Genomic DNA, 60,948 nt, shown 5'->3' on the forward strand with positions numbered 1-60,948 from the left:
TTGTACATAAATTAACAAATGAACGTCAATTTATCTGAAAAGTCGAAGTTTGCGAATTTTTTTCAAGCACTTCCGGTTCGAATTTTAAAATTCTGTTTTCACGGTTGGTAAGACCTAGTTACCCGCTTTCCGAAAAAAATTTTGTATTGCTTCTGTGGTCAACCGTTTTGTCGCAAAAAATTCGAGAAATTGTAAAATTTTCAAAAATCGCCATTTTTGGGCGCCATTTTCTCGAAAACACCATTTTTTAAAATTCTGAAATTTTGTCAGATGGTTCAACTTTACCTGAATAATAAACACACCAAATACCATTCTCGACCAATGCTTCATGGATTAACTGCAGCCTTTTAAAGTTATCGAAGTTCCGCTAATTTTGATGTCACAGTTAGCAACACTGGGAACAATAAAAGTGCAATGATTTGATGATGTTTGTGGTTCATATTCATTAAATGAAGAATAAAAGGTTTTCTTGGCTGGTTTTTTATTATTTTGAACAAAGAGGCTCTTTGAAATAGTAAAATGAGCCCCCCCCCCTTCTCCGTTTTCTTAAACTGAAGTAATCTGAGGTGGAAATTACGATTACGAAACACACAAATTTTAAGTTTACTTGAAATGGCCATCCAATGAATTCTGATGATCTATAAAAGGCTTAAACTATTACCTCAGTATGATTTGGAATGCTCCAGACAAAGTCTCAATTAAGTGCGATGTCATTACAGTGATCGAAAAATGACAAAAAGTTAAAAAAAATCGAAACATTTTCTTACGCGTTCCAAAGAAATTTACTGAATTTTTAAACAGAACAATCCCAGCATAAAAATGGGTCACTCGGAATTTTATAGTATTCGACTAAAGTGTGTCGGTCCGCAAGCTGAGAGGGAAGTGTGTGTGTGTGTGTGTATTGTGCAAAATTTAAGTTAGCTGCTACTGCGTTGCTACAAATCAAAGGTGCAACCTGTATTGAAGCTGTCATGAGTGACCTATTTCCTTTAGTAGTATGATCCGTAGAAAATGACAGCTGTCTTCTTCAAGAATGTGGAGAATGTCCTGGAGTGGAAGAAATAAGTGTGGTGTCTTTAATTATTGATCCTGATGAAAATGAAAGTGGTTACGTATGCCATATGGGAGAATAATGATCTCGTTACAAAAAAAAAAAAAAAAAAAAACTGTGCCACTTTCTGTTTTCGTATTGTACATTGCCGGTTTAACTGAAAGAATTGTAATTCATGACTACATCAAGAAAATCCAAAGAGAATCAATTGCTACCGAAAACCACCGTATAAAATTTCAAGATACAAATTCTATTTTACTTCATGTGGACTTCGTTGAAAACTGGACTGTTATTCTGCAAAGTGAAATTCAGAGTTATCACCGAAATATGAAACAATTGACAGTTTTGTTGTAATAAACGTCGATAAAACACACGATTCGGCTCATGTACTCATAGTCATAGACAAAATTCTAAACATACTCGAAGAAAAGCGAAAATATATTTTATAGAAAAAGGTTTGAATACGTGAAAATAGGTGTCTACAATTTCCCAAACCGTGTCAGTGATTTCTGATGGTGCTGCATCCCACTTTAAAAATCGCTTTCAGATGTTCGAGATGCAGACAGGTCCGATAAAGCAGTGTTTTTGCAGTGAAACCGGCCATGCAAGGGTCTCTGCGACGGTAGTGGGGAAGGGGGGGACAAACAATGTGGCAACGCGCCATAGCCTTAGGCTAAAACAGATACACAGTATTAAAACCGCAGTAGAAAAAAATGAAATGAAATCTTTAAGTTTTACGTTCCACGCTTATGCCGGTTAGGCTAAAGGAGACGGTGATTATGAGAAATGAATGAAATGGTAAAATTGCAGAACGTTACTAGCTGGGATTGAACCAGGGACCCCAAGCACCGGAAGTGAACGCTCTACCACTGAGCCACCGCGTCTCCACTAAAACCGCAGGAGAATTCGTGAGTATAGTCCAAGTACAAACTCCGGGTATTACACTCGTTTTGTTACCTGGAACTGAATTCGACGACTTCCGGAAGAAAAAAGGGAAAGTATGCGACCAGTAACTGGTATTCAATGAAGTTATCTTTGGCTTTCGGAAAATTGCGAAGTTTTTATGGCAGTAACGGGTCACCATGAACTAACTTCATACTTCCCCCAAAATCGAAATTTTGCAATTCAAAGTGTAGATTTAAGAAATCTGCAAAAAGGAACTTTTGTTTGATAACCAGTGGTGCGTAGCAGAAATATTATGAATAAATCATGAATTACGTGAAGTGCTGTTTATGCTTCCACATGAACCTTCAGCAGGGTACAGGTTTCCAGAAGAGCATAAGAGAAGTGAAAATAAGTGTTTTGTGACTATCGACAATGTGCTACGCAGGGGCGTATCCAGGACAGACTTCTGGGGGGGATTGTAATACTGCTACTTAGAGCTACTTTTAAGAGCTCCAAACTCTGGGATGGGTTTTATTTATATATAAATAAGAAAGTTTCTTCTTCTGGGGGGGGGGCGGCAATCGTCCCCCTAGATCCACTCCTGGATGAGTTATGAGTGAACCAACATCTATCGGAGCATCTGCACGGTTACATGCTATTAGCAAAGAAGACAACCACCAAGCAATAGATTGGTCAATGTAAAAAAAAAAAAAAAAAAAAAAAAAAAAAAAAGGTGAAATTTTGTTTTCTAAGACCATTTTAAGTAAGTGAACTTGAAATTTGTGTGTTTCGTAATCGTAATTTCCACCTCAGATTACTTCAGTTTAAGAAAACGGAGGAGTAGAGGGAGGCTCATTTTACCATTTCAGAGAGCCAGGGGATATAGTTTATTTATATCCCTATCAAAATAATAAAAAAAAAACAGCCAAGAAAACCATTTATTCTTCATTTAATGATTGTGAACCACAAACATCATCAAATCATTGCACTTTCATTGTTCTCAGTGTTGCTAACTGTGACATCAAAATTAGCGAAACTTCACTAACTTTAAAAGGCTGCAGTTAATCCATGAAGCATTGGTCGAGAATGATATTTGGTGTGTTTATTATTCAGGTAAAGTTGAACCATCTGACAAAATTTCAGAATTTTAAAAAATGGTGTTTTCAAGAAAATGGCGCCCAAAAATGGCGATTTTTGAAAATTTTACAATTTCTCGAATTTTTTGCGACAAAACGGTTGACCACAGAAGCGATACAATTTTTTTTTTCGGAAAGCGGGTAACTAGGTCTTACCAACCGTGAAAACAGAATTTTAAAATTCGAACCGGAAGTGCTTGAAAAAAATTCGCAAACTTCGACTTTTCAGATAAATTGACGTTCAATTGTTAATTTATGTACAAAAAGATACGCATGCGCAAACCAAACTATAATAAAATATAGTTTATTTATATCCCTATGTACATTCCACAACAAGAATTATAACTCTACCTGTCTCCATAGCCGAATGGTGAGGCTCCGAAATTGACCATTTTCCATGTCTTCTACAATTCATAAATTGTACTCCCCGTCTTTGATGGCCCATTACTTGGCGGAAAATTTTTTTTCGACAAAACAAAAAAATATGGGTCTCTTAAAAACATGTCTAGTTGCTATAAAAAAAGTTTCAACAATATCTGAGATGGTGATGGTACAATTTTATATTTTTTTGCCTGAGTTGAAATGGAAGGCACCAGTAGCGACAAGAAAAATTCAAACTTTCCGTTATTTTTACGCTCACGATAACACAAATAATCACTAATATCACAGAATATACGCTCAGAAGCTACTTCCATGTGCCAATGGTCATTGTGGGGCTACATCTTCCCCTTCCCGGTCCCAAAATCACTTTGAAAACCACAATATATATCCACACTACCTTGTTATACGACTACGACTATATATCTTGTAAAAGAGAATTTTAGGGAATGACTTATTTCAATGGGGTGAAGTGTCGAATGGCTACCAAGTAGTCCAGATGTTGCTTCATGCGATTTCTTTCTTTTGGAGATTCCTAAAACAAATTCTATCAAAAATCATGTAACAATGTAGATGACTTTAAGAATTGTCCGGAGCGTCGAGATGATCACTCCAGATATGTTGGAGAAGGTGTTCACAGTGGCTTTGATCAATCTCATAATTTCATGTTTTGCTGTTCACGAGGGCATGCTGAATAACAGTAAGTTCATTTTATCTGTCTTACTTAGATTAATGAAATCTTTAAACAATTTAGTTAATGACAACTGAGCCAAAAAAAGAGGTGATTTTAAAAAGGAATAATAGGTTTTCTTGGGTATATGTTATATCCTTATTCAACCTGATCCTTATTCCTCACGAGATATTTGTTTTTACTACAACCATGTGTCCATAGTATACGATTTCCTGACGTGCTTACACGTACAGTGTACGAGTAAGCTACTGCGTGGAAAATGGGACCAGAGTTATTGTGTAAGAAGTAGGGAAAAGTTAGGTCTTTTTTTTTATGAATACAGAAAACAATATTAAAACTTAAAGGTCACCTATTAGACATTTAATTTTTAAAATATTACTTCTCATTACGATTTCTTCGTTCGTGGTACCCGCAGCATTTTCCATTGTCATTTTGTGTTCTATTTCGAGCTGGTTTGCTTAAGTGTGCAGAAAATATACAGGTGACTTGTGTGTGTGATTTTATGCTATAAGAAGAATCCAATTTGGTTTTTAAAAACGCAAAATTCTTTGATTATATTCCAGTAATGCCAAAACTACGAAGCAATATTCTCAATCTGGTAGGCTGATAGACGATATTCATTTACACTCGTTTCGAGATTTTTTTAAAAATCAAAACATTCTTCTACAATAATGACAAATTGCACATTAATTGTAAAGCATATTTACCTTCTCCCCGTACGTCCCTGCTAAGGATATTTATCGCAAATTATATGAATTTTGGAAGGGCGGCTGTAGCCCAATATCGGCCACCGGCACATGCAAAACGAGCATCGGAATATTAATTTTGTATCATTTGTGATTAATCTAACGCTTCCTGGAATTTCCAAAATAAAATTTGTAATTTTTATGAAGATCCACCAAATTACGTTTCGCCCCTGTGCCACCTTAAGGCGGTAAATTATCAAAATGGCAATCCAGATATCATCAACGAATACTTTTTTCCTACAATACCGCCAAATTTCACACTAATTAACAAAAAAATTACCTTCTTCTCGTATGTCCCTCATAAGGATATTTATGGTGATTTTTTTTCTTTTTTTGGAAAGGAGCTGTAGCCCCATATAAGTCACCGTCCATGCAAGGAGCACTGGAATATCAATTGTGTGACATTTGTGAATAATCTGACGCTCAGTGGCATTTCCGGAACAAAATTTTGAATTTTTATAAAGATCCATCATCTAATGCTTTGCTCCCTGTGTCCCCTAAGACAGTGCGTTAACACAATAACATTCCAGATTCGAAAAACGCATATTCTTTTCCTACAATAACGCCAAATTTCACATCAATTGATAAAAAATACCTTCTTCTCGAATCTCCCTTTGAAAAGGGACTATAGCCCGATTATCAGTCACTCTTACATGTAAGGGGCATTGGAGCATTAATTGTGTGACATTTGTGATTGATCTGACGCTTACTGGCATTCCGAAACTAAATTTTGGGATTTTGGTAACACGTCACCCACCACCACCTTTTTACGCTCCTTGCATTTTGTAACAAATACAACTCATTTGCCCCAAAATATTTACGAATAATTATTGCTTCCAAAATTAAACATTGAATCTCCCATAAGGAAAATGAACTTTTTGTGTTTACACGCCAAAATGGGGGGGCTAAGCAGCAATTTTCTCTTATTTCCTTTAAAAATTCGAAATATTTAGATATTTCTCAATAAGAGTGCCAAATTTTACATGAATAGTGTGAAAACTTCATCTCCTAGTGCTGTAGAAAATTACACGAATTATGGAACTCTCTGCGTATAATATAGTTAGTATAGTTAGTTACTCATCCGAAATGTACCGCAAAGAAAGTAACGCGAACTAAGTATGTTACTCAAACTCCTGTAACGCGTTACTGTTACAGTTACTTGGAAAGTAACGTAACTCAGGCAACGATTCCTAGTACCGCATTACATTTTTTTCCAAAGACTAACTGTATCAAAACGAAACAGCCTGAACTGCTATTCTGCTGTTGCTTTTTGATAAAGTTTTTTTTCCCCCATGAACAGCACTATTTTGTTCAAAGACCTGCTCCGCATCTGTAACTTTATCGAAATGACAGTTGTAGGATCCAGCGTAGTTTTGTGGAAAGTTCAGTCATCTTCACAGTACCATACCTTAGGTTTGATTCCAAGAATTCAAACAAGTTGCATCATCTACTAGCTTTAACCGTCAACTGTCGATAATGTTAGGTTTGACTTGCTGCAACCCGTACTTTGTGATTTGGAACACAAGCGACATCTTGGGCGAAAGTCTCATTACTTTTTTAAACTACTTGCTATAATTAAAATAATTCATTTTTCTACGTATGATCGTTAGCGTACGCCTTTTACAGAGATATGTGCCTAGATTATCTTATCAAAACATTCATGCGGAGTGCTGGTGACACAAAACAGAGAAGATTTATAAACGCAGACTCTATGTCAATATACATGTTTTCTTAACAGCTCAGCAATTAGTATCATTTATTTCGAGGTGTATTTTGAGTTGTGTGTGTGTGTGGAAAACTTCCAATACTTCTTTCTCACAAATTCGAAGTCCACTCTAGGCAAGAGACTTACGTTCTATTTCACAATAACCCTTAAGAGATCCGGTGTTTTTGGGCTATTTTTTAGACTTTCAGTCAAGCAGCTACTGCATCGTCACAATTTATCCTAGGATCATGGTTCATATCTCATTCTCTTCAGAATGGAGCTGGCTTTCAAATAATACCACTTGCATGCTCATACCATATACCAGGAGCGGGAAAAATGATGTCAAAGGGAAAATTTCGGAGGGAAATTTTTTTCTCGCACTTTGGGCCCCCCTGGAGCGACCCTGTGTGAACGTAGCCATCTAAAAAAAATCTGATAAATAGTATTTGGTATACTGAATGTGTGTGCCAAATTTTAAGTTTCTATCTTGAATACCAAGGGCGGGAGAAATTTTTATCAGGAATTCCCACCATGCCCCAAATTACCGTAAAACACCATGATCTCAGGTAAAAAATTTCCTGAGACATCCCTAATTACACTAGGGTCACGTTTCGCCCATCATTCTCTTCAGAATAGAACTGCCTTTCAGGCGGTATGACTCACGTGTCTCCATCATGTATCTAAGGCGGGAAAATGAGGAAAAACGGTATTTTTTGGGTCTAAATATCCTTTTTTCAACTTTTAGCCCCCCTGGACCACCCTTGTTTTAACGCAGAGATCTGAAAAAAAAAATCTGGTAAATACTACTCGGTGGGCTGAATGTTTATGCACAATTCCAATTTTCCAGGTGCAAAAGTAAGCCCGCCAAAAAAAAAAAAAAAATACCGACAATGTCCCATATTCCGTATACAGAGGGAAATTTTTAAACATTCCCTGAGACATCCCTAATTACCCTAGGGTCATGTTTCGCCCATCATTCTCTTCAGAATAGAACTGCCTTTCAGGCGGTACCATTCACTTGTCCCCATTATGTATCTAAGGCGGGAAAATCCCGTGAAAGGGATTTTTGGTAAAAAATTCCCTTTTTGAACGTTTAGCCCCTCTGTACCCCCCTGTTTTAACGCAGAAATCTGAAAAGAAAATCTGGTAAATACTACTCGGTGGACTGAATGTTTGTGCACAATTTCAATTTTCTAGGTGCAAAAATAAGCCAGCACAAAAATAGTACCGAAAATGTCCAAAATTCCCCTATACAGAAGTATATTTTGATAAAAATTCCCTGACACTTCCCTAATCACCCTAGGGCTATATGTCGCACATCAATCAGTGAAGCCATATCTAGCATATTGGTGCTAGATCTAGCATAATTCACATGCATTTAGCATCTAGCATCTTGACTTTAGCATCTTGGCCAAATCTAGTATAATTTCATTCTTCCCTCTGATGAACAAAAAAAGTACTAAGATTTAGATGGTTCAAGGACCGTCGGGAATTATTCTTCTTAGTTGAAGCGATAGTTGGAACAATGAGACCAGTCAGTGTTTCTGCGGTGGTAATTGTTGAATTCAGAGAATGTTCACAAACAGCAAAACGTGATTCTACAAATTATATTTACTTACCCATAGTTTTATTACTGTCAACTGAAATCTGAATGTTTGGTTATCTGGGATGTTTGTGTCCCTTTCAATTTACAACTTGAGAGGGGAGGGATATGAACGTCAGGAGACAGCTAGTAATACACTAAAAGAAATGCTTCAGGCCTCTGTCGGAAGCGGCATGTTGTGTATATATTTCTTAAAATGTTATCCATTCATAAAAAATAAATTCGATCTTCCTCCCCTATAATGTGCCATTTACCAATTTATTTCATTATTATTCCTTACAGCGTCATATTAGCTTTGTACATGAATACAGTTGAAACACTTCATTGAAATAATGAAGATAAGTACGGGCGGGTCTTTAAAATTAGTTAGGAAAGATAATTTGAAAATCTGGCATAATTTACAAAAATCTAGCATAATTCAGACCCGTATTTGGCATCATCGCGAGTCTCGAGTGTGGCAACCCTGCACATCATTTTCTTCAGAATAGAACTGCCTTTCAGGCGGTACCATTCACTTGTCTCCATCATGTATCTAAGGTGGGAAAAACGGAATTTTTGGGTAAAAATATCCCTTTTTTCAACTTTCTGACCCTCTGGATCCCCCCCCCCTGTTTTAACACAGAAATCTGAAGAAAAAAATCTGGTAAATACTACTCGGTGGACTGCATGTTTGTGCAAAATTTCAATCTTCTACGTGCAAAAATAAGCCCGCCAAAAATACTTTACATAACCCCCCCCAAAAAAAAGTATTACACGAAAATATAAATTTTAGACTTATGACGTCATCACCTATGTCTCGACACAGGAAGGTGTGAAACCATACGTAATGTCTTCTGCAATGCCTCTGGACTTGGAAAACAAAACAAAACAAAAAAAAAAAACCCGGACGAAAAAGCTCAAATAGGAGAGTTATAACGCAATGTAGCATGAAACACCCCGTATGAAACACCCCAAAGGGATAATCGTACTTCGTATATGATAGTATGCCTTAGTCTACAGACCAACCATAGGACGTGTAACTCAAACGAAAGCAAGTTTTATAACTAAGCCCACATATATGACTCAGGACGATCAGAAATATTTAAGAAAGGAAAAGATCGTACACTTGTTTTACAAAATGAACCGGAAACGGGAAGTGTTACGCTTGATCGATGCCTTGTGAAAAATACTGAATAAAACTCTGTGCGCAAAATAACATTTATAAACATACAAACTATTTCAATTGTGCCACTTGACAATTCAGCATTAATGTGTGCTAACCAAAATATTATGCCTCACTTTTGATGTGTTTTGTTAATGTTTGCTTTACATCGTTATGGAACACTTATGACAGAAAACGCGAGATAAACAATCCCATCGAAAGAACTAATGCAAACAAAAAATCGAATTCATAACGTGAGGACGTGAACGTTAACTTTCAAACACTATTATTATTATTATTATAATATTATTATTATTAATAATAATAATAATGATAATGATAATAATAATAATAATAAACAAACTACATCAGTGTTTCTAATATTGCATGTTTTTCTTCAGCTTCATACAATTAATGTGTCTTGTGCAGATTAAGTAAACGGTAAATCAAACCTAGTAAAATTTCGTAGCTAGAATTCCGCAGGTGACTGCTAAAAGACCACAAACCAATCATAATATACACTTAATGCACAGAAAGCGTTTGTTCATCCTTATAATATTTCAAGTGTGAATATAGCAATCACAAAACTAATACAGACGGTTTTGACAAGTTAGAAAATTTTTATACTGTCTCATCCAACTGATAACTGCGCTTCGAAAAGGACAAACAACCCCGCTCCTGTTATTCGATATTGATTAGTATGGAACTGAACCACATGTATTATTTACAAGTAGGTTCTTATTAATGTGAACCTGCGCGATACTTCACTTGCTTACGCAATTTTCTCGAATGCAAGGAAACAAATAAAATAATACTAAAGGTGCATCATCTAAAAACTAAAATGCAAGCTCTCATGTTACAATGTCTACAGTGCACGAAAATTAAACGAGATGAATACTAACGCCGGATTCCCCAATCCAACATGGTATTTTCTTGTAGCTGTTCACGTACAGCGCTTCTCACTAACTTACCAGTGTTCATCAGAACACCGAACCTTTTCTTCGGATATTATCGGGCAAGTTCGTTTGCGACGAATCATGAGCATGTCTCTATAGCTGCACATGCACAGCTTTCAATTAATCAGGTAACTGTAACGAAGACAGGTAACCTACTTCTTATTCTTTATATTATGTAGCTTTCCTTGTGTTCTCAATTTTCTGTTCGCTTATTTCCCCTTTAAACATTCACTTGAGCCGAAGATTATATATATATATATATATATATATATATATATATATATATATATATATATATATATATATATATATATATATATATATATATATATATATATATATATATATATATATGAACAAGCATTAAAACTGCAGAAAGTCACGTGTTTGTATCCTAACCGCACATTCTTTTGAACTGAGTTGCTAAAACTAAAATTAAATTAGCATATTTTATTGGCAATTCTATTCATATTGCTGTAATATCAGTTTTTAATACATCTCAAATTTATTCAATGCTTTATTTTGCTTAACCCCCCCCCCCCATATTATAAATACAAACTACAGTATTTATATTTTCTGAAGTTTTGTGAAGAGAACCGGCAATATTTTCTATCATTTAGTAGTATGAAGCGCATGAATTAAAACTAGTTCTTATGAAACGGTGGTTATGTAAGTACTGTATGAATCTTCGTTAGAATTCTGAAACTTGAATGACCAACATTATTAATGAGAAAATACTTTAAAATACATGCACTTAAAACTGATTAGGTTATTTCAAAATAAAATATATTACATAATGACTGCATGTTGCTATTCCCACAGTAAATAACCAACTAAAGGAAAGCGGTAGGTAATGGGGCGTTTACACTTAGTCGATTTAGTCGCACGACTAAATCGACTCGCTGCATTTGCTACTGAATCGAAGCAACTAGGCCGAATCAGATTGATGGATGTGTTCAATTATTTCAACCACAGAAAATAGAACGTCTTTTAATTCAATTGCCAGTCGATTAGTCGCCTTCGATCAACAAGCGATTAAGTTGAAGTCCCGTTTACACGGTCGATTAAGTTGAAAGTGACGTCAATTCAACTGAATCGAACGCAAATCGACTTAGTGTAAACGCCCCATAAGAGTAGTAGGCTACCTACCTCTGGCGCGTGGGATCCGTATTTCGATCCTGGCTTCCGTCAAGTGAACTTTGTGATGCACAAACATCGCGCGCAAGGTTTAACTGAGGTTCTCATTTTCGTCATTCCACCGTTATCGGAATAATTGTATGCGCAAAATGTGAAGCCTTTGTTTGTGGGAAACATAGTGAAACAACCAACATATGTCTGGCTTGTAAACGCAATGCTATTGATTCAAAGCAACCGACAATGGCTTTTTGCCGGTAATATAATAAGATTTACTCTATAGCTTTCAATAATGAAAATATATTTTTGTTGTACCATATCCTTATTCTTGTAATTAGGGAAATATGCTAAAATCATTTCCTTGCTGTTAAAATAGATTGTGAGGATAACAAAAATGTTGACATACTGTTCTGTTCTGTTCGTAGCCTTTAATACAAAATACAGTTCAAAATTACATTTTCTCGGACAGATAATAACCATTTATGTGGTGGACATTTTTAAACCCTCCCTTGGTGAACGATGTTACGCGCAACACCTCGGTGAAATTAAAATTAAGGGGCTGTCCCACGGTAAACCCCGGAGCAAATTTCACCCGAGGCATTCCTCGATCGGGATTGACGTAGTTACCAGCACTTTTGCACTGGAAATAGGGCCATTTGCCCGAGACCCGAACAATTCCGCCAAATGACAAATCTGCCTATTACCAAATCTCCATTTACCAAATGCGCCAAATGTGAAAATGAATAAATCTGCCAAACTCGAAAATGACTAAATGTGTCAATCGCGAGAATGGACAAATCCGCCAATTACCAAATCTGCCAAACTCTAAAATGACCAAATGCGCCAATCGTGAAAATGGACAAATCTGTCAAACGGAAAACACTTAACTCTGTATTATCATCAAATAACTGGATAGTCTAGTAAAAAGCATACAGAAAGAAAGTATTTATGAATATCAAGCAAGAAACTAAGAGCAATTAATAGAAAGTAATCAAATCATCGCCCAAATATTTGAGGATTACAACGAGGTAACCATTTGCAATACCATTAACGTTTACTCAGTATATGTAAAAAATGTTGGTTATTTTGTGAAGACCGGAGAGACGTATGATGTAAAAGTTCAATAAATCGTATATGCTCTAACGAATGAGAGATAATTTGCTTGTAATTATGTGTTAATTTTGATAAATTTATAACTGTTAAAAATGAAAGTTCTTGTTATTTGCTGAAGTGATTGCCCCCTTTCCGCACTGAGGTTATATTTTTGGGCGCCCGATCCCTTGGACATTACCATATATAGCTACTGGTTACTGTTGGCAATACTTCTTAGTTGCGAGAAATTTTTAAAGCGATCGTTCCTTGTTTTCGTACTTTTTGACACTTGACCAACAGTTTTTGGTAGTTGCGATTACCACATATTCTCCTAATTTCACGACTTTTAGCAGTGTTGCCAACTTTAACATTCATTATCATATCTCCTAAACGGTGTAAAATATCAAATTGCTGTAAACGGCATTATGATCATTACATCTTTTGAAAATAACCTACGTAATTAGATGTGATACTTATCTCAGCTCTTTTTCGAAATAAAGCCCTTTGCAACAAGTCAAGTTTTGAATTCCTTTTAGTTTTTTTTTCTTCTGTATGATAGAAATACGTCATATGCTGACCATAGTATTCGACACTAAGGTGCTTTCGACGTACGATGCACCATCCGTCTCACTTGCGTCATTAATGTTGTAGAGACCTCCAAAATTGGGAAGTTTCTGGATTTTTGTGACATTATAGCATCCTTAGTTTGCAACACTGAACAAAAGTGATATTTTTTTTTAAATAGCACTACGTTAAGTTATTAACAAATTTTAAGTCTACATACACATCTAATACAAACAATAACTTCGTGTTGAGTTGGCAACATTTTCAACCGGTGAAATTAATTAATGGTATCCCCCTTTCTACAGTTTCTTCATGCAAGGTTTCGCTTTCCTCCCTCTTTTTGTTTTTCTGTTATCACGGTTGGACATATTAAATGGCATACCCTGTATATATATATATATATATATATATATATATATATATATATATATATATATATATATATATATATATATATATATGTGTGTGTGTGTGTGTGTGTGTCTGTGTCTAGTAGTAAATCGGAAGGAGACCCGCACGCTGGGAATTAGTCGACGATGTATGGAACCGGCCGGGCTATCACCAACATGCCTGGCCGGCACGATGATTTTTGCCAAATACCTCCAACTTCTTTAAACATAAAAAACGTTCTTTTTTTAATCTTGTTTTTCTCAACTCTGTTGCATTGTATGTAGCAATGGTCAGTTTTAAATGGCAACAGTCCGTAACTCCGGGGATTCTTAGCACCCTCTGCCTGCATGTGATTCTGAACGTTGCCTTGTCCAGACAGTTCGGCTTCCGGAGAATGAGGGTCTTGACTTATTGTGTCCTATCATGACTGTTTAAAACATTTTTTGTTTAAAACGTTTTTAACGTTGAAAAGAAAGTACTTTGTTTTTTTAAAAAAAAAAGTTTAAAATGTTAATTTTGTTTAAAACAAGAATCTAAATAGACATATTATATTATATTATATATATATATATATATATATATATATATATATATATATATATTCCATTTTTACACGCTCACAGGTATTGCTTGCCATCTATATTCAATCGTTAGATCAAATTTCGGGAACTTCCCTAATCTCGATTCGTCCAAATGTTCAATTCCGGAGAAAGAAATCGGGATTTTTCTAGATTTCTGTTCACTGAATATGTAGTTTCTTTGTGTTACGTTCTACTGGTCGTCTGCATTCTTAATCTTTAAGCGCTCATTGTCGCAACTGCTGTATCAGGGCTTTAAACCTCAATGGCTCATTCTCTAATTAAGGCTGGAAGATGGTTTCGGAACCAATTTATTCCTGAAGGATGCAGCTTTCCGTTGGTGTGCATTTTATCTATCTGGGGGTACGACGTGGCGGTGGGAGGAGGGTAAATATCGTGATCTTTTGTTTCTTTTTAAACTTTTTTTGGGAGCCATTCCCCCTCTTGTGGGGTAGATTCATAAAAATTGATACGCGAAGCAATGAAGTAGGCCACTACATGGTAATATCGTGTATTTATACTTCTTGCTTATATAGGGCAGCAGGGAGGGGGCAAAGTTAGCCAATTTTTGAAGTTTCAGTTTTTTGACGTAAATTACATTTATTTTTACAACAAACATCAATAGCTCAGCCCCTAATTAAGCTAGAAAAATGATTTGGTACCAAACCACTCCTCAGGAATGAAGCCTTCCGCTAGTATGCATTTTATTAGGGATGGGCACGAGTAGAGCTAAAACTCGACTCGACTCGAAACTCGAAGCAAATTCGAGTCGAGTCAAAGGTAATTTCCTCGAGTAGAGTTTCGAACCAAGTCACTGTTTTGAGGTCGAGTTTCGAGTCAAGTTTGATAAACGGCTCGCTCGTTTAGCTCGTTTTGAAATTATGGCCTGATTAGACTGGAAAGCGAAAGTCATAAGAAATGTAAGCAGTAATATGGAACATTTTTAGTGTAGCTCAGAAGATGGGACACTGCTCGAATCTCATCTCGTCTCGTCTCGTCTCGATGGACGACGACTATGGATTTTTATAACGAGACAGCCTCAAATGTGAGCACTCATGTAAACAACCGGTATATACGATTGTCCTTACCACCAAGGCTGAGACCTGCACGATCTAACTTTTGAGCCGAAGCAGAAGCCCAACCCAGCTAGTGACGTTAACTGGCTCAGTTCGGTTCAACTGAGGAGCAGCTCGAGCCGGCTCGGCTGAGATGAGTCACCGACTCGGCTTAGATGAGCCAGCGGCTCGAGCCGGCTCGGTTGGGTGAGCTGTTGGCTCGGTTCGATAGTGAATGAGCTGTGAGCCGAGACGCTAGAGTTGTTGAGAACCCGAGCCGAGCAGGTTTGAATATGTTTGGCCAACGCAGTCTAACTTTTAATGATTTTTGTTTCGAGCCTGGATACTTGCTCCTCCGGAACTGAAACCCAGTACCGCGTTAACGATGTCCTTGCCTCCTTGACTTTACCTTTTCCGAGGTCAGCAGTCAACTAGTTTTTAGTATTCTGATATAAAACGCCTATCATTCATGTTTATACACGCTGGTGTTATAATAATAATAATAATAATAATAATAATAATAATAATATAAGTTGTAATAGTATGTATCATTGATAATAATTGTATTGTCTATGTAAGATACCTGAAGGAAATACTTGAAACTACACACAGCTTTGGCTCGACTCGACTCGAAACTCGAGTCGAGTTCGAGGAAATTTTTCGAGCCCAGTTCTCGAGTTGAGTTCAATGATGTCGGTTTCGAGTCCAGTCCAGTCGAGTTTCAATGAAAACTCGCACGAACTCGCTCGTGCACATCCCTACATTTTAAGTATGTAGGGGTATTTATGTACGGCCGAGAGAAGGAGGATTAAGTTCGCTTTTTAAATTTTTCATCAATTTTTTCATCAGATTTTGGAGGCCCTTTCTCCTCCTCTGCGGTACATCCACAAAAATTAGTATGTGAAGCAATGAAGTAGTCCCCTACATAATGGTAACCTGTATATGTACTTATGTCTATAGAGGGAAAGGGGGCCAAATTTGGCTAATTTACATTTAGTTTCAGAACGGTTCCATATAAGGCAAGATATATTTTACTGAAGTGGTCTAGAAGCATAATTCTTGTTCGTATGTATTATGTGTGCAGCAAAAATGATTTGCATATGGGCGTGGTACTGTCGTGGGGGAGGGAAGAGAATGCCTAATTCAATGAATGTTTTTCTGTGCATTTTTTTAATACGTCCTACGTGAAATGAATTCTTTACGCAATGGCAACATTTCTTATATTATTGTCACAAGTATGTGGCCTACACATTAGCATTATTTCGTCAGCGCAAGAGACTGCAAGAGTTGCCAGGGACCCGCAAAGTCAATATTTTCATATTTTTTAAATGATTTTATGCCTGTTCGTTTCTACAAATACGGCGGGAATTTCATGAATATTACCTCGTTGGAATCTGTGGTATATAAGCCTTCCAACTGTGTAGAAATCATGACTCTGTGATAATTAGGAGGATCACCAGAGCCCCGAACGTGAGAGTCTACCATTTTGTTAAAATCCCTGACGGGCGTCTAAAGGTTAATTGTTTTGTTATGCCTTAGACATTAATCATTGTTAGCTATCCATGTTGCAGATAGAGATGTATCTTGAAAACTGTTTAGTTAAAAAATGTCATTTGCTCCTTGTAGGCTAGTCACTGCTCTTTTCTATGAGTTGTATTTGTCAGAGTATTTCTTCTAGTCTATGATGTGAGAACTGTTCATTATTATGGAAATGATAGTGACCAAAAAATACTCAAGTTTCGAATTTGTGAATTTGGATCTTAGAATAGTGTGTTTAACCTCCGTTATTCTTGGAAATTAAGAAATGTTCAAATACTTCACTTGAAATTCTTTTGGTTTAGTTATACGCACATTGATGTACAGAATTTCGTTCAGTAATTGCTGTTATAGAAAGAATATAAATCTGCTTGTAATTTACTGCATGCACAAATCCTGCGGAGGATGGGTTGTTTGTTAGAAAATTAAATTAGCTTCTTCAATCTGATAATTAAGTTGTTTTAAACATGTCCAACCACCATCGAAAAAAAAAACACGTTTTAAACAATTTGTTTAAAACATTTAAAACAAACTGAATAAAGCAACAGCCCTCGTTTAAAACATGTTTTGAACACTTGTTTTAAACATTTTGTTTTAAATATATCAACCCTGCAATGCAAGATCCCTGGCTTCAGAAGCAAGATTCTTCTAGGAGCTGGAAGAAGAGCTACAGAAAATCAACTGGAACATCGTCGGATTGAGCGAAATAAAAAGAAAAGGAGGAGAATTAATCGAATTGAAGAACGGACACTTATTCTACTACCAGTGGCGGCGTAAGGGCGGGGTGAGCGGTGCCCCGCCCCGGGCCGCACATTGTGGGGGCCTTCGACGGTAGTTAAAAAATAATGACTGAGAAACCTTTTTAGCATGAGCCGCAGAAGGGTCGTCGAGGTTTATAATCCATATCTTTCCTAAATGTAAACGCAATTAATTGTCAATCAATATTACACCCAATAACGCATGAAACAACACAAATATATCTCTAATAAAGATAATCAATGCTGGATTTCCGTATAAGCTGAAAGTTTCGGGCCTCACTCTCTTGGGGACCCGAAAGGAATTTAAAGAGAAAACTGAATGTATATTAAAAATAAATAAAATAAAATTTCATTATCCTGGAGGCTCCCAAAGAAATTTAAAGGGGAAAGCTCTGAATATAGGTGAAAAATAAAGATTCCATACTCTTGGGGGTCCCAAAAGAATTTTAAAGAAAAAGGCTGAATGCAGGTAGAAAAATAAAACAAATGTTTCAAGTTTTTGGTTTTTTGAGGCCCCCAAGAAAATTTAAAAAAAATCTGAATGTAGGTGAAAAAATAATAAAATATAAGTTTCACTCTCTTGGGGCTCCAAAGAAACTTAAAGGAAACAATGTATGTGTATTGAAATACGAATAAAACAAAAGTTTCACTTTGTTCAATAACCTCAGAGAAATCTAAAGGAAAAAGCTGAGTGAGGATTAAAATATAATAAAAGAAAGTCAACGTGTATCGTGTTGTTTACATTGTAAGGTCTTATGATGCAAGTAATGGGGGCCCCGTCTGCTAGCCTGCTTCCTAAAATATCACTGTTTATTTATTTATTTATTTATTCGTATATCCGTTCAATAGAAGGGTAGAAAGAAGGGATCAACGTACAACTGTGAGCAAAATAAATGACGCGTCTCTTTATTTTGAAGTTTGTTGAAAATATCTCCGTTTTCTTTATCTGTTGGAAATTTCGGAAGGTTTTCCCAGCAGGAAGGTTAATAACAAACCCGTTTCTAATATTTGTGTTAGATATTAGCTTAAAATAAATAAATTAGAAGCAAAAAACTTTAAATCAACCGAAATCACGAGAATTACCAACTCTGCTAAAGTGGGAAATTTTCAAGAACGCGAAATTCTGCAGTCCAACACGAAGCAGCGACATCTATGTCATTCAGAGAAATGTGGATTAAATTTACAAACGAAAATTTTAACGAAATACTTCTAATATGTCTTATTAGATGCATTATCTGCGAACTCCAAATATATGAATCTACACTAAGTATTAACGTATAGATAGTGGAAAAAGTGGAAATTGCCTATGGTAAATGACGAATTGGTAGTACGATCTTAATGAAAAATAGTCTTTACCGTAGAACAGGTTCAGTTCACGTTAGAAAACAAATAGCTCAGTTAGTTAAAGCAACGAGTCTGTATGTCGGACTTAGTTGGTTCGAACCTCATAGAAGTGCAACTGTCATTTTTATTACTATGGTTATTCTTTTATTTTTTTATGTGGGAAAGAATCAAATTGTAACATATGTGTAAAACTCATGATGATACCAAAAAGGAAAAAATGTCGTTGTCGCACTTGCATTAGTGTCCCTAATTTTTGTTTGCAAACAGTTTCGTAATTATTTCCCCTGTGCTCACTGTTCACTACATGTTCACTGGTTCATAACGAATGTTTTCCAGTAAATGTTAATTCTAATTTGGAGAATTTTATAAAGTTTCACAATGTTTATCACTAGATAGTCTTCTATCTACTTGTTTGGACACTTTGATAACAGATTTTCCTATTAAATGTTTAATTTTCCTGATATATATATAATTACGGAAATGTTTTACAATGTATTCGTTTTAAATTGAAATTCTTTTGAATTTACCGCATGAGGTAAGTAGCCCGAAGGAGAACAAGTAACTGATATTCTACATAAAAGAAACCAATTGTAGATTGATGATACTTCTTACCTTCAGCACATAATCTTTACGTTAGAGAGTCAGACAGAAAAATCCTGTTCTTTCCTCCCCTACGACCACTTATCTTAATGCTCTATATGTAATGATTCGGTCGCATAATTTCGGCTCTCCAAAGAAATATTTAATAATAATAATAATAATAATAATAATAATAATAATAATAATAATTATTATTATTATTATTATTATTATTATTATTCCTGAATATGCCCCCTTACATAATGTAGTAACTTAGACATCTTAGTTTAAAGTGCTTTCTTTAGTAATAATTTGAGCAACCACGTAACAAAATTTAAAATGTAGGAGGCACAACGTTTTATTTTGCCCCTCTCTTTTCAGACCTCTTCCAAAAGAAAGTATTTAATTTCTGACAAGCAGGGCAGACAAAATGAATAAGAAATATATTTATAGCATCCTTTCCTCCGTGAATGGAATATCACGTAGCATTTTTTATTCTACCGAAGATGATCGATCCTAGGCCGTTATGGTTAGGTAACGAAAGAAATACGTAATATATGTATGACGCCTCTTGAATGGAATGGAAAAGGGGTTGGGGAGGGTGCCTCGACGACGGTCTTTTGCACCCGTCACTGGTCGGAGGAGAAAGTCACACGAACTACAAAAACACAGATTAGTCACTGAATGTGCGTGAAGGTCATACATTAAAACTAGCACTCGCTAGCACCAAAAAGTACCATACAATGAAAAACAAATACGAATAAATAATTGGCAAGAGTAAAGATAGGGTACACAGATCGCAGGTCGGAAGCACTGGAACACAGAGGAAAGTCAAAGCGCCGTCAAAACATGCAAATGCCGCAAAAACTGGAACAGCTTCAACACAGTGGCCTCATTATCGCCGAGAACAGTAGCGAGGTCAGCTGGCAGTCGAAACAAAAGTCTGGCAGCAGCAAGAGGCACACATTCCACTAAGAGATGACGAATACTCAGGGGCTGACCACAATGACGACACACAAGCGGAGGCGTACGTCGCAGAAGATGTGCATGAGTGAGATGACTATATCCAATCCGAAGGCGGGCCAAAGTCCGCTCTTCCAGGCGAGATGATCGGGAGCTCGTCGACCAGACTCCAAGGCGGGGCTTCACTGCATGCTGCTTATTGTGAATCTGCTCATCCCAGGAGGACTGCCAGCGCTGACGGCGAACGTGAGCAAACACAGAGCAGACATCAGAGCTAGGAACAGGAAGAAGACAACGTCGACCAGCAACAGCAGCCTCCTTCGCAGCAGCATCAGCAAACTCATTGCCAGGGATGCCAACATGGCCAGGCACCCAACAGAACGTGACATCATAGTCCTCAGCAAGTAGTGCATGACAAGTAAGGAGAACGTGCTGGACCAGCGGATGCGTAGAAGTGACATCGGCTAGGCTATGTAAGGCGCTGCTGGAATCAGAGCAGATCACAACACGGCGAAGATGGCGACGGCGGATATGGTGGAGACTGCAAGATGGCAAACAGCTCTGCAGTGAAGTCTATGCAGAATTGATGAAGCTGGAACCTGAAACGGTGGGCATCCAGGACAAACGCACTTCCTACAGCATCAGCCTGCTTGGAGCCATCAGTGAAGATAAGACGGTGGCCTCCATAAGAGTCAAGGAGGCACAAAAACTGTTGCCGAAATTCCAAATCGGTAGTAGTCGCCTTCTTGAACCGCAACAAGTGGAAATTGACCACAGGTTTCAAAAGCTGCCAAGGTGGAAGAGGCAGGAAACAAAGCGGAGAAAGCGCAGGGAGATCGACGTCAAGGTCAGCTAAAAGCTCAAGGGCACGAATGCCAAAAGGCCGGATGCAAGTGGGTCGGGCTTGATAGCGTTGAAGACGAGCACCAGCATCCAGGGTGAAACTAGACGGGTGGCCAATAGAAGCTCTCAGGTGAAGCAAGTATCTCAGCTGCAACAACTGGCGACGATGATCCAAAGATGGTTCGTTGGCTTCGACGTATAAGCTGAGGATCGGAGTTGTGCGATAAGCACCAATCGTAATGCGAAGGCCCAGATGGTGAACAGTGTCCAGGTGACGAAGGACAGACGGGCAGAGCCATACGCCACACAACCATAGTCCATCTTGGAGCGAATGAGGCTCCGATACAGTCGAAGCAGCATAACACGGTCAGCACCCCAAGTGGTATGGGAAACTAGGCGCAGCAAATTCATCGCACGGAGACAACTATACTTCAGCTGGCGACAATGGGCAGTCCAAGCAAGGCGGCGGTCAAACTCAAGGCCCACAAAACGAACACTCTTTACATAAGACAGACGAATAGGGCCCAAATAAAGATCCGGATTAAAAGCACAGTTCTTCAGACGACACAAGTGTACACATTTCGTCTTTAGTGAGGAGAACTGAAAGCCTGTATGGGAAGACCAATGGTGAAGGCGGTTAAGCGTCAGTTGTAGCTGGCGAACGATGGTGCGAAGGTCGTGTGACCGACAGTAGATAATGAAGTCGTCCACATACAGCAGCCCATGCACAAAAGGTGAAAGTTCGGCCATGACACTTCACAGCCACAGCAAATAGTCACACTGAGCACACTGCCTTGCGGAACACCAGGAGCCTGGGAAAAAGACCGAGACAGTGTGGATCCAAGCTTCACTCTAAAGGATCGCTCGCAGAGGAAATGCTGGAGAAAAATCCCACATGTCCACGCACGCCCCATGCGTGCACTTGCCGCAAGATAGAATGGCGTAAATAGCACTCCCACAACCCTGTGGCGTGGGGACCGCACAAGCTGCAAAGCCAAAAAATATATAGAAAGTACGCAGGGACGGACCAGGCCAAATTTTCACCTGGGCAAAGTGACTTTATGGCGCCCTCCCCCCTATATTAGCCTATATTTTACATTTTATCCTAGTGTTTTTAATAGTTTAAATCCAAGTTTCAAAAAGACATTCATTACCTAGGAAAACTTCACAAAGAATATGGCCTGCTATAAACAATACGAACTCCGCCCCCGCTTGGTCTAGTGGTTAGCACGCCTGCCTTCTGTGGTCACGGGTCCAATTCCCGGTGGGTTACTGTTGAACGATAAACGTGGTTCGGATTTCACTATAATCAGTATCCACATCTCCTTTGGCCATTAAGGCATAACCGTGGAACGCTAAACTCAAGCAAAGAAACAAACAATACTTACTCCCCCTCCACTCTTTATTCTACATGCCATCTCTCCATTTGTCGATACAGTCCCCTTAGTGCTATGAAACTCTCTTGTTCCATGGTGAAATGGAAAAAGATTATGCAATTGCCGCTATTTTACAAGAATATAAACCAAAAAAGTCAGTAGGAAACACATTATAAAATTTACTTTTTGAGGCTCGTTATGGCGTCCCTCTGACTCTGGCGCCCCGGGCAGTCGCCCGGGTTGCCCGGCCCAAGATCCAACCTTGAAAGTATGGACGCATAACTAAGGGCTGCGGACGTAAGGTTAACCTTCATGTTATGCCAATGGTTTGACGTGTTTGAAATGTTCAGTAACTGATCGATTAGTGAAATAATTTCGACGGTTGCTAATATTTAAAGTTTAGCTAAGACAAAGTTACCTAACCAAATACATTTGATGTCGCGATGTCACAATTTGATTCTTCCTCACATAAAAAAAAACAATAGTAATAAAAACCCTTACTCGTATTGGGCTCGAACTAACAACCTAATTCGCACAGACTAGTTGCTCTGACCAACTGAGTTTCGATTTCTTACGCGAAAGAAGTCTGTTATATTACGAGGCATGCTTTTCGTTATGATCGTGCTGTTAATTTATTCTTTCGATAGGTAATTTCCACTGTTTGCTTTATCTATATAAATAAATGTATAGATTCATACATTAAGAGTCTTTGGGTAACGTGTGTAATAATTTCGCGACAAATATACTTGCTTAAACGTATTGTATGCTATGATTTGCCCTGATTGTTTGTTCCTATGATGGTTGAAAAACATACGTCAAAACTTTTCGAAGTAATACGAACACGGCTTAGGAACAGGGGCTGAACTGAGTTATCACTCGATTGACCTTGAGGGCAAAGGGGAGTGGCGGCGGTTGGACGTTAGAAGTGGGGGACAAGACATGATCTGAACAATTGTATATCAATGTTAGATTTCCTGGTTGTTTCTAACACTGTTTGATGAAAGGTTGTATAACTAAGAGGATACTATCTTTTTTCACTTAAAATGCCGTATATTCTATTTCTATTTTATTAAATAAATTTATAAGAGCAATACAGTTAGGTACTAGCCCTTTATACTCTTAAATAACGAAAGTGTAAGAAGAGATCTGAGTTCGTGCTCATGAACATCTTAAAATTCTGTCTGGAAAATTGTGTGATCAGATTATTTAATAAATTTGCAAAATAAATAAACAGAAGGGATATTATTCATAATAGTAATGAATAATGACGCTTGTTTTGCAGAAGTTATATTGAAACTGGGAATTAATGAACAATTTATACTTTTAATTCCACACATGCCATTAAATGAATGTTTTTAGTCTTAGAAAATGAAATACAGTAATACATTTAAAGAAACATGCAATTGCAATATTAATTGCTTTGAATTGCAATTAAAAAGCAATTCCTGTAGCTTTCTTAACTCCATGGGAAGACAAATAACCAATATGTACTCACGCAACGGCAAATATCATATGGCACCATTTTTTTTATGGAACAGCAATACATACAAAACCTTTACCAGGGTGTCCACATTCTGGAAAATAAGTGAAAGTCAGGGAAAGGTCAGGGAAGTAAAAATGTATCAGGTGAAGTCAAGGAAATGGCAGATTGGTCAGGGAAAGTCAGGAGAAAATCGATTTAGGTCCATTGTTCAATTATTAAATTTATGAAATAGGGTTGATTTCTTTACTATTACTGAATGCAAAACATGGTGTTCTCAATGGTGATATTGAGGGAGTCAGTGTTCTCTGATATAGTCGTTGAAACTAACTTTCTGCGAAAAACACATCTAACTACATCCTGGCATTTTTGCTCAAAAGGGTAGACGCTGTTCTAAAAGAATTGCATGGTGCCAAGAGGATATCTGGACAAGTGGCTGAGAACGCGAAGAAATAGTATCTCCAGCTCACAGTGAAACCTCAGACTGAAGAATTTAAGGAACACTCGAATGAATTCATAGCCAATGATAGAGATGGTATTGGACCTGATGAGTTTTTTACTTAGTCTTAGGAAATGGGAAGAACTTCGTTGACTTATGGTCAGTTATGAAATGTGTTTTATCTTCTTTCACGGAATCGCATTTTTTGAAAGTTGTTTCAAAATAAATAAAATTCTTATTGTTGACAACTTACAAGAAGAATCTCTGGTGGCTCAACGGATCATATATGATTCTATGATGAGAATAGGTGGATCATCAGGATTAATAATTACAAGAGGCATGATAAATTCAGTGAGAAGTTCAATGAGACAATATCAGGTGTATTTGGAAAAGAAAAGAGAAATAAATGCTGGAGACGAGAAGAGGAGAGGAGAGAGAAACGGAAGATTTAGCAACAACTAAAGGAGCTGGAGGAAGAAAAGAAAATTAATCTGCGAACACAAGGACATTCAGATCAATGAGAAGAAAACTATGCGAGAAAATATGAAAACAAATTTCTAAATTTGTTGCATTTAACAACTGCACCAGCAAAAGTATGTGTTACATAATGTGTGTGTGTGCTTTTTTTAAATAATCAGTAAAATGATGTATGAACTATTTATTGCTAGGCAATATTGTAATGCTGTGTAATTGACATTATAATGTGTTATTTTTTTCATATCTTAAGTACTCTGTATACTGCACACTTTCGTTTGTAACTTTACATTTTGTGTAATATGTAGGCCTAATCAATAATGGCCTAATGCACATATTTGTAAATTTACATTCCTTTGGAAAGAAAATTGAAAAAGAAACAAAGTGGAATAGAGCAAGGCCAACTATGGGGAATGTGGAGGCTGGGGTTTCTTTCTTCTATATTTTTAAGTTATTCAGGGGTCAGGGAAATCTGCAACTTTTGTCATGGAAAGTCAGGGAAAAGTCAGAGATCTTTTCTCTAAATTGTATGGACACCCTGTTTACATTTCCAAATGAAATTATATAAATTAGGGCACTTCAAAAAAGTGGGGGGCAACTGCCCCCTCTTCCCCCCCCCTAATCGCAGCCCATGGCAAAAGGTAGCTAGAAACGAAAGTTAAGCATGCATTTCTGTGGAGTTCTGTTCAGTATCACGGTTCTCTGCCAATCACATTTGTTTTTAGGAGTAATATTTTACAAACCTAACCTTTCGATACAGCGCAATGGCAGAGAATCAAAGGGAAGGAATTCTTGCAATTGTTAAGGTGGGATACCACCATGTGCAATAAAAATGTCACTTCTCCTTGAAGTGATACTTTATCGAAAATAACTCGTTTTCCTTTATATATTCTAAGTTTCTGAGGGTTTCAAAATGAGGAAACGTTACTGACGCATTTAGGGGTGGGGTCAGGGGATCCGGACCCCCTCTGAAATCCCAACTTTTCTGTAAATTTAACCTAATTTTGGGGGTTATCTTTTAAAAATTTCATTATTTATCCTAATATTGAAGTCGGACCCCCCAAATAGCTTTGGACCGCTCCCGAAATAAATTCCTGCATACGTGCCTGCTGACATATATTTTCAATATATTCGTTAAATAATAAAGTAAAATAACTAAATTAGGAGCAAAATGCTTCAACACGGGCTAACTTTTGTTCACTGTCAATATTGTTAGGAGGGATATTAAGAGCAAAAACTCCTAGTCAATGCTGAACCTTGTAACATATTTTCGAAATACACTCAGCCCTAGCCAGAAGGCATTGTAAGCGAGTTACGTTTGGCAACATCGCACGGGAACAAATAAATGCTGAATAGCATTCTAACCAGTTCCTACTACTATTACTACTACTACTACTACTACTACTACTTCTGCTATTGATCTGTATAGTACAAGGGAAAACTTATTTTAATGAAAGAAGTTTAATGAAAATTTTAAAAAATAATCGTTAAATCACTTTTTGATTATTATTTTAAATCTTTTTTAACGAAAGAAAAGTTATATTTTTTAAAACAAAATAATAAAAATGACTTTTCTTAGGCAGGGTTTGAACCCACGCCAAAACCAATTTTCCTTATTGCATGTTGCGCTAGCTCACTTTTTTCTTTTTTTCTCACTCGGCTACGAGAGCCGACAGCATCTGGTGTTTACTTGGTGCTATATTTATGCCATGACTCGTGATGTCACCAACAGGATCACGATATAAACGTCATAATTTTTCCTACATTGCAGAGTCCCGCCGAGATTTGATCATTGTCTACTCGGACTGAAATTGTCATTTGGAACAACCATATTAATATGAAGCCAAAAATTCCTTTAAAATAGACGAAAATTTTGATAGTTTTAAGAATTTTAATATTTCTGCCTTTTCCCATAAGGGGGTTATAGCCTCTACACCGAAGAGCCCCCCCGAGATTTGATCATTGACCACTCGGACTGAAATTTTCGTGTGGAACCAAAACTTTAATATGAAGTCAAAAATTAAGCTTCTACATCAATTTGAACTGACTGGGTTCCGGTTCACTCCACTATTATGTTTAGTTTAGTTAAGTGACAATTTGTGACAACTTCACATCATCAAAATAATCTTTCACTTCACCGCTCATCCCCCAGGAGTTCGTGCTGGACCCGCCCCGTTTGTGTAGGAGCTCCCTCGAACAAATAAAGAAGCGGTAATATTACAGTCAAGGGACGCTATATATTAGGTATTTCTTTAGTTACCTACCCCTAACCACACAGGGCCATCTTCGGTAGAATAAAAATGCTACGTGATATTCCAATCTTGAAGGGGGAGAGAATGCTATAAATATATTTCTTATTCATTTTGTCTGCCCTGCTTATCAGAAATTACTTTCTGTTGGGAGGGTACTGAAATGAGAGGGGCAAAATAAACGTCGTGCCGCCTCCCACATGGTTGCTCAAATTATTACTAAAGAAATCATTTTAAGCTAAGATGCCTAAGGTTACTACATTAGGTAAGGATGGCATATTCAGGAAAATAATAATAATAATAATAATAATAATAATAATTATTATTATTATTATTATTATTATTATTGTTATTTTTATTATTATTATATGAATGTCTTTGGAGCACCAAAATTGTTTAAGACGAACCATGGTAGGTAGAGGTTTAAGATGGGTGGTCATAGCGGAGGGAAAGACTATGATTTTTCTGTATCTGACTCTACCGTAAAGATTATGTGCTGAAGGTAAAAAGCATCATCATTCTACAATAGGGTGCTTTTACGTAGAATATCAGCTACTTCAGTTCTTTTCCTTCGGGCTAATTACCTTATGTGGTAAATTCAAAAGAATTTCAATTCAAAACAAATACATTGTAAAACATTTCCGTAATTAAATATATATATATATGAGGAAAAGTAAACATTTAATAGGGAAATATATTATTAAAATGTCCAAACAAGTAGATAGAAGACTATTTAATGATAAACATTGTGAAACATTATAAAATTTTCCGAATTAGAATTAACGTTTACTGGAAAACCTTCTTTATGCACCAGCGAACATATTGTGAACAGTGAACACAGGAGAAATAATTACGAAACTGTTTGCAAACAAAAATTAGGGACACTAATGCAAGTGCGACAACGACATTTTTTCTTTGTTTGGTATCGTCATGAGTTTTACACATGTTACAATTTGATTCTTTCCCCACATAAAAAAAATAAATAAAATAACCATCGTAATAAAAATGTCAATTGTATTCTACAGGGTTCGAACCAGCTACCTGCAGCATACAGACTCGTTACTTTAACTAACTGAACTATTTGTTTTCTTACGTGAGCTGAACCTGTTCTACGGTAAAGACGATTTTTCATTAAGGTTGCGCTACCAGTTCGTCCTTTTCCATAGATAATTTCCACTTTTTGCTCTATCTTTACGTTAATACTTGGCATAGATTCATATATTTGGAGTTTGCAGATAATGCACGTAATAAGGCATATTAGAAATGTTTCGTTAAAATTTTTATTTGTAGATTTAATCCGCGTTTCCCTCAATGATAGTTGTCGCTGCTTCGTGTCGTAATGCAGAATTTCCTCGCGTTCTTGAAAATTTAGCAGAGTTGGCAACTCTCGTGATTTCGGTCGATTGAAAGTTTTTTGCTTCTAATTTACTTATTTTAAGCTAATACCTAACACAAATATTAAAAACGGGTTTGTCATTAACCTGTCCTGCTGGGGAAACCTTCCGAAATTTCCAACATATAAAGAAAACTGAGATATTTTCAACAAACTTCAAAATAAAGAGACGCGTCATTTATTTTGCTCATAGTAGTACATAATGCCTTATTAGGGTACTAGCATTATGTTGCTAACTAAAAGCTCTTTGGTGCAAACGCTATAGTCGCTTATTCACTTCTGTCTTCTTTTCTTTTATCCTTTACAAGTCGAATTTTCAGCGACCGAAACCCTTTTGCATAGCTGTTTTCCCCATTTCTGCTCAGTTTTTTGCCGTATTAATTTACATTTCAGCCCATAAATTTAGAGTGAAGAAAATATTCAATAAGAGTTCCAAGTTTGATACTGAATATAAGTCCTTTGGTCATTTTCGTTCCTCGTAAGAATAATTCATTGAACCTTTTGGCTTACATGCTGCGCACGTTAACGTTCTGGCGGTCACTCTGGAGTAATGAAACGTTTGTTCGTATTCTTACCTAGATCTACTCACCGATGAAATGTGCTGTAAAATCATACAGATTGGTCTGAAACATGAAACTGACACTAGATGGAGTTCAAAAGCAGAAGCCTTAAATTCACTTTCTAGTCAATTGGATTAAGTAATTAATCTGTTGTAAGATCTGCGTGACACTTCCATTGAAACGGTTGATATTAGAGGAGATGCTGGTCGTCTTCTTGCAAGCATCCAGTCATTTAACTTCATCGCTTTACTATATTTCTGGTCTGCAGATCTCTCATATATTGTTCGGATCCAAAAATGCCTTCAATCTCAGGATATGAGTTTCTATCAAACTCTTATTCAGTTACACAACCTGGTTGACACCATTGATACCTGGAGACTTGAGCTGGGCAAGGAAATCTTATCCGCAGCTGAAGGTAGTTGCAGGGCATGGAACAATTGTGGGTACACACAGAAGAAGGAGGAGATGCATGCCTGGAGAAGCAAAGATGAACCCCTGACTGCACATTCCGAAGTGAAGCTCTCTATCAAAGAAATTCTAGATGAGATGAGACAACAAATGTAGAATCATTTTACTCAGATGCATGAACTGAAAGACAGATTTGTATTCCTGTGTTCTATGGCCAACTTTGTGCAACAGCTAGATGATGAGAGCAAGGAAAGGCTAAAACCATGTTGCTCTGATTTGGCTTTGTTCTACCCAAATGACCCGGATGGCTTATTATTATTTTAAGATTTTAAGGATTTAATCCGTTCACTAAGGTGTGCTCAGAAAGCTAAAGAACAACTTGACTTTTCCCCACAAGGCATCCTGTAATATGTATCTTCAATGGGGCTTGAAATTTACTAAAGATTGGCAACCGTTCTTCAGATTTTGATAACACTGCCTGTATCTGTCGTATCATGTGAAAGGTCTTTCAGCAAAATGAAATTGATAAAATCATACTTGCGTTCCACAATAAGCCAAGAAAAATTCACGAAACTGGCCATTCTTTCCATCGAAAATGAAATAGCATCCACTTTGGATTTTGATAATATAGTTGAGACTTTCGCAGTTACCAAAGCAAGGAAGGTATCGTTCTGAATGTTGGTGGAACACAGGCTAATATGGTAGTGGAAGTACTGTCGAAAGTAGTTTCATGTTTCAAGTAAAGGCAATAAAAATACAAAAGTACCAAAAGAGTAATAAAAAGCCGTCAAGATCTATCAATTGACTGGTGATAGGTGGTAATGAAAAGCAGGTTGGTATAACCCGTAGAAGAATTCTGTGCTCACACATTTAATCTATTATATATTTCCAATTATTCAATATATTCAGGAATTTTTGTTATAATATATTGTAACACTAAGTACGTTAGTAAGTGGTAATGGAAATAGTCATAAGTGACAGAATATAAACATGACTGAACTATTAAATACAAAATAATATAATCATAAAACAAGTGTAAAATCTGGAAACAATAGTAAAAAGGACAAGCAAGAGAGAAATATTCTAGTGCCTATCTATTCATTGATACTTCGGCAAAAGCAGTGGGACTAAATAGACCGTACATTATCACTGAAGAGAAACTTAGTAAAAGATGAATGAAGAAGACACGTAGGGGAGAAATCTAATCTATCCATTATTTGATTATTTTATTTACCGAACGTTAAAGTGAACGGGGCTAATTGTAGAAGAAAAATCTAATCAAATAAAATCCATCTAGCGTAAATTCAGACGGGGAGAAACTATGAATAAACAACCATATGAGAAATTATGCACGAGAAACACCAAAAGGTGAGAACCAAACAAAAATATTCTAGAAGGCATAGAACTTACATTTAGAAATCGCATCAGTTATATTATTATTTGCAATTTTTGGAAAATCAGCTCATCGTTACGTTCCGTACGTAAATTTGACTCTAAATGTATTGTTAGGAGCATTACTTCCACTATTTCATTTAATTATAGTATACGTTGATACTAGGCTAATATAGGTGTAGGATTATTGATTGTTACGCTTTGTTTGTTAAGATCATGGGCGCGTCTGGCGGGGGACGGGGGGACGCGTCCTCCCAATATTTTGAAATACGAAATATTCAATATTTTATTTTAATTTAATTTATTTAGATACTCACTAGCAGATCATTTCCTTTGATGTCCCCCCAAATTTTACATGCCAGAGACGCCAATGCTTAAGATTATGCTATTTTGTCGTGGGTTGTAGTTTCCGTTACACTTGTATCCCTAATCCTTTCTCTATCGTCTCCTTTGTTTGAAAATAAATAAAAAAGAAAAAATATGCAATGATAGCCTGGTCCAGTTTTATTTTTACATACCAGCCTGAAGGCGTTCCTAAGTATTTGAAAAATAGACACGGGTTCTGAATGTCACCCCATTTGTTTAATATATCCCATATTAAAATGATCTAAACACACACAGCAACGGGAAAGGGGGAGGAGTATACAGAAGGAATGGTTATGTAAATGAATGTCAAACGTAGGAGAGTATAAATCACGATTGTTCGAAAAGGGGCCCCGATCTACTTGACTGGCCCCGGGCCCCAGTTTGCCTTTCGCCGCCACTATTCACTACAGAGGATCAGAATGTGGCATGACCGGCGGGGTGGAATTTCTTATCAACGAAAAATTGAAAAACAAGGTCCTTGAGGTAGATAATATATCTAGTCGAGTAGCAAGGCTTGTAGTCAGTCAAACTCTCACAGATATACACTACAAGTGATTCAAGTGATATATATACACCAGCTAAAATGCTAGTCCTTCGCACAGGATGATGAAGTGTGAAAAATATTTGAATAACCCTACTCCCCATATACTGCTAATTTGAACGATTGATTACCTGGTTTATCTCGACTGAATCTATTCTTTGTTCATATCATACTGACTGTGACTTGTTATTTTTAACTCCCCCTTCACTTCCCATACCAGTAGGGGCTGTATTTTACGGTAATGGCATTGGGTGTAATCATTCATCTCCGTGACCCCGAAAACTAAGAATTCGACACTAATACCAGTCATTTTCGATTATTTGTATATGGCATCCCCCTGTGACCCTCGGAGATGATAAGTGTATCCCACCCCTACAACATTTTTTCCTGGTTATAAGTATTATGTGTACCAAGTTTCGTTAAAACTGCTCCGGGTTTTCCAGAGTTATGCTAGACACTATATAGATACATACAGACACACCTACATACATTATGTTTTACATATCATCCTCCTGTGACCCTCCTACGGATGAAAGGGTTATCTTTCGCCCATAATGTTTGTTTCCTCACTGTAAGTAATACGTGTACCAAGTTTGGTTGAAATTGCTCCAGACGTTCCCGAGTTATGCTAGAACATATACACATAGGGTCTACGTACGTTCATACATACGTCTTTTTTTATATACAGTACATCCACGTTTATCCAGACTATCTGGGACCAATGGCAATTTGGAAAATCGAAAATTTGAATAATCCTAATAATATGGATAATAAGCAAAAAAATCCTGAGTCAATTCACTTCAACGTCTTGTGAGTAAGAGAAATACCAGATTAAAGTTTCGAATAGATTCTCGGCTTTAGAAGATTCGGAATGCACTAGTGTTGAGGATACCTGGATTGAAATTAGACATAGCATTAAAAGTTCAGCAAAAGAAAAATTGGGACACGCGGAAATACGTAGGAACAAACCATGGTTTGACCAGGAATGCATAAAACTAGCAGAGAATAGAAAACAAGCAAAATTACGCTGGCTACAAAATCCGAATGAAATAACTACACAAAATTTAGCAGATATCAGGCGGGGAAACTTCCAAAACTTTTAGAACAAAGAAACGCGCTTTTCTGAAAGCTAAAATTAAGGAACTTGAAGATAGTAATAAAAATAAAAACATCCAGGATATGTATAAGGGAATCAACGAATTTAAGAAAGGCTATCAACCTCGTGCTGATATATTAAAGAAATCTGACGGTACAGTTCTCACTAACACGGATAGCATCTTAAATAGATGGAAAAATTTCTTTGACGATTTGCTTAACACGCAACCAAAAACTAGTGTGTGTGGAGAAAAGGAGATACACACCGCAGAACCGTATATTCAAGAACCCAACCGAATAGAAGTAGAAACCGCTATAAAGAAATTAAAGAAACACAAATCTCCGGGTGTAGATGAAATTCCGGCTGAGCTAATTTTAGCTGGAGGCGAAAAATTGTGGAACAAGATACACAAACCCATTCTTCTTATCTGGAATAGAAAGAATTGCCACAAGAGTGGAAAGAATCAATCATTGTTCCAATTCACAAGAAAGGCGACAAAAGTGACTGTGATAATTATCGAGGCATTTCTTTTCTGTCAACATCCTATAAAATCCTTTCAAATATTCTATTAGCAAGACTGACCCCATACGCAGATGAAATTATTGGAGATTATCAGTGCGGATTTAGACGAAATCGATCAACTATCGACCAAATATTTACCATTCGCCAAGTACTCGAAAAAAAAAAAAAAAAAAAAAAAGTGGGAATACAATACCCCGGTACATCAACTATTTATTGATTTTAGAAAGGCGTACGACTCGGTTAGGAGAGAAACATTATACAACGTTCTTACAGAACTTGGAATACCGAGAAAGCTAATTGGATTAATTAACATATGTTTAAATGAATCCCAAAGTAAAGTCCGGGTAGGAAAATCGTCCACGAGCTTTCACGTCGAAAATGGCCTGAAACAAGGAGACGCGTTGTCGCCATTATTATTTAACTTCGTTCTAGAATACGCTATAAGGAAAATCAAAGATAGCAACCAGGGCCTACAGTTGAACGGTATTCACCAGGTTGTGGCATATGGTGATGATATAATTTAATAGGGGATGATAGGAGAAGAATAGAGATAAATGCAGATATCTTATTAAACACTTACAGGGACATGGGTTTAGAAGTAAATGCAGAGAAAACAGTGGCGAAGCTAAGGGAGGGCCAAGGAAACCCCATTGCTCAAATTATTGGCTCCCCTAGTGGTTCCCCTACACAGTGATATTGCTATAGGTCGACAAACGGTGAGTGGGTCGTTGGGTAACATCCAGAAGTCCTAAACGGCAGGTCCTAAAAATATAGGCACTAGACCTAAATTTTAGGACTTCTGCCGCGATATGATTTTTAGGACTTTTGCCTTTTAGGACTTGTGCCTTTGTCATTCACTTGCTTTAGTTCTGAAATTCGCCACCAGCACACGAAATTGAGACGATGCAGCAACTAGTTGGCAATAATGTTACGAACGTAGCTAATTCCAACAGTAACAGCTATATTTGTACTACTAATATTATTATTATCACTATCTGTTTTGCACTTATACACGAGTTACATAATACAACCTATTTCGTTTTAAGAATTAATTACATAATTAGTTAAGAAATTAGTTTCTTTCGAATGGAGATACGAGAATCCCAAGACAAATTCCTAAAACAAAAATAAATAAATAAAAAATAAAAAATGTTTAAAAGCATATTTTACCAGACTTCTGAAACCAAGCAAACATTCAGAATTGCAATATATACTATGCGGAGCGTATTTTATTAAGAGTAGGACAAAAATCCACCAAAGTTCACTTAATTAGGACAAAATTTCACTAGACATTTCATGAGTGAACATTAAATACCAACTGTATACATAAAGAACGCAGTAAATTTAAAATTGAACAAAGAACAGTTATTATGCAATACAGTGGGTGACATTCATAAGTCCTAAACGGCACAAGTTCTAAAAATATAGGCACTAGACCTAAATTTTAGGTCCTGTGTCATTTTTGCAGAAATTACTACATAGTCATTTAGGGGTGTGGCCTGCAAATTTTTCTAGGGGAGCAGGCTTTTGATATATTAAAAGCAAATCAAAAGTTTATTTCCAGATTACGAAAGCTTCAATAAGACAATAAATTTACACATATTACACATGTACATAAATACATAATATTATTATATTTCCAGTTAGTTCCTTTTTGAAACCTGGACCTTGACAGAGTGTAAATTTAAAATCACAGCTTGTGGGAAATGTATGAATAAGTTAGTTATAAGAAATCGGAAACAGTTCATGGAAGTCCATTTGTTTGACTGTATTTATCTTCTGTACTCTTATATAAAAGAGTAAAGATGAGTGATTTTTTTGGGCATACTACTACAAGTAGAGTCGTTAAATTTTAATTATAAAATATAATTTTCTTATGAAAGCAGGACATAAAGAATTTTTGGAAATAAGTATTTTGGAAATAAAGAATTTTTGAAAACTATGGATTCGCACTGATATCGATTATTTTGAATCATTTTAATATACCTCCCCCTCCCCCAATTTGCGGGGATAAATTTAAATTTTTTAAACGGTATCGAAAGTGTCACTGTTCACCTTAGCGACCTCGAAAACTATGGATCCACACTAATATCGATTATTTTTCATCATTTTTATATACCTCCCTCAATTTGCGGGAGTAAATTTGAATTTAAACGGCATCGAAAGTGTAACTGTTCACCTCATCGACCGCAAAAATTATGGATTCGACACTTATAGCGGTCATTTTCGATCATTTTATACATCTTCCTCTCCTTCCCCCAAGTTGCAGTGCTGAATTAGAATTTAAGCTTCATCGGAAATGTCAGTGTTCATCTCAGCAATCCCGAAAACTATGGGTTCGACACTAAGATCGATAATTTTTAATATATATTCGCACTTCCTTCCTCCAAATTGCACCTTCAAAGTGAAATGATAAAACCATTTCAGGCCCGAACCTCATCTATGTTTAAAGTTTTTGTCGAGATCAGTCTGGTGGTTTAAATGTTGTTAAGTTACAAATATAGTTACTTTCATTTATATATATATATATATATATATTATAAAAACACCCAGCTATTGCTTCTGCACTATTTCAATGGTTCATTCTTTAATACATCCCTTCCTCAACAATGGTTGCAGAATTGATTAAACGTAATGTTCTTATATTAAATAAATTTATTTTAAATATATCTTTCTCATTAATTTCAATTAAGTTGCTTTTCAAAGATCCTCTAAAATTTCAGTGACACACTATGGGCTATAAGCCATTAACTTCTATGGCCACTCTGCTACAAACTACAGACTTAAATATTCGATAAGGCATTTCAGTAGTAAGTAGTTGCACAATACCAATATGAACGTATTTAATTCCAACGGTAACAACTATGTTAGTAACACTAAAATTATTATTAATAATGATAACGAGTAAGGAGTAGTTAATTACGACTATGACAATTATTTGCTACAGAAAGACTTCTGTACAAGAAATATATGTGTAAAAATAATTTACTTCAAAACAACACAAGGAAAGCAAAATTTATGACGTACATAACTAAAACACAATATTATGTTACTAATATGAGGTCAATGGTGTGGAAATAGAGAAAAACAGACGTTATGAAAGATCTGGGAATTACATTTGGTAAGAAGTTAAAATTTTGTCAACATAGAAATAAATCATAGAAAGAGCAAGAAAGGACAATAGGCTTTATTTATTTATTTATTTATTTATTATTTCAGAACGATAGAATATGTATTTATACAAATAACTTGTAAGAACTAAGGTTCTGTAATTTGAAACAGTATATCTAAAACTTTGACTTACAGATTGACAGTATTCTTCTTACGGATGCGATGGTAGCGCCACAAGAGATTTTTAGGACTTCTGCCTTTTAGGACTTCTGCCATTCAGGACTTCTGCCATTCAGGACTTGTGCCGCGAAATAATTTTTAGGACTTGCGCATTTTAGGTCTAATGCCATTTAGGTCTTGTGCCTTTTAGGACTTCTGCCGTTTAGGACTTCTGCCGCGTCCCCGTTACTACAAGTGAAACTACTACCAAAACGTCTCTCGACAACAGAATTACCAACTGCAGAATACCATATATTGCAATAGTCTGCGTTCCGAATAAAATACCAGTATCGTAGCCCTACTCGTTTTTGCTTGTAGTTCAGCAAGATCTAATTCACTAAAATCTGTGGGGTGTATATGCATCGATGCATATGCGTTGACCTCACCACCTGAACATTCCTTTTAACCTCTGTCCCTTATCTAGTTATCTCCTTTGTTTTGGGCAAAGAACCAGAAAGAAAAATCAAATCAGTCGGCATTCTCATACGCTTCAATGTTGAAAGTCATACTAAAATATGAGATGCTTACTTACAAATAACATACACTACAGAAAAACATTACACTTGCTTTGGACGAAAGAAGTTTTCGTACATTACTTATTAAAATTTGTGCACCAAATAATTAATTACCATTGATTATGGCGACATAGAACAAATGCATAGCATCCATTAAATAATTTGGCATTATTATTGTTTTCAAATCATCTTAATATCGAGCCGGCTTGTTTAATTAACAATAAAAGAAGAGAGAAGTTTTTATTACTTGTGAAATAATAATTTCCTCTGTTGTTTGAATCCCGATCGTTTGTGAAAAATTAGATGCTGAATACTACGAGCAAGTACTATTTGCTACCGATACTGGTTCTCCCGCTCGATTACCTTCTGATCTTGTCTTTAGTACGTCTAGTTTCCTAATGCTCTTGGCCATTAGCAATTCTGTAGAGTCCTTCTAGTACAATGTTAACAAGCGATACTAGCGGCCTCCAGGAAAACGGAGTCAGAGCTTGATGGACCAATACTACTAACTAAAGCCTGGGGAAATGTAATAAAATTCAGTGATTCTTTGTAAATAAATCGTTCAGAAATATTTTCCTTTAAAAATTTCAACTGTAGTTTCATCCCTAAAATGCTACTTCATACAGAAATTCCAAAGTTTATCACAGAGCCAGTGTTACAATCTCCTGATTACTAATCATCAGGTAAGATACCGAGATGATGCAAGTTGGTCGCGGCAGTATTGTTATTTTGTATAAAAGTAATAGTTACTCCCGTGACCAGGTTGTGTCATCCCGTTATTTTTTCTGATATTTAGTAATCTGAGAGATATCAGGAGTTTATAGAACTGGTCTATAAAGACTCCATTCAGTGAGTTCAGTCATTGAATACCAAATTTTATCGCAGATTTATATTTGTTCTTCGTCAAAATATGCTTAACCATTTCCGAGAAAATTACATTGTAGGAATTATGCAGAACATTAAATCAGTGGTGACGTGAATTTTGAACAGGATATAAGCCTACTAGTTAATGCTGTGCCTTCATATCCAATCTGAACACTAACAATATTAATTTAGCATCGACTACAGGATAGTAGCGTTAAGTTACTTCAACTACATTTGAATTTATTTTAAGGCTTTGAAACATCCGGGGCTCAGAGAATATAAACGAGGGAAATGAGTCAATTTGGCCATAAACATTTCGCTAGTGAACTAAGGAAGAATCTCGGTAAACTCCTAAGTCGAAATATTTGCTCACGAGGGATCGATCACATCATCTTCCGAATCTGAAGTCATTGTAATACCGCTAAGCTCAAATGCATATGGTTGATCATACTTTTGTTTTTGTATTCATATGCAGTGTTATTAACTACCTAAGTAAACTACTTTTTTTTTTTTTTTTGTAATGTAAAGTGTTACAAACTGGTATTGATCAATGCTTCTGTGTGTTACAGCTGTCAAGCACACAAGTGAAATTAGCTATTTTAACACGACAATATAAGCGCTGTTTTTGAAATTTATAATCTTCCTCCTTTTCTGAAATAATACTGTCCGTTCTACCGTTTAACACAACATAAAATAATTTGCCTTGTCAAGTAATAATACTTGTTTATTAAAAGATTTAGAAAAGTAACGAAAGTGTATAGTTTATACAAGTGTTTGAAGTGTTATATTTAATGTTTTTCTTTGTTGTGAGAGTGAGGAAAATCATTACAATAAATAGAATAAGTTCAGTTTACTTTTAATGGAGTTTCCACTAGTCTGATTGTGAAAACCTAACATAGCAGCATGCATATCAACTTGATTCGAAAGTAGAGCTAAAGTTTTGGTAGCTTTGTCTTCGTATATAATAAGCAAATTCCTAAAATAACTAGCATCACGATATAAGTGCAAATTTTAACGAGGCACTTTGTTCCCTTTTGATTTTGAGTATGTGTGTGTGTGTATATATTTCTCTGCTTCTACATTCCACCTAAATCAATCAGCCACACATATTTTAAACGCCGTGATTAAGTAATTAGTTATATTAAAATGGAAATCAATTCTATAAATGTGCCCTAGTTGTTTGAGGTAGTAAATTCTTATATTTTCGCTGTTTTGAAAACAGTAAAATCATGAACAACAAAGATGGAAACATTCATCTTGAAAACAAACAAACAAACAAACAAACAAACACACACACACACACACACACACAAACAAACAAAACATATATATATATAATTTATGTGAATCAAGTTTTTCATTCATTGGAGATGGCCCCCTAAAAATTTTCTTTGGCCTTTCGTTGGCCCCCCTGAAAAATATTCTAGCTACGCTACTGAGAGAAAACTAAATACATGGAAGTGTGTCGGGACCGAAACACAACAAATTATGGATGCGTTAAAATATTAAATAATACTTTTGATAAAGTGGATGGCCCCCTGAAAAATATTCTAGCTACGCTACTGAGAGAAAACTAAATACATGGAAGTGTGTCGGGACCGAAACACAACAAATTATGGATGCGTTAAAATATTAAATAATACTTTTGATAAAGTGGATAGCTTCAAATATCTAGGATCAATACTAACAGAGGAAAATCATATTCACGGAGAAATTAAATGTCGACTAAAAGCAGGGAATTCGTGTTACTATTCGGTTCAAAATCTCTTGTCGTCGCGAATTCTGTCAAGGAATTTGAAGCTTAAAATATACAAAATGATAATCATGCCTGTTGTTCTGTATGGTTGCGAAACATGGTCACTTACTCTGAGGGAAGAACATAGACAAAGTATTTGCGAACAAGATCCTGAGACGAATATTCGGACCCAAGAGGAACGGGAATGGGGAATGGCGGAAACTTCATAACGAGGAACTACATAATTTATATGGTTTACCCAACGTTGTTAGGGTCGTCAAGTCTAGGAGGCTTGGGTGGGCGGGTCATGTAGCTAGAATGGAAGAAAGTAGAAACGCTTTCAAAGTCTTGACTGGAAGACCAATCGGAAAACGACCATTAGGAAGGTCTAGGCGCAGATGGGAGGACAATATTAAGATGGATCTCGCAGAGATTGGAATACAAAGTAGAAACTGGATGCAGTTAGCTAAGGATAGAAGTCAGTGGAGAGCTTTTGTGAATGCGGCATTGAACCTTCGGGTTCCATAGGCCATAGAGTTAGTTAGTTAGTACAGTATTACCATAATTTACTGTGAAATCTAGACACAAACTGTACATTTAATGAAAACAAAAAGGAAATGTTTGTCGTACTTACGGTTACGTTCTTGCTATCATAGTTAAAAATTATTATCAATGGGAACATTAAATTTTAAAAAGTTTCTACAAATCTGGTTTGGATTATCCGGAGATCCGGGTGAATGAGGGCCGGATAAACGAGGATGTACTGTACATAGATTAAAAACATCAAACTTGTTAAGGCATTATCTCTCTCTCTCTCTCTCTCTCTCTCTCTCTCTATATATATATATATATATATATATATATATATATATATATATATATATATATATATATATATATATAAGGATGGATGGATGTTCGAGCATAACTCTCGAACGCCTGGAGCAGTTTCAACCAAACTTGGTACACGTATTACTTATAGTAAGGAAACAAACACTATGGGCGAAAGATAACCTTTTCATCCCTAGGAGGGTCACAGAAGGATGGTATGTAAAAAATAATGATGTAGGTGTGTCTGTATGTATCTATATATTGTCCAGCATAACTCTGGAACGCCCGGAGCAATTTTAAGGAAACTTGGTACAAATATTACTTATAACCAGGAATAAATGTTGTAGGGGTGAGATGCACCTATCATCCCCAAGAGGGCCACTGGGGGATATCCTAAAGGACATAAGCGTTTGACGTTCAACTAAAAAATGTCATTTTTTGGAACTTCTATAAAATATGTTTATATGCAGACATGTATTAAGACCCAAAATCCCAGAATATTCTGTAAACATTCTTTCGCAACAGTCCGGGATGGGGGAATTATGCATGTATGTACATACAAACGATACAGGAGGGAATACAGGCAGAATGAGTCGGGCAGAAAGAAAAAGGTTGATGAGCAAAATGTCCCGAAACCTATGACCAGGAAACAGGTGAGAGATGCAGAAAAGAGGGAACAGGTCGTATAGAGTAAGGTAGGAAAGGAGAGGATATGCGCGATGCACACAAGTGCCCAACAACACATCCACTCCCATCCTAATCATCTATTTGTTGACCTTTCTTATGTTCTCAGCACCTCTCCGCTAGATCACTTTGTTTCTATCTCCTCACTCTCTTCTTCAGTCAACTGTAAAGGTTTCTTTTATTTGTGAATTTATGTCATAACTACTCTCCCACTGCAAAGTGCAATTCCCGTTTCCTGGGCAACTGTCAGTCTCTTAACTCGCCCGAACTGAGACAATATTCTCTGTAATTATCTTCTGATTCTAATTGTACTGAATAAAACATGGCAGAGACACGACCACAGAAAGATCGAGGACAGTTAAAAATCACAAGAGAATCTCCACTGCGGATGAAACCTCGGACCCGTACACCAAAAACCCACCCACCAAGCACTATACCAGCTTTATTTAGTTTAATTAGTTGCAAACACGACACCCGACTATATAGTCATCTTTTCTTGGTTGCAATTCAACTTAAACATACACGTTAGTGACAAACAGAAATATAACGCACAGTGCAAATCACAAAGTGTCTCTTACCAGGAATCAAGGCCGGGACCCCTTACACAAAATGCTCACGTACTAGCAACTAGATTAACGCGAAGGCTGAAAGGGAGGGCTTATAGATATTGTAGATAAATGTGCAAAAAGGACTTTCAGAATATTACAATATTAGCTTAGGAACATTTAAACTCTTATACACTCCGAAGATTACAATATTTGCTTTAGACCCTTTGATGTCTGCCGCCATTCAAGATAAGTACATAGAATAAGAATTCCTTCATCTACACGAAAGCTTGCTCAAAAGAAGGGAAACTTGGTGTTCATGATTGCAACACTTGCTCGCATCTAGCACATGTTATAAAGGCTGTTAAAAACGCATAGTACTCATGTTAATATCACCTTCCAGCATAAATACGAACTGCTGTTTGAGCAGGTATGTAGTCTTAAAGTAGCTAGGTGGTAGTCGTAGGAAATGCTGTCATAATCATGTGTCTCCCAGAATCGTATTGTTAGGGCTGTGTTAGATGAACCAAGGGTAAGTGATAGGGCGAGGGTAGGTGTACAGTGAGTAGAATACACCAGATTCGTGTTATGAAAACGTGTTATCCTCCTCGAAGATAAAATCGCGAAAAGTTGTTCAAATATTTATAGAGATGACAATTAAGGATGAAAGCACCAATAGCGGAAAACAGATGAGTAAGATATGTAGCTTAATGCCCTATAGTAAAATTTTGATATTCATCCTATATGCGAAATTCAAACACACTCCATAGTCGTCATTGTGTTAAAGGGTAAAACGACAATGTTATCGAAATATCAGCGTCCTCCGTGTGCCTAGTCAAAGACAAAGATCCTGTAAGCGATGAACAGATGGAGAAAAAAATCGTGGGAAAAGAACATAAACGTGCGATTCAATAGTAGACTGGTTACTGTTCATGCGTTCACGTGGGGCTACACATGTTCTAATTAAGTTGGTAGTGATTGTCCTATCAATTATGGTTATCCACACGACTTACTTACGACTTACAGCGAATAACTATGTACGTCATTACTCACGAGAATGGTCTATAAATAAATACGTAAAGTAGTGGTAAAATTCAGAGCAATATTTTAGTTTACTTTTAATAATTCAAGCAATAAATTTCTTTATGTAAAAAGGAAAGTATATCTGGAAGAATTATCTGTTTTTGCTTCACAGACGAAAAGAGTTGAAAATTAAATATATTTATACAGTTACTGTAAGCAGTAATGAAAGTGATGTTTAATTTTGTATAGGTGAAAATTCTTTGCATCTCCTTAACATGGACAACGATATGTTCAAACAATATTTTTAACGTTAAATAAACCACCTGTAGACCTTGTAAACATATTTTATATTTAACTCAACATTCGTAACAGAGTGATTCCATTTCAAATCGTCCAGGGTGGTCCACACGACTGTCCCAGATTTAGTTTATTTTTTAAAATAAGAAACTACATACAAAATTATTAGACCCATATTTTTTCGTTTTGCTGAAAAAATTTTTTTCTTCGATATACAGCCTTCCAAAATCGCTGCCCTCCTCTCGGATTGCTCGAAAAACTGAAAAACATGTCAAATTAAAATTTTTATTGTAGAGAAACGAGTGTACTTAGTAACATAATCGCAACAGCAGGAAGAGTATAAAGTTGTATGTTTCGGTGGAGGGCCAAAATTCGTCGATTGGTCCGATAGGAATTGCGCAATTCACTCGCAATATTATAACTTGGGTGAAATTTTTGCTAACTTCAAACATTTTTTTTCTGTCCTCACGAGCAATACCAACCACCTGCTTCTAGCATCAAAATCTACTCTATATGTTCTCTTGAAAATAAAAAGGACTTACGTTTCTGATTATTACATTCCACGCTATAGCATGATGAAAAGCTGAAAACTTCATTAAGACGCCATGTTTGGACGCCATTTTGTCAAAAACCCTACCTTTTAAAAATCTGAATTTTTTACATGTATTGGAGAAGTACCTAAGTATTTAATACCCGTTAACCGTTCATGCGGCTGCAGCCCCAAACATTCGCAATTAATTATTGAAATTTCGATTTTTGTACTGGAAATGTAAATATTTCCTATGGGTATTTAGATCCTATACACAAGGCGAATTGAACGGGAGTATGAAAATTTTGAGAGATGAATCCTGACCAAATCCAATAGAAAAATTGAAAATAATGATGAAGAACAACTGCTGATGGGATACCAGATTTCAAAAATGGAAGAATATCTTGAAGGGAGTCGAAGTTGTGCCTATGATCGGAGACATATGAAGAGAAAACTTTTGGAGTATTATGGAGAGAAAATTATTATTTTTGGTGGAAGTGGAAACGCAGACTTGGTACAGTCACTTTACTTGATACAGCCACTGAAATTCTTCAAAGTTACCACCAAAAGTCAAAAGAATGTGATATACTACAGAAGATATACTTAATAGAAGCAGCAGCCAAAATAATCAGAAGTGATGTGTACCCATCTCCAAGTGACCTTACTGAAAAAAGTACTTTGCAATACGTACCTAAGAGTTTGAAATTACTGTTGTCAAAACTATTTGTGGGAAAGGATCCCTCTATAAAAATTGGTTTAATTGGTCAGAGTATTATGCAAGGTATACGTCCTAGAGTATTACTATGTCCATTCGTTCGTATAAGATTCGTTTAGCTATCCAGCTGCACCACAACTTTAGATCAAGGTACCTTGTTGATTTGCTTCACAGTCTTGGTTATTGTTCATCATATTCCGAAGTAATTAGATTTGAAAGAAATGCTGCAGTATCAGGTAGTCATATCTCGTTAAATACTGCCAACAACACTGCAGTTCTTCTAGCAGCTGATAATGTTGACCACAATGTACTTTGGGTGGAAAGAAGACCTTTCATGGGATGGGTATGATTGCAGCTACAACCCCAAAGAACAAGATCCATCCAATTATTCAACGCTGTAAGATTGCTGAAAGTGATATTAAGAATGTTGCAGCAGTTGCTATTGTGGAATACATTCAAGAAGCATGCTCATGGAGATTTCATTCAGCAAACTTCCAATATTGTCCACTGCCTCTATAAGTAGGTTAAATCTTCTGTGGCAAATACGTGCAGCCGAAAGATCAGGTCCAAGTTGGTCAGGAGCTTTGCAAACAATTCATTCTGGAACAAATGTTTCACATCCTGGTGTGACATCAATCACATTTCTTCCTATCATTGATATGGCAGCTAGTGACATGACATGTATACTCTCAACATTGCAATACCTAAACAAGTTAGCAGATGATCAACATATCCCTTGTATCGTTACTTTTGATCAGCCTTTATTTTGGAAAACTTCCCAAATTATCCATGAGCAACAAGATCTCCAAGATGGGAACATTTCATACTCTGATCAACCTTTTGGGTTCAATTGGTACTTTGATGAATGGTTCAGGATTATCTGAAGTACTTCAAGAAATCTATGGATCAAATGCTGTGCTGCATATGATGTCTGGAAAAGCTGTTTCTCGAGCAATGCTAGGGCATATGATAGTAGATGTAGCTCTTAGTACCTTATTGGTTTCAGATGTTTTCCCTCGCAATGAAGATGGATCTCCTCCTCATCTAATTAAAGAAGCTTGTAACTTACTTGATAACGTCATAAATGGCAAACAACATGATGAGGACGTGGAGCTGTCTGGGGCATTATCTCAAATCAGTACTGCTTTGGAGGAGAAGAAAACTCACCTTCAATCTTTTTCAAGAACAAATAAACTTGGCTACAGTATATGCAAATAATCAACGTTGCACGTAACTTAGTAACAGCAGATAGGACTGGCTCATGGGATTTACATTTGCAATCTGTGATGGATATTCTCCCAATAGTTGCAGCAGCTGGACATCACAATTACCTCAAGTCATTATATTTATATTTGCAGAAAATGTTCAGTTTGGAATCTGAAAATCCAGTTGTTCACAAAATGTTCCAGGAAGGCAAGTTTGTGATAAAGAAGTGATAGGGTATGGGCCGGATTAGGTTCAGATCTACTGATAGAGCAAGTATTAATGCGTTCTCAGAAAAGTTGAGGAGGTCTGACACGAGGAAGTGGATTTACAGATATTCAAAGAGCAACATGGCTACTTTCTACGCCTGTATCTTCTACTTATATCTTAGCAATGCAAGAATACACTAAAAGTTTGTTGGAAAGCAGTGAACAACACATAGAAATGAGGGAAAGTACATAAACTAGGGATAGTAATGATATTAAACAAGTTGTTGACCGATTAGAATCAATATCCCCATTCAATTCTGGCCCAGATCTTTCTAACATTGTCACAGGTGTAATAGCTGATCCTGGAGTAAATGTTGATGAACTGCATTCCGTTGGTACAGACATCGTTCAAAAAATGATGGGCAATGATGTATTCAAATATTCTGGGAAAAGATCCGACAAAGCGAAAACTCTAGGATCTGATGCTGCTGTTGTGATGATATACAAATAGATGTAGCACTTCTCTTTCAGAGAACGATGACTGTTGCTGCTGGTGGGGATATGAATCTTGAAGATGTGATGTGTTATGAACTTTGTTCTTATCCTCCTGCGTTATTTGAATCTCAGAGTTTGAAGAGGAAAGCTGACAAGTCTCAGTTAGCTCATGCGATACTAAAATACACCAAAAAAGTACACATGGAAGAACCTGGAAGACATTCTGTTTACAAACCAATATGTATTGACGGTGGATCTCTCCTACATCGGCTTTCATGGCCTAGCAATGAAACATATGACAACACTGCAGCTTCTTATGCAGATTTCACCCTGAAGACATATGGGAAAGCTATAACTGTTTCCGATGGTTATAGTGATTCTCCAATTATTAAGGATATGACTCACAGAAGACGCTGCACCAAGACCAGTAAGGATATTAATTTCAATCCTCACTGAAGTTTGTTGGCAAGAAAGAACTATGCTTAGGTAATGCAAAGAACAAACAGGCAATGATTTACCTAATAACTTAAAAGTTACAGGATCGTGGATGTACTGTGCACAATGCAATTGGAGATGCCGATGTGGATATAGTTCGTGCTGCAGTCTCATCTGAAAAAGCAAATACAACAGGCATTGGGGAAGATACTGACTTGCTTATTCTGCTTCTGTATCATGCAAATAATACAGATTTCAAGTTATACTATCGCAGTGATATAAGATGGGGACAATCTCCCAATCCTGTATATGATATTCTCCTCATTAAATCATTATTGGTTTATGATATATGCGAGTTCCTGGTATCTGTGCATGCTTTCACAGGCTGACACAACGTCCCGAATTTTTTCAATTGGAAAGTCCTCGGTATTTAACAAGCTGCTCAAGAATAGTGACCTCCGTTCAGTTGCAAATGTATTTTGTTCTGACTCCTGTCAACAGTCTGAAATTGAGGCTGCTGGAAGAAAAGCAATGCTTCTGTTATATGACTGCAGGTCATTGGAATACACAAAAGTACTACGCCATCGAATGTTACTTGAGAAGGTATTTGCAGCTACATCATTTGTTACATCTGAACGTTTACCACCAACTTATTCGTCTACAAAGTACCATAGCTTTCATACATACTTTCAAATAAGAATCTGGAAATCTACAGAAGAGGAAATGAAGGCTGAAGAGTGGGGTTCCACCAGCTCCAGAGCATCTACTTAACATGATACGGTGTTCTTGTACGAGTAGATGCGCAACTTTTCGATGTGGATGCGGGCGTAAAGGATTACCATGTTCAGCTGCTTGTGGAGACTGCCAAGTCACTGGTTGTGATAATATTCAAACCCGTACTGATAATGAATATTACAGTGATGAAGATGATTCACATTAAAGTGTTTGTATTTTACGAACTTCAATTTTTTAACGCAAACATACATAATTTGAAGTAATTTTATTTAATTTAAAAGTTGATATGTGAACTCTGTTAATCAGTGTTACCTGAAACACAGTTGCTGTAGAATAGTGTTGATGTATGTACTTTTATTTAAAATACTATTGAGTATAAACGAAAGCTGGATTAAGTTTAAAATTTTTACTTTATGCATACAAAAGGATAAGTATAAACGAGTTTTTTTTTAAATGCATTACATTGTTAGCATTCTCACACACACAAAACACAGTGAAGTGCCAATAATATTTTAATTTATTTAGCTTTATCAAATGATTAAATAAATAAATAATAAAAAAAAATACGTTGATTGTAAATTAATAAGTTTTTTTTACACGAAACGGTGTAAGATAGGAGAAAAGTGTTGTTATTAAAAACTTTAGCATTTATATTTAGCTTTTATTTAAAAAATGTTTCATGTAAATCCGATAGCAGATACCCGAGGTACAAACAATTATTTAAGGTGTATATGTAAGAAATTATGATTTTTTAAATTAAATGTTGATTTCACAAGAAACTGTACGAGATAGGATATCAATGCTCGTAATAAAAAATATAGTACGTAAAATGACCTTTGATTTAAAAAAAAAAACAGTTGTCAAAATCGGATTACAGGAAACCGAGATACAGAAAAAAATTGCAAGATAGACGCAAGGTTTTTAAATCATGGTCCGCCATTTTGAAAACCGTTTTTGGGAGTGTTCCCGTGGTCCGATTTTGTCGGATTTTGAATATGTTATTCAGTAATGATCCCTGAATCAAAAACTGTTTTAAAAGCTTCTATTGCAATTTTGCCCAGGTTAAGGGTATAATTGCTCTAGATTTCCTGGACTATAACTTCAATAAAGTTCATACTTGCGCTTCGTGCTCGCATGTCACTAGCGTAGAATCTAGTGAAACCAAAAGGTGGAGGTTAACAATAACAAAGGAATTTAGTATCATTTTTCGAAATAATTAAGCTTATTTCAAATACTACTTCTAGACTTAAACAGTACACAGATACAACCCACTCAGAACTGTTCTAGTACACACATTCATTTATTTCGCAATAAAGGAAAAATAGTAGTTCTTTCGCTTAATAAGTATAATATATTTTGATTGTGCCTAGTTTGTTAACTAGTTGAAAGGAAAAGGAAAGATCAATATTCATAACTAGGAATTCTGAAGGAGGAAAAGTAAGGTCTGTGAAGCTGGCCTACCCAAATTAACTTACCCACTTTTATCTACATGAGCCGTTAGTTCCTCGATAGTTCTTACTTAAGTTACGTTAGTTCCGCGATTTTAAAGAAATTATACACAAAAACTAACGGGTAGGCCAATCTCACATTTGACCGATTCCATTTCAAATCGTCCAGGCAAACCACATTTGGTCCCCATCACAGTTTCAGACTTCATTTATTTATTTATTTATTTATTTAATATTATATATGAGATCTACATGCAATATTATTAGACACATATTCTTTCTTTTTTCTGAAAAAAAAAAAAAAAAAAAATCTTTCGATATGCAGCCTTCCAAACTGGCTGCCCTTCTCTCAGATTGCTCGAAAAACTGAAAAACATGTCAAATTAAACGTTCGATTGTAGACAAACGAGTGTATTTAGTAACATAATCGCAATAGCAGGAAGAGTATAAAGTTGTATGTTTCGGTGAAGGGCCAAAATTCGTCTATTGGTCCAATAGGATTTGCGCAATGTTGCTAACTTAGGTGAATTTTTTGCTAACTTCAAACTTTTTTTTTTTTTTTTTTTTTTTTTCATGAGCAATATCAACCATCTGCTTTCAGCATCGAAATCTACTCCATAAAGTCTCTTGAAAATGTAAAGGACTTATGTTTCTGATTATTATATCCCACGTTACAGCATAATGAAATTTTCAGCTTTTCATAAAGATGTCATGTTTGGACGCCATTTTCTCAAAAACCCCATCTTTTAATAATCTGAATTTTTTACAAGTATTGGAGAAGTACCTAAGTATTTAATATCCGCTAACCGTTCATGCGGCTGTAGTCCCTAACATTCGCAATTAATTACTGAAATTTCGATTTTTGTACTTGGAATATAAATGTTTCCTATGGGCATTTAGGTCCTATACACAAGGCGAATTGAAAGAGAGTATGAAAATTTTGAGATGAATCCTGACATCAAATCCAGTAAAAAAGTTCCTATAAACATGAGTCGAATTCCTCTTCGTTTTCAGTTACAGGGCTTCCAAGTCGGGACCCAAAATCGGCTCGCGACAATGGAAAATATAAATTTTGCGTTAAATCAGAACTGTGTGTTAGAGTTATGAAGTTCAGAAAGTTGTATCAATATAATAAGTTTTACGTGCGTTGCAATTCGGGTGTCAGTGTTGCCAACCTGGTAGAACTTTTATTTGTTTCCAAATGACACTACCTTGTTTTTATCTGTATTTGGTATTTATTAATGATTGTAAACATCACATGAAGCACAATTTTCCCCACACCGCCTCAGTTTTCGAAAACTTACATGTATTTCATTAAAAAGTTTTAACTCGTGCGTTACTGATAGTTTGCAACATTAAGTGTGAATTTCACTTGATGTTTACCATCATTAGTAAAACCAAAATGTCGAATAAAAACTACGTCTATGTAAGGTATAATAATAATAATAATAATAATAATAATAATAATAATAATAATAAGAAGAAGAAGAAGAAGAAGAAGAAGAAGAAAATTTATTTTTTTATTATTCGAAAACCTCTCGTAACTCCACGCATCAAGTTCGAACTTGTTCAAGAAGTTCTGCTGCAACAACGAAACGGTTTATTACATGATTCGGTGTCGTGAACATTGTCCTGGTGTTCTTTGGAAACCACGAAAATTGTTTTCATTGGTAAGATGACACTGTAGTGCACTAGTTACAGTGTGTGTGTGAATAACAATGAGAAATACTATTACAGTATAGACCTAATAAATGTACTGATTATTCTAAAAGGCGTAAGAGGATTGTGTACAGAAAGAATTCACAAAAATTTTATCTTGCGGTAAAATATATGTATTGCGTACAGCGCGTCTGCCAAAACGTAGTATTAGGAGAGTATGATTTGTGTAAAGGGTGCTTTGAATGTTTACCGTCAACAACGTGAATGTGTGTGAGATATCTGTGACCACGGAAGAAGGTGTAAATATTAAATTATGCATCAGCAACATAGAGAATTTGTTCCTCTGAATGTAGATTTCGAAACCATTAACCAGACAGTTAACATGCTAAACATGAATGTGTCGCCATTAAAACGGCTGTTATCGGTGAAGCCTAGACTACGGTGAAGGATTCACCTCTCAAAATTTTTCATACTGCTTTTCAAATCGGGTTGTGTACAGGACACAAATAATCATCCTCCCCTAATAGTACGTTTGGGCAGACACGCTGTACGCAATCCATATATTTTACCGCAAGATAAATTTTTTTGTCTAGAATTCTTTCTGTGAATAATCCTCTTATGGCTCTTTGCATAATCAACATTGTTTAATACGGTCCTTACTGTAATAGGACTTCATTATTATTCGCACAAACACTGTAATTAGTGCATTACAATGTCATGTTACCAGTGAAAACAATATTTATGGTTCCAGAGAACACTAGGACGATGTTCACGACACCGAATCACGCAAAATATCAATAACGAACGAGATAAAACTTTTTAATGAAATACATGTCTTTTCGAAAACTGTGAAGATGTGGGGAAAATTGTGCTTCATGTGATGTTTACAATCATCAATGAATACCAAATATCAAATAAAATCCACGTAGCTTTAACACAGTTTCTGATTTAACACGAAATATGTATTTTGTTTTCTATTGTCCCGAGCCGATTTTAGGTCCCAAGTTGGAAACCCTGTAACTCGAAAACGTAGAGGAATTTGACTCATGTTTATAGGAACTTTTCTACTGGATTTGATGTCAGGATTCATCTCTCAAAATTTTCATACTCCCTTTCAATTCGCCTTGTGTATAGGACCTAAATACCCATCGGAAACATTTATATCCCAAGTACAAAAATCGAAATTTCAATAATTAATTGCGAATGTTAGGGGCTACAGCCGCATGAACGGTTAACGGATATTAAATACTTAGGTACTTCTCCAATACATGTAAAAAATTCAGATTTTTAAAAGATGGGGTTTTTGAGAAAATGGCGTCCAAACATGGCATCTTAATAAAATTTTCAGCTTTTCATCATGCTATAACGTGGGATATAATAATCAGAAACGTAAGTCCTTTACATTTTCAAGAGACCTTATGAAGTAGATCTCGACGCTGGAAGTAGATGGTTGATTTGCTCATGAGAACAGAAAAAAAAAAAAGGTTTGAAGTTAGCAAAAAATTCACCAAAGTTGGCAACATTGCGAGTGAATTGCGCAATTCCTATTGACCAATAGACGAATTTTGGCTCTCCACCGAAACACACTACTTTATACTCTTCCTACTATTACAATTATGTTAGTAAGTACATTCGTTTCTCTACAATAAAAATTTTAATTTGGCATGTTTTTCAGTTTTTCGAGCAATCTGAGAGGAGGGCAGCCATTTTGGAAGGCTGTATATCGAAGAAAAATTGTTTTTCAGCAAAAAGAAAAAAAAGGGTTTAATAATTTTGTATGTAGTTACTTATTTTAAAAAATAAACTAAATCTGAGACAGTCCTGTGGACCACCCTGGACGGTTTGAAATGGAATCACTCATTTGAAGTTGGCCTATCCAACAACCTTTCGCGCATTTTTCGACATGTATCGTTAGTTCCTCGTTAGTTCCCGTTAGTTCTTACAAAAGTTCCGTTAGTTCCGCGATTTTAACAAATTAGAGCATAAACAAAAATGTGTGGGTAGGCTAACTTCACATGTAAAGTTTTCGTACCCAACAAGCTTTCTCAGATTGTTCGATATCAATCGTTAGTTCACGTTAGTTCTTACTGAAGTTTCGTTAGTTGCGGACTTGTTTATTCGGAAGATGTAACATCATGACTGTAGCATTCAACGCTAAGGTACTTGCGATGTGCATTGCCCCGTCGCACACTGGTCGGAAACTGAGAAAAAGCGGTCAAAAATCATTTTTTCCGAACCAATGAAACTTGACGGACGTCTATCTACTGTTCTATACGTAATTATCTTTTCTGAATCGATTGCAACTACTGTGAAAGTGATTCGATGAACCCCTGCTGCAATACGTGCAGTTATATATACAGGGTGGTCCAAAAGTGTGGAAACCCCTCGCATAAATGTCAAGTACTTGAAAATATAACCAAAGGAACAACGTAGAGAAGTAATAAAGATGAGGAGAAATCGGGGAGGACACAGAACAATGAAAGCCGCCATCCTGAAATCCACCATCGTGTATCATACATGCAGTTTATAAATTGAAAACATAACATGTATTCACGCCTTATATGAATTGGACATCGCTAGCCAGTACGAAGTTATGACAGTTATGACAGTTTCGTTAATATGCATAAGAGAATCGGTTACAGGTTCAATGTGCTCTCCCTATAATTGTATGTGCAGCTAATAAAAAGGCGGTGTAAAACAAATGTGTGTTTGGCCGTAGGATACAAAGTTAAAATTCGCGGTTTTGCATTCGCATCATCTTCGAAGAAACACTAATACTTACTGGAATGTAATTTAGTTCAGGATTACGTTGTTTCGGCAAGGTTAAAAGACTCAGTATAGAATTTTCTTATATACTATTGCATTGATGTGTAATATACAGCAGCTCCACATGATTGATAGTTTATATCTACGTATGAGATTTTCACTACAACATTGACTCAGGGACGAAGGACAATCCAAATTACGTAAAAGACAATATGCCCTTTCCCTTTGTAAGGCTCAGGTAGCAGATCTCGATTGGAACCAACACAACATTACTCATTCATGCATTTGCAGTTAGATAGCCTTTTAAGGATCTTATGGTACAATTTGTACCATACTTTTTTTTTTTTTTTTTTTTTTTTTTTTTTTTTTTTTTTTTTTTTTTAATGGTACATTGCGTTATAACTCTCCTATTTGAGTTTTTTCGTCCGGCTTTTTTTTCTTTTTCAAGTCCAGAGACATTGTAGAACACGTTACGTATTGATCCACGCCTTCCTGCGTCGAAACACAGGTGATGACGTCATAACTTTAAACAATACATTTTCTTTTATTAGGCCTATGTTCATTATTTTTTGGCGGGCCTATTTTTGCACCTAGGATATTGAAATTTAGCACAAACATTTAGTCCACCGAGTAGTATTCACCAGATGTTTTTCAGATTTCTGCGTTAGTAGAAGGGGGGTCCAGAGGGGCAAAAAGATAATAAAAAAAGTAAATTTTTAACCAAAAAATCCCTTTTTCAGTATTTTTACGCCTCGGATACATGATGAAGACACGTAAATGGTACCGCCTGAAAGGCAGTTCTATTCTGAAGAGAATGATGTGCGAACCATGATCCTAGGGTAATTAGGGATGTCTCAGGGAATTTTTTACAAAATATCCTTCTGTATATGGGTATATGGGGTATTGTCGGTAATTTTTTTTGGCGGACTTACTTTGCGCCTAGAAGCTTGAAATTTGGCACACATATTCAGTCCACCAGGTAGTTATTATCATCAGATTTTTTTTTTGAGATCTCTACGTTCACATAGGGCCGTTCTAGAGGGGCTCAAAGTTTGAAAAAAAAAAAGTTTCGCCCCCTAAATTTTCCGTTTGACCTCACTTTTTCCCTCTCCTGTTATATGGTATGGGCATGTAAATGGTACCATTTGAAAGCCTGCTCTATTCTGAATAGCATGAGGTATGAACTATGATCCTAGGATAAATAGTAAAGATGTAGTAGCTGCTTGACTGAGTCAAAAAATACCCCAAAAACCCAAGATCTTAAAAGGGATAGGGCTGCGTCCTCCAGGAGCACTTGGAAGCAGCTATTTCCAATGCTCAACCTTTGTACTACTCACGGACAACTCAATAAACCCTATTTTACAGATAAGGAAGGATAAGGTTAGACTGCAGAGCTAGGAACATCAACGTATATGTAACTTGTAGGTAACACTAACAAATCTATCATATTAATGATATGACAATACATAACAAATAAAGCTCTTCACTAAACACAAGTATTTGAGTCTAATGTACTATCCAACCGCTACCATCGACCTCAGAAACGATATAAAGGATTAAATGATATATTGTTTGGTTAATATTTTACTCATTTTTTGGGCACTTTTATTTGTTCATGTTTACATGTATTTTATAGACAGCGAAAATATACCTATGTCCTGAAACTCCAGATTTGGAAGCAGGAGATATTCTTACAATCAAATATCAATACCGATTTCATAGGAAGCGAAGTTGACAAAATCTATTTTTGACCGCTTTTTCTGTTTCCGACCACTGTACGTCGGTCTCACTTGCTTTATTACCGCTGTCGAGGCCTCCAAAATTCCGATGTTGGTCTGCAACACTAAATAATACAATACATGTGGTACTGTAAGTTTTTGTTTAACATGTAGACTTGAAGTGTGTAATACAGTAACCCCACTTACTAATATTTAAACATAATATAACTTTATGTTGGAAATTAAAATGGAATCTTTCAGTTTAACTTCAGACGTTATGCCCTTTTAGGATAAAGAAGACGATGCTTAAAGCAAGTGAATGACGAGGAAAGAATTGCTGGAATGAAAAAGTGGGAGGGAATACGAGTACTCCAAGAAAACACACAGACACCGTATTGTCCACCTGAAACTTACTTGTCCGTGGATCGAACCAGGGCCCCATGCAGAGATATGTGCTCTACCACTAAGCCACCGTGCAACTTTGAGTTGGTAAAACTGTTAACCTGGTGGTGGTGGTTTTCCATATGTGAACCAATCTTTCGCTGTCGATATGCGCATAAAATTTCAGTGTTTAGTATTTATTAGTTAAAATTTAGAAGATAAATGGTCACCATGTTTAAACATACAGTAGGCCTGCATTTAATAATATGGTAATAAAATGACAGTTTGTTACGAAGTTATACTGAAGCAATTTACAGATTCGGCTTATTGAAAGGTTTACGGAATCCATTACTTACATAAGTTCGGAGGTTACACTGCATAAATAAAACCAGAGAGAGTAGGTTCGCATTACTTCAATAAAAGTTTATCAAATCTACTCTTCTGTATTAAGCTCTGTCAATGTCTTTTCTTCCTGTTCGTTTTTTTTTTTTTTTTTTTTTCCATTTTGCAAGTTTTTAAATTCAATGTTAGTTGACAACAATTGAAAAACACGGAAGTTCTCAATTTCAATTGTCGTGGCACTCAAAATCATTAGAATTTATATTGAGCATATGCGTCTGAGTTTTTATCTACAGTTTCAAATAGTTCTTTCTTATTTTGTAGGGTTGCCAGACGATGGCAGATTGAGAACTTTTTTAGACTTCGCACGCATAAATATGTAAATATATTCCTCGATAAATCTGATAATGGTGTCGAGTACGACGCCATTTTTTCCTTTTTTAACCATTCATTCATCTGAGGAACTGTTTACATTGAAATGAAATAAAATTTTAATGAAGCAATTTTCAAAACGTACTCTCATTATATACAGGGTGTCCCGGGAGAAAGTGGCAATAGTTTGCCAAATGGTGGTGTGTGTGTGTTTCAAACCTTGCCACATGTGAAGTTAGCCTACCCACACATTTTTTATGTTCTAATTTGTTAAAATCGCGGAACTAACGGAACTTTTGTTAGAACTAACGGGAACTAACGATTTATGCCAAAATATGTGGGAAAGCTTGTGGGTACGCCAACTTCACATGTGACGTTGGCTACCCATTGGTTTTAGTGTATAATTTCTTTAAAATCACGGAACTAACGTAACTTTCGTAAGAACTAACGGGAACTAACGGCTCATGTAGATAAAAGTGGGTAAGCTAAATTGGGTAGGCCAACTTCACAGACCTGGAAAAGTAGGCTCTTGCAAATTTCAATTATCCGGAACTTTGCCACCAGCAAAAGGGCAATAGTATCTCAGTGTCGCTATATTCATTATGTACTGTATTATTCAGAAATAGTGATATGCACTCATGTTCAAGAAACTCAGGCATTCACTTTCCGAAACTCTGTTGGAGGTATTTCAGAAAACATAGACACATTCTTTTGAAGTTTTTCGTGCATCAGTATCTATCTCAACATTATAGACTGAGGATAGAAATCTCTTAAAAGAAAAGAGTTATTGTATACTATATATATAATATGCCAACATGTTCTGCAAAGCCCTTCCGTATGTGTCTGTTATCTGCATTTCAGTATATATATTACTGAAACAGGTTACAGTATATATATTTATCCAGGGAAATGAGATAAAAGGATGTTTTAACCGAACCGTGAAGGAAATGTAGAGACGATTACTTCAAGCACCACACCATAACTGCATTGGACAAGAGACGTTGATGAAATCCCCGACTGTATTGTATACATTTCCAAAGTTTTCCAGAGTGGTGTGTTGTATTGCATAGTGTACCTCAAGAACTTTTGAAATGGGGAGGTATTTAACTTCTCTCAATTATGCTCAAAGGCTATGGGAGACATTGATGAATGAAAGAAATTAACCGTTCACCTGCGGAATTGGGATGCAATATAAATTTTGAATTATTTTTATTTATTTTCTCCTTAACGCAAGTGAATTAAGAGATTTTCATAGATTTTTCAACTAAAAGTTTGTTACATGCGCAAAATATTTGATGTTTCCATTTGCGAATATTGGCGGATGAAGCTATACAACAGTTGTATTTTCGATTGTTTGAACCCGCATTATTTTAATTGTTTGTGAGAAGCTAAATACATCTAACAATGCTTTTGTTTATAGGTTATGGTAATATACTAACAATAGCTTTGGTGTTGAACTTCTGCCATTCATTATGTAAGCAGTGGCGTAGCCAGAATTGATGAATGAGAATTTATATTTACAGTAACCACACAATTTATGTTCTAAATAGAAATGCTGATTTTATTTACTTAATTTCTAAAATCATCTTCCTTCCTTCGATAAACTTAGAATAAGTATTGTAATTTCCTTCCCGCTCTGGTTACGCCACTGCTTGTAAGAGAAACACAAATGAACTACAATTTACTTTGTTGCAATTCCATGATACGCAGGGAAGCAATGATCATGCATGCACTTATTGCACTGAAAACACTCTAAGCGAGCATTCTTTGAGCAAACTACGCATCTCCCTTGTTTCTTCGATTTCAGAAAATGTCCATCAGATTTCCTACGTGACGCAGGAATGGGTGTTCTAGGACCAGCTCTAGATGTTACTCTCATCTTCTACCTCATAAGAGCGAAAGTCACTTCCCTTCTGAACTGAAGATGTTCCATATCATTCTTGCCATGCAACTCGCAATGTAGACGCAGGCCAGTCACAACAGCAGCGTTCAATCCATTGGAAAATAAATTCCACCACCATTGTCTACTGCGTAGCCAAGGACGGTAACTTGACAACAGTTTATCGAATACATCCACTCCTCCCTTGCCAGTTATATACATTTACAGTTTTTGGTTCTGGAATATCGATTTTCTTGCCAGCTGTTCGAGAAATATCTTTTCGCAGTTCCCATAGGCTCGTGAGTCAAGTAATTAGATGCGAATGTGACGACAGAGCTGTCATTCCATCTGCAGACATACACAATACCATAGCTTTGGAAATCAAAATTTCCTCTTTCCGTTTTCTTCATCTCCTGCACAGATTTCAGCGGACATTTTTCTATCCGACCTTCTCTAATAGTACCAGTTGCTTTGACTTTCTTCTCAGCTAGTTGCTGCAGAAAGCTGTAGGACGTAAAACAACAATTGTCGAAAAATATTTCTACCTGGGAAGAATCTTCAGTAACATTCACCATGTCTCACACGACTCGAGTTCCTAAAGGTCGGTCATCTGAAGTCCCTGTCTTCCCGCTGTAAATTTCCATCGCGTATGGGAAACCATTATTAGAATACAAAGTCCAAATCTTATATCCAAATCGAATTGGCTTCTCTTTTACATACATTTGCAAGAATGGTGACCGTAGTTTGGCACCATTGATTCGTCAATGCTCAATTTCTTGTGGAAAGTACCAAACTGTTGAAGGTTTTTATTGAGTTCATCATAGAAAGGTTGAACTTTACCTAACTTGTCCCCTTCTCTAAGTTCTGTACTCTCAACAAGATGTAAATTTTGTCTTCAAGTCTCTAAACCTTCTTCTTGACTTAACTGTGGGCACAACTTGAACTGCAATATCTTCCGCAGTACCCCAGTACATATCCTCCGTGGGAACACTATGGCAACCACTGAGCAAAATCACACCAAAGAACTGCGCAATATCTTCCCATGACACTTCAATGGAACGATTTTTCTGCTGAGCGTAAATACATGTCAACTTAGCTAGTTCGTGAAGATAACACTGCGGTAAAATTTTCCAGAATAAGTCAATTGGTTGAGATGAGGTAAGTTCTGGAAACTTGTTAGCTATAGGTTGAATTTCGGCAGACTGCATGGTTTGTTGGAACGTAAGAGGATTTACGCCATTGTATTGTGACCTTATCTTCTGCTTTTCTTTTCTTCTTCGGAGGCTTATACTGCTTAGCTGTATCATCCGAAGGTCCTGGAACTACGACTTCTTCGGAAACATCACGGGTAGGTTTATCTTTGTCACTGGACGACAAAACAATGTCAATTTGTCCACAGATTTCCCCTGGTATAACTTCGTTTAGTAGGTTCTCATTGATATCTTCTTCGTCCGTGATACGACCATCTTCATCTGGAGGAAGTTGACACAAGTCTACTTCTTCTGCTTCAGTGTCACTCAACTCCATCAAGTAATCGGTAGCATCTTGCGAATTACGAAAGTTCTTATGAGACATTATTCAAAATAAAAAAATAAACACGACCTCCAAGTTTACTCGTGTAATGCCAGCAGTGAACTACAAAGACCTCAGGCAAATAAAAGTTTTTTTTCTTTTTCTGCGAAACTTTTTCTTCTTATTGAAATACAGATTTCCCCTTTACTATTGTGATTCAACAATGTACATAAATAAGATAAAAGGGTGCCGCACCAAGGAGAAAAAAATTCATTCAGACTCAATAATGAATGTTATAGTCGGCGAGTACTGCACTAATATTTTAATTACTTTATAGCGTTACCCGGCAATGTTCCCAAACGAGAACATGATAGAAAAAACGTAGCTTGTTCGATTCCTTGCTCTTTTATACAGCCATGCGTGTGATAAATACTTCAAATGAACCTTCCCCTTCATGTTTCACAGAAGAAAATACTAAATACAAATTTCCAAATTATTTGTAAATTTTAATTTTAGAGGGAGTAAAATACGTATATATAAAGAAAAAAAAAACAGTTTACAAATTTATTATAAATACGGAAAATACATTTGGACCAAATAATATCTTATATAACTAAGATTTAAACTTTCTTTTTACAACTAATACAAAATTAACCACCCATGGAAATTCATAAAATTCCTAACTATGTGCGAAACTTATGCTCCCAAATGGGAACATTGGCAGGTAAACGGTTAATGATAATGCAAGAATCGAATACATTAACCCGTAAGTACTATGGACGAAAATAATCACATAACTACTATGGAACGGTCTGTCAGACCACATTGTTGTTTCACATTTTCTGAAAACTAGTTTTATTCTATAGTTTTAAAAATGCTATCCTACATATGTTTGTTGTTTATAGAAAAATAAAACATAGTAATTTCACTATGTAAAAAAGTTTTATATTTTTAAAACAATCAGAAAGAAAACACAGTGAAAAGTTGCAACAATGCTTTCACTGTTATTCTAAAACTTTAATTGTTGAAATATTCAATTTATTTCTCTGTTTCTATATAGTCAAAATAACACTAATCCAAAATATATTGTTCTTATAGATGCACTAAGAATAAAAAATACAGTAAGAACGGAGAAAAAAAAAGGAACTGTAGCTTTTTTTAACCTAGAAGAGAGTATTGTTATATTTTTGTTTAGTGAAAAGATAATGAATAAAACTAATTCTTCGTTCTTATATAATGGCGAAAGTAAAGAAAATGCATTTTACCGGTAAAGAAAGCACTGTACTAACTTTTCTGACTTCATGC

General features: G+C 36.2%; 1 protein-coding gene across 1 annotated transcript; it reads right to left on the bottom strand.

Moving 5' to 3' along the window:
• Positions 1-48,255: 48,255 nt before the first annotated feature.
• On the bottom strand, positions 48,256-60,684 carry LOC145686317 (uncharacterized). Its single transcript, XM_081759516.1, has one exon. The coding sequence runs from the start codon at positions 59,704-59,706 to the stop codon at positions 59,308-59,310; it is 399 nt and encodes a 132-aa protein (XP_081615642.1). The 5' UTR covers positions 59,707-60,684; the 3' UTR covers positions 48,256-59,307.
• Positions 60,685-60,948: the final 264 nt, after the last annotated feature.

The sequence above is a fragment of the Thermobia domestica genome, chromosome 5 (genome assembly GCF_964235325.1).
Source record: "Thermobia domestica chromosome 5, izTheDome1.hap1.1, whole genome shotgun sequence".
In the NCBI taxonomy this organism is placed as follows: Eukaryota; Metazoa; Arthropoda; class Insecta; order Zygentoma; family Lepismatidae; genus Thermobia; species Thermobia domestica.

Excerpts from the sequence above, each read along its gene's own strand:
- LOC145686317 (XM_081759516.1), bottom strand. The coding sequence starts at position 59,706 with ATGTCTCATAAGAACTTTCGTAATTCGCAAGATGCTACCGATTACTTG.